This window comes from Equus quagga, chromosome 5, assembly GCF_021613505.1.
Source record: "Equus quagga isolate Etosha38 chromosome 5, UCLA_HA_Equagga_1.0, whole genome shotgun sequence".
Taxonomy (NCBI): Eukaryota; Metazoa; Chordata; class Mammalia; order Perissodactyla; family Equidae; genus Equus; species Equus quagga.
This window is the reverse complement of record NC_060271.1, coordinates 28,989,883-29,050,830: the sequence shown is the minus strand read 5'-3', so window position 1 is coordinate 29,050,830 and position 60,948 is coordinate 28,989,883. Positions and strand designations below refer to the sequence as shown.

The window sequence follows — 60,948 nt, the reverse complement described above, 5'->3', positions numbered from 1 at the left end:
AAGCCTCTGCCTGGGTCAGGCTCGGGACATTCGGTGTGAGTGTGGGGAGGGCAGGGGGAACACGGGGGTTCTCTCCGCTGCGGGGAGAAGGAACATCTGGGGAGCGAGGCCAAACGAACTGAGTCGCGGAGAGCATTGGCCCTGGCGCGGTCCGCGCGGGGGTACAAGGCTTGGCGGGGAGGAGCCAGGAGGGCCTCTGCTGGGTGGAGCGGAGCGCGGCGGGGGCGGGGGTCCATGCGGGGAATGCCGCGCCGCGGGGGCTGGGGCGGGGCTTCGGCGGCCCCGCCCCCGCGCAGGTAGCCAATGGGCGCGGCGGCGCCCGGTGACGGAGGGAGCCGAAGTGCGAGTGCCGCGGCGGCGGCGGCGGCGGACGGCCCAGCCGGAGCGCGAGGGTCTCGGAGCGGGGCGCGGGGGCGCGGGGTAGCAGAGCCGGGGAGCCCGGGACCCGGGAGGCGGCGCGGCCCGGGCCGTCGGAGGAGCGCAGGCGGCCCGGCGGCGGCGCGATGCCGCTCGCCCAGCTCAGAGAGCCCTGGCCGCTCATGGAGCTGGTGCCGCTGGACCCGGAGGTGAGTGAGCGGGGCGGGGGACGGGCGCCGGCGGCCGGCGAGCCCGGGTCCCCAGAAGGGCGGGGCGGCCCGCGGCGCCGCTGCAGCCTGGCAGGCGCCCGCGAGCGCGCGAGTGCCCTCCGATCTCTTGCTCCCTCTCCGGCTCCACCCCCCTATGCCCCGGGTGTGAGTGCGCGAGAGACAGTTTCGCCAAGCGCCAAGAACCCTCTTAGCCTGGAGAGGGGATCCCGTGGGGCACTGGGATCTGGCCCTCCTCACCCCACACACCTAGGACCCGTACCGGGAGCTGTCGGAGCTTCTCTCATTAGCGCAGACGGGCAGGGCTGGGGTGCCAGATGTCTGAGATTCTACAAGAGACAAGGGTCGTGGGACCCCCTCTTCTCCTTGACGTCTCCCAGCGCCCTACCTGGAGCTCTCCGCTTCTCCGCTGCTGACCCTAGAAGGATTGCCCCCCTTGACTCTTGGTAGTTGTGGGATGTGGGGTGACACCGCCCGTCTGAGGCTGAAACTCTTGGTTTCCTTTGTCCCGAGGCTAGGGCCAGAGGACGCCTGTGTCCCTGCCCCGGACTGTGGAGAAGAGAGTGGGAGAAAAGCCCTTAGACTTTGTGAAGATTATTCCTGGAGAGGGGGAAGACCTTGGTGCCTCCTGCCATAGGAAGGGCTGGGCCCTTGAGGAGTTTGGCCTCTGCCAGCCTAGCCTCTCCCAGGAGCAGCTCCTGCCCTCCTCCTCGGAGGATTCTGTGGTGCTAGGCCCTAAGCATGCAGATGGCCAGCTCTTCCTGTGCCCTTTGACCCCCAGGGTCAAGGTCAAGCCTGTGAACCAGCAGGTCCTGAAAACTTTTCCCTCAGCCCCATGCTGGGAAGGAGGCAGGCGATACTCTCTTTCCAGAGGGGATGCGCGGAGTATGCAGAGAGGGTATGGAGACCTCCGTGAGCCTGGGAGCCAAGGTGATTTTCTCCTGGCTTGGGTCTCTATCCCCTGCCTAGGTCCCCTCCTCTGCCCTCACTTACCTGGGGCAGTCACCAAGTGCCTTGCCTCTCAGGGTTACAGATCAGAGCGAGGACCGCGGGTCCCCAGCACTCAGGATGTGCTGCCCCTTTAAAGGGATGGTCATGGCCTACACTGGCTATTGGAGGGTGGGCGCGGCAGGATTAGGTAACCAACCTGAAGGCGCAATTCGAAGTAAATTGCTCTGGGATCCCTGCCATGGGGTTTTTACAGGCCCTGCACAGCTCTCAGAGGTTCTCTCGCTGACTCACCCTCCGAGGTGAGGAACACTGCCCTCTGCAGCCCCCAGCCCCCTCCCGGCCCCAGGACTGGGCCACCAGGACCTGGCGGGTGGTGGGGGGACTCAGAGGTGGATTCCTTTGCCCTGGCAGGCCCTGCAACCTAGGCGTCCGTAGAGGAGGATAGATGGGAGAGGCCGCGGAGGTGCTTAACCCAAGATCTACCTTGGGTTATACTAGTAGGGAAGGCAGACTCCCAGGAGCTCGGTTCCCAGTTCAGGGCACTACTTTCTGCCTCCCTTTGGGGAATCCTGAGGCAGGGGCCAGCTTAATCAGGGGGCCAGCTTTAAACAGGAAACTCAACTCAGTTTTGAGTTGAGTGAGAGGAGAAGACTGGCTTATTTCCTAGGATTGGGTTGTGGTGGGGGAGTGCTGTGATTTCTCCAGGAGCTTTACCTTGGAAATGCTGTGCGACCCAGTCAGTCCTTAGCCTCTCTGGGCCTCTGTTTCTCCAGTGGTCAGGGCTGGGTTCTATCCTCGTCTTCCTGGGCCTGAGAGGGTGCAGAGCCCTGGACACTGCTGCCCATTCTCCCCCTCCCCGACTCCATGGAGGTGCCAGGTGACTGGGTGTTATTGTTTGGGTAACAGGAGCCATAGGGCAGCCAGGGCACCGGTTGGGCTGTTCTCACTGGAGAACAGGGCCTCGCTGTTCTTAGCCCAGGTGACATGTAAGCGATACAGCAGCCTGACCTGCAGGTATAGGCGCTGCTATTGGCTCCTGACTGGGAAGGAGGCAGGCAAGGGGCTGGCAGGAGCATTTGGCAGAGGCCTGGGATCTGAATTGCCCTGCCCTCCCTATGACGCTGCCAAAAATGGGCTGCTGGGAGGCAGGGCCTGGCCCAGGGTGTGGCCCAGGTGGAGCAAAGCTGTTGGCAGTGTGGGTGAGGATTTTGCCTGGCTCTTCCCTGGCCCTGCTGAAAGCTGAAACCTTGTCCCCAGGTCCAGCCCTTCCATGTGCAGAGCTTTGCTATGTGCCACCCACCCTGCTTCACCTAGGTCACCTTGTTAAAATAAAATAATTCTCAAAACAACATCTCAAGGTAAGGATTATTACCCCCATTTTCAGAAGGGACAGCTGAACTCAGAGAGGAGAACTGGCCTATGGACTATTTCAGAGCCAGGATTGGAACCCAGATGTCTCGTTGCCTTCTTCCAAGTGACGGGAGGCTCAAGGATGGGGAAGGGCTCGGTCAAATTGGCTCAGGTAGAAGGTACTCCAAAGGAGGCTCCAGATATTGGCAAACTCTCCTTGTCCCACAGGGCCCCTGTCCAGCCTTTGCTGAGGGCTGCTGGTGCCAGCTGGCCCTGGCACCTGGCCCCCAGCCTCCAGCAGCGTACAGGACTGCCAGCGCTGGGCTGTGAACCCAGCTCCTGGGGCACTTCCTGCCTGCGGGGCACGTGCTGTCTTTGCCCATCTGCTGCCCGGCTTCTCCAGACACTGCCCTGGGCCCCTCTTCCAAAGACAGAGCTGCTTGGGTGAAGGAAGAACGCCTGTTAGAACTCATTGCTGACTTCTGGGGAGGGGGCGCAGTGGTCTGGGGGCCCTGGGCAGCTGTCCTCAGGAGCAGTGCTCTCTGAGGAAGAGAGAGGAGAGTGGATTTCTATCCTCTTAAGAGGTCAAAGGGCCCTTCTTGTACCAGACTTTTTAGACAAGGTCATTCATTCAATATACTGCAGGGTCAGCATCATTGTCCCTTTCTTTCCTTCATTTATTCAATAAATATTTATTGAGCAGTTATTGTGTGTTAAGTATGATTCTAAGCAACAGGGTGCAGCTGTGAACAAGACAGACCTGCACTTGTGGTACAGATGAGGAAACCGAGGCTCAGTAAGTGAGGTGACAGACCCAAGGTGAGAGTGAGTGGCCGGCAGAGCTAGGAGTAGTGGTTATGTCTTCCTGGCTGCACAGCAGCTGTGTTCTTTCTACTATCTGTGCAGCGGTAGGCCAGAGAGGCAAACAAACCCCTTCTTCCCAGGATCCTGAGGGGGAAGCTCATCCGTGGTCCTCTTTGCACTCCCAGTCCTTTCTCCGGAGCTGCCTGTTCCCCTCTAGAGACCTTGTGCATCAGCTCTTACAGACATAGAGCTACATGAGGATGGCACCCAGGCCAGAGACCCTGGGACTGGAGGCAGCTAAACAGGGCCTATGGGGTTCCCTGAGTCATCCTCACTTCTCACACTTCTGGGTACACCCACTGCCTCCTTGCCTGCTTTACTGGGGATTCAGGCTTGCAGCCATGTGACTTTGGGTTATGGCCCCATGTCTGTCACCAGCTAGCTGAGGGACCTCAGGTAAGTTCCTTAACTCTCTGAATATCATCTGAAAAATGGAAGTAATAGAACCTGCTCTGGCCTCCTTGCTCTCTTTGCTGAGCTGAGCTTTCATATGACAGACTGGACCCTGAGCTGGGTGCCAAGGAGATGGTGATAGACAAGCCATGGCTCCTTCTGAGTTAACCTGCAGTTTTCTCAGTGCTGTGGGGCCCAGAGGAGGGAGGAAAGGATTTGAGGCTGTGCAGACAGAGGAGATGATGTTTGAATTGAGTCTTGAAACAAGACCAAGGGTTTGCCAAAGTGACAAGGAAGGAAGGGTTTTCTTGGTGGAAGGAGCCACCATGCAAGTGCTTGGGGATATAAAACAAGCTGGTCTGTCCAGGGTCTCAGGTCATTTGGTTTAGCTCAAGAATATTGCCCAATAATAATAATGGCGGTTGTCTGTGGACCAATTACGTGCCAGATGGACATATTTATAGGCACTGTTTGCTTTTTGCAGCCACCAGATGAGGTACGTTACTTTTATCACCATTTCACAGATAAGGAAACTGAAGCCATGAGAAATGAAGTAACCTCAGGGTCATGCAGGTGGTAGAAGCCAGAATTTGAACCCACAAGGTCAGGTTTCAGAACCCACAGTCTTAATCACCTGTGTTGGGCAGTTGGAGATGATGGCCTTGAACACGGTGCCAAGTAACTGGAACTTTATTCTGCAGGCAGTGGGAAGCCATGGAAGGGTTTAGGGCCTGGTACACAGAAAGCTCTCAATAAGGAGTGAGTGAGTGAGTAAGTGACCGAGGGAGTCGATCGCTGAGGTTGATCACAGTTGAGTTTTAGGAAGGATGAGGTTTGAAATGAGGAAGGCGGGGCTGGATTGGGGGGGGGAGGGCGTGGCAAGGCTGGTGTGTAGGCTGTTGTGACCTTCTGTGGGAATTATGTCAAGTATCTAGAATGTCGGTGAAGTAGAACTCAGTCTACAAATCCGCGCCTCCTCCCCTTACCCCAGGCCAGGTCAACCTGGCCCTTCTTCCCAGGCTGCTGAGAGATGACAGTGTGTATGTGTATGAGTGCATGGAGGGACCTGAAGAACACAGGTCCCTGGGGAGGATGAGGGTTATTAAAGGGACTGGGGGGTGGAGGTGGGGGGCAGGATGTCCTGGGCGAGGCAGGGGAGCTGCTCCAGGGGCAGGGAGATTATGTAATGGGCAGAGCACAGCTGTGCCTGCTTCTGCCAAGCAAAGCCACAGCTGCCCTGTGGACCCAGCCCCTGGCTCCAAAGTCCTGACCTGCCCTAGGCTGGGCCTTCCTAGCCGTTAGGAGCCTCTACTCTGGCTCACCACACTCTTGTTGTGCCAGGAGGGGTGGAGACAGCTCCTTTCAGTTTCCCAAGGCCCAGATAGGGTAGGTTACTCACCTCATATCACACAGGAAAGGAATAGGCTGGGTTTGGTATCCCCGGGTGAATAATGCCAACCTGGGGGCAAAGCCTGGGGGCTGGAAATGCAGGGCTGCCCAGAGATAGGCTCCATACCCACCTCTCTACAGTTAGTTCCTACAGAGGTGTGAGCAGCTCTTCAGCATACATTTTATGAGCACCTCCTGGGCGTCAGAGATCAGATTTTGAACCCCTGCTTACCAGTTGTGGGACCTTAGGTGCCATCACTAGGCCCCTCTGAGCCTCAGTTTCTTCTCTGCCAAATGGGGCCAGAGTCTACCTGCCAGGTCATGAGGATTTAAGGGTGCCACAGGTGTGAGGCACTGAGCCCAGTCCCTGGCATGTGGCAGGGGCTCGGAAGAGAGCAGCTGTTAGCACCAAGCCCTAATCTCTGCCCTCCCAGGACTCCCCGTTTATTAGGAAGGGCAGGCCTGTGTGTAAATAGTCCCTGCACTGTGACAAGTGCTGTAGTGAAGGAACGCAAGGGCACGGTGGGACAGCAGTGATTCTGCCTGGCGAGGGGAGGAGTCCTAGTGGGGGGGCAAGGCCAGGGCAGCCAGCATCTCTGGGCTGGATACTTTCCCAGATTTTGTCTCCTTCCACCCTTGCAGCAACTCTGAGAGGCGGGTTACAGATCAGCAAACTGAGGCCTCTTGCAGTTGATGAGTTGGCACAAAGTCACACAGTTTGGCAGAGCTGGGAGCCACACATACGCTTTCCTTCTCACTGGGAGGAGGTGATATTTGAGCTGAATCTTCAAAGATGAGGTGTTTGCTAGGCAGAGAGCATGAGGGAAGGAGTGTCGGGAAGTGCTCTGCCTGAAATGTGAGGGGCTGTCACAGGAGAGCTTGATACCTGCCCCCTCACCGGGAAAGTGGAGGTAGAGGGGACCCACTCAGAACTCCTGCCCTCCCCGCATGGCCTCTCTAGCTATTAGGAGCAGCCGGTGGGGGGGCGGTGTGGGGCGTGCCCTGCAGGGTCTGTCTTTGCTCTGTCCCACGCTGGTAAGTTCTGACAATGTCCCCCAATCTCCCTTCTCCTTTTCAGAATGGACAGGCCTCAGGGGAAGACACTGGACTTCAGCCATCCAAGGTAAGGACCAGGGCTAGCACCCTGAGCTAGAGACTGTGGGGAGGGGGACTATTTACATGGCTATAGAGGAGGGAGGCCTGCCCTTGTCCCACCTGGGTGTGAGGGCCCTGGCCTCTCTCCCCTTTGCCCAGCTCACCTAATCCCTGTTCTAACCTAATCCTCGAGGTAAACTCGTACAGAGAGCTCCCTTGCTCCAACCTTCCTATTTCTTAGGTGAGGGCACTGTGGCCCAGACAGGGTCAGGAGCAGAATCCAGTCTAGCACTCTGGTTACCCATCACCCAGGCCAGGACACTTCCTCAGTTTATTTACTCATAGAGGCTGGGCCGGCTGTTAGGAGAGGGCTGAAGGGGTGATGGCAGAGGCTAAGGTCAGCTGGGCCTGATGAGAGCCTGGAATCATCTGGGCATGTGGCACTAGAGGGAACCTGGTGGCCTCTCAAGTCTAACCAGGGCCCAGTGCCTGGCATGTGGCACATAGGCCATTTCTCAGGGCTTCCACCTCCCAGCCTGAGGCTGGTTCCCTCACCCCTGCTATTTCTGCTTCCCCTGGGCTCCTCTCTTTAGCCCCTCAGCCCCAGTTGCTGGTTTTGTGCTTGACAAAAGCACCTGGGGCTGGGTGACATTTGTGTGACTTTGGGTGGGTCCTTTGTCACTTCGGGGCCTGGGCTTTCTCATTTCTCTGTTGAGAAAGATCACACCCAATTCTCAAGGAACTGTGAGGTCACAGAGCTGCTGGCTGTGAAGGGGCTTTGGAACCTACCTAGGCAGGACAGAGGATGGGTTCTGGCAGTAGAGCAGACCTGGGTTCAAGTCCTGGGTCCACCCTCAGCATTTGACCAGAAGCTTTTCTCCCTTCCAAGTCTCAGTTTCACCATCTGTAAATTGGGGATAATAGTGCCTATGTAACACAGGAGTGAAGTGAAGGACAAATGAAGTAGTAACTCCCTGGCGCCCGGTGACTTCAGCTCCAGCAGTGTGAATGCCCCGATGTATTGCTCAGCTTCCTACCAGTGGCCACACCCTTCAGGCCTCTGCCTGGGCACCAGACCTGCCATAAGCTCGACCTTTGAGATAGACCAAGGGCTGGTCTTGATGTTTGCCTTGACTCAGCCTCCTAAGAGAGCTGAGCTGCCTAGGGTATGACCGGGTGAGAGAAGTAGTCTCCCACCCACTCCTCTCTTGGTTACCGTGGCAACCTTGGGCCACCAGAGGCCAGGCTAAGTGGTGTGAACTGGGCCCCTTGGTTTGTCTCAGCCCCATGTCTTGGAGAATCTCCTCCCATAAAGTAGCTGCCCTTAGTCGCCTAGTAACAAAATGAAGGCCTTGTAAGTCCCCAGTGAAGAGCCAGGATGTTCAGATCTTGGGGCTGAAGTTCTGGAGGTTGCAGAGGAGCTTGCAGCTTTTAGCGGGGCTGGTGCTGGGTGCAGCTTCTCACCTCAAGAGCTGGAGGCACTGGTTAGGGGAAGGCAGGAGCTTGCCCAGGCAGGTAACCTACATTCGACCCCAAGCCTGTGACTCCTGCTCTAGAGCAGAAGATCCTGGAGTAGGAAGGGAGATGCGGTTGGAGATGAATGGGGCAGGGGAGCCTCGAATCCCATGTTAAGGAAGAAAAAGAAAGAAAAAGAAAAGGAAAAAGGAAAAGAAAGAGCTTAACCCACATCTGACACCACACCAGGAACTTTATGTTTAGTTCTCACAAAACCCTCAGAAGTGGAGATTGTTACTATCCCCATTTTACAGATGAGAAATTGAGGCCCAAGGTCACATAGTTGGTGAGTAATGGAGTCAAGTCTTGCTTGACCACAAGGCCCACACTCTCTCCAGTTCAGGGAACACTGAATGCTGACAAGGAGGAGCATTGGGTCCCTGTGACCCCAAGTAACACCATCCCTAGGCATCCTCTTACCCATCTTCTCTGTTGCCCCAGAACCTCACAGTATCCCCAGGGCCCGCTTCTGGGCTCAGCACACCATGGGGCGCTCAGCCTGTGGTCAGGACCTCATCACTTTGTGCAGTGGAATGAGCTGGCAGTGGTCCGGTTTATCCTTTGCTTCATCAGACTTTTGGTGTACCCTGCTGTAACACTGGGGGACCCCAAAATGAAGTCCACACCCCCAGTCTCAGGGAGCATAGAGACAGGAAAGCTGTGTGGTGGGTGCGCTGTGATGGGGAGGAACATGGCTGTGGGCACAGAGAACCTCCATTCAGTGCCAGGCCCCATATTGAGAGAGACATATACTACCTTCCAGGTGCCCACATTTCTCTTGGTGGCACGATGAGATGTCTGTGGCAGAGAAGGAAAGGTTGGGATGGGCTGTGGGGCACCAGGCCACCTTCCCTGCAGAGCTGGCATTTCGCTGGACCTGGAAAGGCAGAATTTGGGCAGCTGCAGAGAGAAGTGGACCTTCCAGGTGGAGAAGAGGCAAGGAGGGGGATTTGGGAGTCAGGCTTTCTGAGTTCAGAATCGTGCCCCTCTTTCTTGTTTGCCTTATAACCTTGGGCAAGGGATTTGCCCCTCTGTGGCTCATATGCTTGTCCTGTGAAAGAGTGGACTCTACCATCCCTCAGGGCCACCCGGAGGAGGGAATGTGATGCGTATAAATTAAAGATTCCAGCAAGGTTTGAGGCACAATGTTGATGTTTAATACCTGTTTATTTTATTCGTTTCAGGCAGAAAGGGGGATCTGGGTTTTAGCAGCCATAGTGTGGACAGCAGTCTAGGGTGAGAGCTCCCCAGATCCCTTCAGCCTCCTGGGCGCACCAGGTGTCTTTAGGCACACTGGGGTTCCATTCACCTTCCCTCTCTTCCTGGGAGTGGACTGGGCACCCCAGGCCCCCTCCCCCAGCTATCTCCGGAGCTGGACCCCTTTGAAGCGCCTGCAGGTCTATTTTGAGAACTGAGCGTTTCCCCCCTCCCCTCCTCTCTTCCTGTTTATGAAACCCTGATCCCTCCCGGATCCCTCATGCTCCCCTGGCTGGCGCTCAGGCAGGATGTGACTGTGGACTTCGGGGAGCCTTGGGAGCCTCAGGTGTTGGGGGTAACTTCCCTTGGACTGGCCAGGGCTGGCTAGCCCACCCTTCCAGTACCTGGGACCCTGTGGCCAGGCTCTGTCCCTTCAGCCTGCCCTGAAGAAACCCTGAAGCAATACGACTGCCCATCTAACCCAGGGAGAAGTTCTGTTTACAACATTCCTTTGTCTCTGTGGCCCATTTTGCTTCTAGAAACAACCTTCTGAGGGTGAAACATCTAGTTTTAACCACTCTTTACAGAGGAGGAAACTGAGGCTCAGACAGGGAAAGCAATTTGCATGGGAACACTCAGCTAGTGAGTAGCCAGTTCTTGACTTCCCACCCTGTGCTCTTGGCCTCAGCCTCTTGTTCACACTGGTCTCTCTCTGCGTGAAATGTCTTTTTTCCTCCTTTCTGCTTGGCCAGCTCCTGTTCATCCTCAGGGTCCAGCTGGACTGCCCCTGACCTGGAAGGTCTTCCCAGACCTCACCTCAGGCAGATGGTTACTGCCTCTCCGCACCCACAGCACCTTGATTGCAGCTCTGTCCCAGGACAGTTGTGTTTTATTGTCGTGTATTTATTTTCAAGAGCTGCCTAAAGACAAGGCCCTAGTCTGCCTTAACGTGTGCGCCTCCTAGTGTCTGGCTGCTAGCCTGGGGACAGAACAGCAGGCCAGTAGCTGTGAGTATACCACTCCGAAGGGGAGGCAGGCTGGCTGGCCTTGCTGGGAAGGCGATAGTAAAATGTTTGAGTGTAGGCTTCGGAAGCAAATGGACTTTGATTTTGCTCTTAGTTCTCCCCCTTTCTAGCCATGTGGCCTTGGGCAAGTCACTTTCTCTCTGAGTCTAGTTTCCTCCTCTCTGAAATGGGATAGCAGTACCTCCCTTGGAGCTAAGACACAGGGCCTGGCAGAATCCATACCAGCAAAGGGTGAGGGAAAGAATGGCCTCGTGCAACGTGTTCAATTATTAGGAGGCACACTTCTCATTGTCACTCCATACCAATCCTAGCCTAGTGCCAAAGGCCAACTCCCCCATCAAGGATACCCGAAAACTGTGGACCCCTCCTCACCTGCTTAGAGGCATGCTGGGAGACTCGTCTGGGGACATCTGTCCCACCAGAGGGGGCAGCACCTGGGAGGCCCTGCAGATGCTGCCAGCTGCGGAAGGGGCTGTTGGTGTCCGTTAGGGCCAGAGATTGGCAGGTGGGCGTGGGCTGCAGCTGGTAGAGGGAGGCCCAGGGTGGGGACCCTATGGGCCAGGGATCAGGCTGGGGGCTCTGGGCTCCTCTCCCAGCTGCCTCATGGGAGGAAGTAAATAAGAGGAAGTATCTATGGGGGGAATGGGGCAGGGACCAAGGGATGTGGTCTGCTATCTGTCCTCCCCACCTCCCGCCACCAGAGGCCTCACAGGCCCTGCACATACTCTTCAGTGAAGGCAGCTCTGAGACTGTTTCCTTCCTGTTGCCCCTTCCTGTACCCTGCTAGCCACAGAGTCTTCCTTTGCTTCTGAAGGACTTGAGGGTTAGGGGGCCCAGCTGGTGCTGGCCTAGAGAGCTTTGGGGCTCCAAGGGCTGCCCCAGCCTCCAAATGCCTGCCTGAAGAAGCTGGGGTGCAATGAGAGGCCTCAGTCTAAGGAGGCATCTTTCACAACCCCCGGCAGGCCATCATCAGACTATTAGTGGAAGCCCTGTGAGGACTGGAAGGGGAAGTCCATGTGTATGTGGGGGCATGTGTTTCCACATCGAGGATGTCTGTGGAAATGGTTTCCGATCATCAGCCTGTGTGTATTTGTGTGTGTGTCAGTTCCTGTGGGTATACCGGTGTGAGTGATGTGGCAAGGCTATGTGGAAGGGGGCTAGGCCTGGTCAACCCCTGCCCCATGACTACCTGCTCCTTCTCTCAGACCTCTGTGAGGTCCTTGCTAGGGCTAGGGCTTTCTGCCCCCTTGCGCATCCCAGGGCCCTGGACTAGCAGGCTTCTTCAGGGCAGGGCTGGGTGTGGTGGTGCTTGCTCTGTGGGCTACCATTTTGGGTGGGCCCAGCTATGAAAAGGTCACTATATGGGAAGGAGTGTCTACGCCCTGGGCTGGGGCAACCAGAGCCTGTGGCCTTGCTGAGTAGCTGACATCCTGACATTCTCTCAAGGGGCTGTTTGCAGGTGCTGCCCGCTGTGTCGCCGCCTCATTGCCTTGTGACTTCTGTCTGTGTTCCAGTCTTCCTTCCTTAGGATCAGAGGAGATGAGGAGAGATGTATCCCTGGGCCCCGCTGGAGTCATGGGCTTGGAGTCTGTAGTGTCCCTTCCTCAGCAGGGGAGCCTGACCCATCTCTGTCCCTCCTCCCTGCAGAGGGGGAAGTGAGAAGGAGGGGGTCAGCGACCCTGCCTTCTGGGCCGGGAAGGCTGAAAAAGCAGAAGTAAGGGGAGTAACGGGGCCCTCTGGCCACCGGCTTGAGCCCCACCATGCAGACCCCGGCAGATTTCCCCAGGGTTGAGAGAGACTTACTTCCCTGTCCCAGAAAGGTGAGCAGAGGGTTGGCCTGCCTCCACTTGGGTCTGTCACCATGACTCTGGGAAAGGAAGGGGTTTAGGGGTGGCGCTGTCCCCTGGGATTTCCGGGTGACTGCGTCTGTCCTGATGGAGTGTTCTCAGTCAGAGGCAGACAGACAGGTGGAGGCTCAGACCTCAAGGCTGGATGGGCAGAGGTTGTTGTGTGGCCTTGGCCCACCTCAGCCCCTCTCTGAACTAGGTCTGCCTCTCCCATCCCGCGTTACACTCAGGGGCCTGATTAGCCTGCAGCTTTTTGCAGCTGCAGCTTGTGTGGCTATTCAGGGTCCTCTGAAGATGGGGCTGTGTCTCTGAGGGTCAAGTCCTAGAATAGGAAGTCCCCAGACTGACCCTGGTACTGAGGGAGGGGCAGACTTGGTTGGGCAGGACATGGCTCTGGCTCACTTACCTGCCCACCCTTTCCTGGCACTCGAGTCCTGCTGACCCCAGGCTAGGTGATGACCAGGGGAAGGACTTAGGTTCAAGCCGGCTCTGCCACTGGTTCATTTTGAGCCTGGGTGAATCACTGTCCTCTGGGCCTCAGTTTCCTGTTCCTGAAATGAGGATAACAGCTTTTGGGATATTTGGATCAGAGTCAAAACCATCAGATTATACTCAGGAAATGTCCCTCTCAGCCCACTATCCTAGTCCTGGGCCCCCTCAGGCCCTGGCATGGGAAGAAAATCCCAGAGAAATGGAAGGCCTCAGAGATGGGTCTGCCACAAAGACTGGGCTGCTCTCCCAAGGGCTGGGATTTGCAAATGATGCCTCCTCACCTCTTTGCTAACCCCCAGGCAGACCAGCCAGAACATGGAGCTCTGCCTTTGAGTCCAGGGCCTGACTTTCTAGGTGTCTGTGTATCTTTCCTGCCTGAGTGGCTGCCCTGGGTATCTGTCAGTCTGCTTGGGCCTTGCGGACTCTAGCTGTCTCTGCTGCCCAGCTGCCTCTGTTATTGGGTGCCTGTCTCTGTCTCCACTTGATGAGTGGCTGTCTTCACCTGTTGGGTACATGTCATGTGTTGAGTGCCTGTTGGGTCATGTCCCCTTCTGTCTCCACCTGTTGAGTATGTGTCCCCATCTGTCCACCTTTTGGATGCAAGCCTGCAACTGCTTCTACCTGTTGGGTCCCCATCTGTCTCTGCTGTTGGGTCCATGTCCTCATCTGTCTTTGCCTGTTGGATATGTGTCCCCATCTGCCTTTGCATGTTAGGTATGAGTCTCTGTCCACCTCTGCCTGTTGGGTGTGAGTCCCCTCCTGCCTCTGCTTGTTGGATACATGTCCCCATTTGTCTCCACCCATCAGATATGTGTTCTTCCTACTTCTGCCTGTTGGATGCTCGCCTTCATCTGTCTTTACCTGTTGGGTACCTGCCTCTGCCTGTTGGGTGTCCCTCTTTATCTGCCTCTACATGTTAGGTACCTGTCTCTGCCTCTTGGGTACCCATCTACTCCTCAGCAGCTGGGTTGGCCTGGGGCTTTCCCTTTTTAGGCCCACAGGGAGGATGGGGGGGAGGGCTAGAGGGCAGCCCTCAGGCAATGGGGAGGGGGGAAGAGAGAGGAAGGGAACGTGGTGAGGGTGTAGGCCTGGAACTGGGAAACCACAGGCCCTGAGTGATTGGCGGCTCTGGGCCTGGCCCAACCCCCGCCTTCACTGTGCACATCCGCCTTGGGCCTGGCCACCTCCTCGGCAGCCAGGACGCTGCCTGCTCCTGCCATGGTGCCTTGGCCCTGCCGGGCGGATGGAGCAGGATCCCAAGCCGCCCCGTCTGCGGCTCCGGGCCCTGCTCCCCTGGCTGCCCAGGAAGCAGCGGCCCAGGACCAGCCAGACCTCTCTGCCTGCCCCTGGCCCTGGCTCTGGCCCCAGGCGGGACTCGGTGAGTGTGCCCAGATGTCTAGTCCTGGCCTGGCTGTGGCCCTTGGAGCAGGTGCCTGGGCAGCCAGTTTGGCTTCAGCTGGCTTTGAGCTCGCCTAGCCCAGGCCTGGCCCTGCTGGGTGACTGGACTCTGCCCAGGCTTACTTCCTCGGCAAGTCAGGAGGGCCGTCAGGGCTCTGGGGCGATACTGGCAGATTGGAGGGAGGGCAGAGGGATCCTAGCACAACTTGGGCCTGGCAAGGGGTTTCTAGGAGACTTGTATGAAGGGAGTTTTGGAGTGTGGGGCATGGCGTCTCTGGCCTTAGCTTCCTACCTGCCCCAGACTGGCACGCACTGGGTTGGTGGGAGTCTCAGGTGACTCTTGGGTCCCTATGCATCTCAGCCCTGTCCTTCTGGCCAGAGGGATCCAATCATCTATCCTGACCAGGAACGAAAGCCCAACTCTGCCTCCCCACTATGAGAATAAACCCTACTTCCTATTGTGGCAAAACCAAAATCTTTGCAGCAGGGGGAGGGGAGCCCCACTGGGAGGACCTGGGGCAGGTGCGTGGGCCTCAGCCAGAGCCTGGGGTTGGCTCAGCCTGGCCATGCCTGGGTGTCCCTTTGGGCTTGAGCAGGCCGAAGCAGCAGAAGCAATAGGAGCAGTGCCTTACCTCACCTGGCACCTTGGTAGTTTGACCCTCCCCAGCCTTTGAGGCCCTTTTGGTGTTGACAAATCCAGAGGCTGGCCCTGTCAGGGTAGCTGTCTGGTTTGGCCTGGAGGGCCCTGTCTGCTGAGGTCCAGTGGGAGTGGACTTAGATGGGGCAACATGCCCCATACTGGACCGGATGGCACCCACTATGCCCACCGTCTCTATCCCTCCATCAGGATGAGGGTATCCTCAAGGAGATCTCCATCACGCACCATGTCAAGGCTGGCTCTGAGAAGGCTGACCCATCCCATTTTGAGCTGCTCAAGGTTCTGGGCCAGGGATCCTTTGGCAAAGTGAGTCCTGAGCCAACTGCTGGGAGGGCAGCACTGGTCCTATCAGAGGTGGGAGTGAGGGGTCACCTTGGGGCTCAAAGGATCGGAGGGCAAGGGTTGATGGGTCTGAGGGGAGGATGAGAGGTCACCGTGGTACCCAGGGAAGGCAAAAGGTCAACTTGAGGCTCAAGGAAGTTAGAAGTCAGCCTGGTATTTGGAGGATGGGAGCTAATGGGCTCAGCCCCCTCCCCGGCTTCTTCTCTGTTTTTCCCCTGCTGCCTTCTCAGGTCTTCCTGGTGCGGAAGATCACCCGGCCTGACAGTGGGCACCTGTATGCCATGAAGGTACTAAAGAAGGCAACGCTGAAAGGTGAGTGGAGGGCACCTTCGCATGCAGAGCCAAGGCTAGGCACAGGGATTGAGGGTAGAGCCTAGCTCTCAAGGGCCTGGGCCTGATGGAGGAGATTGCTCTGTCTCTAGGAGTGCTTGGTCTGAAGGTAGAAAAACAGGCCTGTACTTAGCCACACCTTAATCCCCCGCCCCACATGATGGCAAAGACAGGATCCTGCAAGCCAAGTGCCAGTGACCATACCTGAAAGTGAATGTCTGGAGGGAGGCAGGGGTGAGTGCAGTGTGTCTGTGGTGGAGCCTTCAAAAATCAGGCATCAGGTTGGTTGGGCAGAGGCCTTCTGTCAGCAGAATTGTTTCACAATTCTAGAAGAGTCTGAGGGAGACCTCTCAGGGTAGAGAATGACAGGAGGGAAGAGGCAGGGAGCCCAGGGAAGCATCTGGGTGGGTAGGAGAGGGTGGGTAGGAGAGGGTGAGTCAAGGCAGTGACACAGCGATGGATGGCAGAGATGTTCAGAAGGGAGCCCAAGCCCAGGTCTAGAATTCTAGGACTTACAAAGGGCATAAGGGTGGTTGGTAGTGGGCTTTGGGCTGGACAGTGACTCTTTGAGCAGCCTGGGAACTAGTGCGGCCACTTAGCAGGTAGAGTGGGCCCTGGTTGGGGTGAGGTGGGCGGAATCAGAAGAGTTGGCCTTGAGGACATTAGGAGTCATGTGGCCCATGAAGGGCTGTCTGTGGCAGTGATGTAACTTTGGTGCCCCAAGGCCAGCCTGGTAAGGGTGGGAGTCATTCCCCAGGAGGGATGGTGGGAGCCCTGGGGGAGGAGAAAGATGAAAAGACTTGGTGCCTGCTGTGAAGGGCTCCCAGGCTGGGACAGGAGAGGCTGAGCAGACCCTGTAGTACCGTGCAGTCAGTGCTGGGACCCGGGAGCCCTGAGGAGGGTGGGTGGCAGCCTCACAGAGGGTAGGCTCACATAAGAAGTAGCCATTGAACTGTGCCTTGAAGGATGAGTTAGGAGCTTTCCAGATTGAAAATGGTGGAAGAAGGGTACCCCAGGAAGGAGGAACTGTTTACCTGAGCGAAAGCATAGGGGCAGTTTGAAAATGTAAGGTGTATTTGGGAAACAGTGACTGGAATAGTTAACTCCAGCATGGTCCCTGCCATGTCTGGTGAGGGAAATAAAAAATTAAAAGACAGGGTCAAAGGTGCTCTGCAGGGGGAAACATAAGCACTGTAGGAGAGAGGACCTGACTCAGCTTGGCAGGTTAAGGAAGACTTCCTGGAGGAGGTGAGGCCTGAACTGAGTCAAAGAAGAACCTGCTGATGATCAGAATTACCTAGGGACTTTTATTCTTTAAAACAAAAAGAAAAAAAGTATGTGGGAGGTGCCTGGTCAGACCCAAGAGCAGGGAATCGGCCTTTCTGACTAGCTCCCCAGGTGGCTGTTCTCACCAGCCCCCAGACTGGAATTGGGGGTTTTTATGCCAGATGCAGAGGGGACCGGTGAAGGCATCCCAGGGAGAGTCACAGGGGCAAAGGCTGAGGGCACACAGAGGAACAGATTGCTCGGACTGGCTGGATTAAATGACCTTCGATGGGGCAGGTGAGAGATGGGACTAGAGGGACGAGCTGGGCACCAAGGGCCCAACCCTGGGCACTGCCGTGACATGTGAGGAACAAGTTGAAAAGAGAGCCCTTCTTAGCTAGGTCTTGGGGTGGCTCTGTTGGGTGGCTGTACTCTTGGCGACTGTCTTTCTCCTCTGGCCAGTGCGTGACCGCGTTCGGACCAAGATGGAGAGAGACATCCTGGCCGACGTAAACCACCCGTTTGTGGTGAAGCTGCACTATGGTGAGACCACAGACCCTTCCTGAGTTCCCACCCTACCTGCCAACCTTTGCCCTTGCCTAGGGGCTGCTGCCTTCCCTGTACGTCGCCCCACTTCCCACCTGGGAGGCTAAGGGAGCTGGGGGCCGAGGGGAGGGCCCAGGGCCCAATTGGCACCACCACTGCCTTTTCCTCTCTCCCCAGCCTTCCAGACCGAGGGCAAGCTCTATCTTATTCTGGACTTCCTGCGTGGTGGGGACCTCTTCACACGGCTCTCTAAAGAGGTAAGCTGATACCCCACTGCCAGAGGGCCCCGAGGTGGAGCTAGAGGGACAGTGAGGCCCCCCATCCCAGGGCCCTGTGCAGAACATGTCCAGTGAGACCTGGAACCACTTAGGCCTGCCTAGAAGTCCCTGACCTGGGAATCCATCCTGGGACAGAGCCCCGACCCTGGCAAAGCCTCTGAGAGTTTCTCCCAAGATGGGTTGAGGATGATCAGGCCCTGGATCTGATGCCACCCTAATTCTGGGGAGCTATGGGTGGCTGTCACCTCTCCACCTCTGTTCTTCTAGGGCTGCCCTGAGCAGGGCCATGAGGATAGGGAGAAGCCCAAATCCACCCAGAAAGATAGATTTAATGTTGTGTCGTACATGTTAACCAAAAGGATTTTGAATTGACATAAAAGAATTTGAGCCAGATATGAAAATGGGACCATCAATACAATTGAAACTTTAGAAGAGAACCAAACTTTTAAAAAATTTTTTTAAATGTTATTTTAATGTTTGAATAGGTAATACATTTACATGATTGAAAAGAAAAATATTCATTGAGAAGTCTTCCTCCCACCCCAGCCCCTTCCACCCCCCATAGGCAAACATTTTTATTGGTTTCTTGTTTAAGTTTCCCATGTTCCTTTGGAAATACAAACCATTCTGATATATGTTCTGAATTGTGACCCCCACTTTCTTATGTAAAAAGTACTACTCTGTATGTACTCCTCTCTGTTCCTTGCTTTTTTCACGACAGTATATCTTGGAGATGGATCCGTATCTATCAGAACATGGAGAAACTCCTTGTTCTGGTTTGTGGCTGCATAGCACTCCATTATGCAGGGGAGAGACAATTTATTCCAGCCTTCTGCTGCTTGACCCTTGGGCTGTTTCTAGCCATTTGCTATTTCCAAACAATGCCAAATGAGTGACTTGTGTATTAGTCATTTCATACCCCAAACCCTTTTATAAAGAGAAGGGTGTATGGCACTGGGGTCTCTAAGGGTCCTCCTCAAGGTGGACCCTCAAGACCAGGAAGCTGCTGACTGCCCAGTGCCCCAGTTCCTCAGGAAGAGCCAATCCCAGCGGAAGGCCCCTTCCACCTGTTGCAGGTTATGTTCACGGAGGAGGATGTGAAGTTTTATCTGGCTGAGCTGGCTTTGGGCCTGGACCACCTGCACAGCCTGGGCATCATTTACAGAGACCTCAAGCCTGAGAAGTGAGTGAAACTCCAGCCCCACCCTGGCCTCCCTAGGGAGTACAGAGACAGGCCCTGAGGCCTCTTCTAGGACAGGGCCACCCTGATGGGGGTGGGTGTGACTCTCCCCAAGAAAATCCCCTTCTCTTGGGTTGCCCCATGAGTGGGTGGGTGGAACAGAGTGGTAGTGGCAGCAGGCTCACCTTGGGGGCCTGTCTAATCACTAGTGCTGCCATTACCAAGGGCCAGGCACCTCCATGCAGGTGTGTTGCCTACCTTTTTTGCTAATCCAGTGTGACATCTGAGATGCCGCCATTAAAAGCCATTCCTTGATATGGCCCTCTCTAGAATTTCCTTAACATCTGAGTATCCTCAAATGGTAGCTTGGGAGCCAGGAGCAGGTGCTGAGGGGAAATGAGATCTGGCTTTAGAGTTAGGCAAACTCAAATCAAAATCTTGTCTCTGCCACCTATTAGCTCTGTGACTATGGGGAGTTACTCAACTTCCCTGAGCCTTAGTTTCTCCATTGTGAAAATGGGGCCATAATAGTACGTACCTCACACAGTTCCTTCAAAGATTAGCAAAGAAGGTAGATAACACAGCTGCATGGCACTGCCACCACCCGGCCCCACCCATCTATTCATCAGATGGATCTGGGTGGATTGCCTTCCCTGGGCTGGGCCTAACCCCCACAGCCCCTGTGGTGTCACCAGAACCCACCAAGGAGCCACAGCTGAGGGGCCCTGACTGCCATTTTCCATTATAGCATCCTTCTGGATGAGGAGGGCCACATCAAACTCACTGGTAAGTTGAGGGCACCTGCCCCCTTGGGTCCCCGGGGAACACAGGATGGGCTCCTGATGGGCCTGGGCAGAGTGCCCCGGGGGGATCTCTTCTTCCTGAGAGGCTGTGCCAGGCACTTGGATGTGGTCAAAAGCTCAGGCCCCAGACTTGGAATAGCCTGGGTTTGAACCCCAGCTCCACACTGGGTAACTTTGGGCAAATTACCTAACCCTGCTGGGCCCAGCTTCCTCCTGAGTGTCATGGGGGTGATGCCCTCAGGCCTCTGGGCAGGGGGGCTGGGTATGCAGGGGGTCCTGAAGATGTGTCCTCTTGCTCTCCTTGCCACAGACTTCGGCCTGAGCAAGGAGGCCATTGACCATGAGAAGAAGGCCTATTCTTTCTGTGGGACAGTGGAGTACATGGCTCCCGAGGTCGTCAACCGCCAGGGCCACACCCACAGTGCTGACTGGTGGTCCTATGGGGTGTTGATGGTGAGTGCCCAGGCAGGGGTAAAGCATCCTACCTAGGCCTTGGGCCTCAGTTTCCCTATCTGTACAATGAGGGGGTTGATGGTTTCTAAGGCTTTGCTTCTATCCTCTCACAGCCAAGCTGACCTCACCCTCCACCCAGCTGTAGCTTTCTTCCTTGGAAGGATTCCAGGCTTGACCCCACCTGGGGTGCTCCCAGCCCAGGCCTGCACCTCTCCCCGGCCTTGGATCCCTAGTACTGCTCCTGCTGGTCTGATTGACAGAGGGGAGAGGGTCACACACAGTTCTTGATCCAGGTGGACCTCCAACAGGCCAGCAAGATTCCTGGGAATGGAGCCGAATGGCCTGGGTGGGAGGAGGTGGGGGGCATGGGAGAACGGGATGAAAGCCTGACTAGATCCTTGTCCTCTGCAGTTTGAGATGCTGACGGGCTCCCTGCCCTTCCAAGGGAAGGACCGGAAGGAGACCATGACATTGATCCTAAAGTAAGCAGCACTCCCTCCCGGACACCTCAGGGTCTCCCCCAGCACCTAGCCCCAGTTTAGGGGCCAGAATAATACTCTGTACCTGCTGCAGATTCCCTCATTAATGAGACATTCCTCTGGGTTAAGCGTTATGCTTTCCAGGGCCCCCTTTTCATCCACCAGGGCCTGTGGGAGGGGAATCCCTGAAGTCTTTTGGAGGTGAATTAGTGGATGGCTTGTCTGGACTGAGCTGGAAACTAGACCTGGACAGAGCGGGGAGGGAGACAGGGCCTCTGAGGTGGGGCTCAGCCCTGATGAGACCCGGGGGCTGTTTCAGGGCGAAGCTAGGCATGCCCCAGTTTCTGAGCACAGAAGCCCAGAGCCTCCTGCGGGCCCTGTTCAAGCGGAATCCTGCCAACCGGCTTGGTAAGCAGCCCCAGCTCAGGGGAAGGGTGCGGGGTACAGCTGCAGCCTAGGCCACAGGGCCACATCTGGGGCTGAAAGGGGCCGTTGTCCTTTGTGTGGGCAGACAATGCCGCCGGCCACCCTGCTTTCTGGCTCCATGTGTGGTGTTTGGGGCAGGGGGGTGACCTGTGTGTAGGGGGAAGGCAGGAACTGAGTCATCTCTACTCCCCTGGGGACAAGGACAGAGGCCCCCACACAGCTCCTCCCCCAAGGCTGTTGGCACAAGAGAAAGAGCATGAATTCAGGAGTCAGAGGCTCAGGTCCCAGTCCTAGCCCCGTGTCCCGTTCCCACTGTCTGTCACACAATGGTCCTTCTATAAATATTTGTTGAACAAATGAATGCCATTTATGAACTGAGAGACCCAAGGCAGTTCTTCACTTCCCAGAGCCCCGGCTCCTCATCTCCATGGGAGATGATGATCTCAGCCCTGTTGATTAAATGAAGTCCCATGAATGTGCCTGGTGTGTAGTAGCTGCTCAATATGTCTTGGCTCCTTGGCTCCTGGGTTCACCTGGATCATGACTGGCTTTGTAAGGTCCAGTCCAGGTCCCTGGGGTTGAATGGAGTGAGAGCCTGTCTGGTTGAACAGGGCAATGGGATAAGAGCAACAGAGATGAGGCCTGGGTTGGGAGGGAGGTGGGGGCCCTCTGTAGATCTTGAACAAGCACAGCCTCTGTCCTCACTGTGTGGCCTTGGACAAGTTGCCTAACCTCTCTGGGCCTTCTTTCTCCCATTAGTATCCTGGAGCTTGCTCGTCTGGGGCTCTAGAGAGTGGAAAATGCTGAGTGGGCAATAGGCCTTGGGGTGATGGCTGGGTGGATTTGGGGCAGAATGAGCCCATTGTTTCCATGCTCCAAATGGACTGCTCTAGCTGCTGGTCCCAGACCACAGTCAGGCCACTTGGTGGACAGGGCGGGAGTCTGGGGGTTGGACCATCTGGAGCAGACCCCTCATCTGGGCTCTTTCAGGCTCCGGCCCTGACGGGGCAGAGGAAATCAAGCGTCATGTCTTCTACTCCACCATTGACTGGAATGTGAGTGTGGCTGTCCACCCCAGAGCCCCAGTCAGGGTTCAGCTGTGGTGGGAGGGGGCTTCTACCTGCTATGGCTTCAGCTGTGGCACAGAGGGTGACAGCATGGCCTTGGAGACAAGGGCTGGCCTCCCGAGGGCAAGCAATTATGCCCCCATCTGTGCAGCCTGTGCCCCAGGCCCATTACCTCCTCCTGCATGGGGCTTTTGGTGGGCTGTGGAGGTGCCGTGGTGACCAGAGTGCCCACCCTGCCTTGCAGAAGCTGTACCGTCGTGAGATCAAGCCACCCTTCAAGCCAGCCGTGGCACAACCTGATGACACCTTCTACTTTGACACTGAGTTCACGTCCCGCACACCCAAGGGTGTGTCCCTTGTCTGGTTTGTCTTGGGCTGGTACAGGAGGGAAGTGGGGAGTCGGGGGCACCTTGGGATGCAGGGGTGGTCAGGGACACTGGCAGGCCCAGGTGTGTGGGCAGACAGGCGGGTGGGTCTCTGACTCTTTGTCCCTGTCTCATTCTGCCTGACTCTCCCACTCCAGGGCTCTATGGGCCTCTTTGTCTGGGTGAGGGGGTGGGGGTAAGTGGGTGGTTAAGGCCACAATAGAAAAGTCAAGACCCCTGCCCCAGGCATCTTCCAGCCCACTGGGAAGACCAAACACATCAGGCTCACACTCATGTCAGGGCTAAAGCATCTGACCCAGCAAAACCGCGAGGTGGAGACGGTCTGGCAGAGCAGAGGTGACAGCGCCCACGGGTCGGGGGAAATGTGGAAATCAACTTTGGCTACACTGATGGCTGGGTCTCAGTGTACTCATCTGGAAGATGGGCTCAGCCACAGACCCACTCACTCCCTGGGGTTACTGTGAGAAGCACAGAGGGGGCTTCTGGGAGGAAGCTTGGTAAATCTTAACATTTTAGCCAGATATTGGGAGGAAATGTTAGTTTTAGAAGGCCTCCCGGAGGGGCAGGTTTTAGCAAAGCGAGTGTTTTTCTCACTGTGGCTTGCACATCTCTGATGACAGGAAGCTTAGCACTTGTCCGAGCAGTTTGTTCCATCTGCATTCATTTATCTGACAAATACGTACCAGGTCCCTACTGTGTGTCAGCCACGGGAGACTCATGGTGAACAAGACAGACCCAGGTCCTGCCTTCATAGAGATCAGGCTGTGGTTGCGGGGAGAGACGTGAAAACAGCTACTGGGCAGCATGACAAGTGCTTTAATGGGGGCGAGGGGCTGGAGGAGCAGCCTCAGGCAAGGCTTCTCAGGGAAGAGAGCGTGGAAGCTGAGCCTCAAAGGATGGACAAGGAGTGGATTATTTAGTTAGAGGGAAAAGCATGTGCAGTGGCTCAGAGTCTCCTTTAAGAATCTGAGAAGTCCAGCGTGGCTGAGCTGTGAAGTGGAGAGAGAGGAGGCTAAGATCACAAGGACCTCAATTGCCAGGGCTTTCTCCTGAGGGCAGAGGGGAGCAGTTGAGGCTTACAGACAGGGGGTTAGATTTGTGATTGGAGCCATCCCTCCGGCTGCTGTGCAGAAGATGAACCTGAAGGGGCAGACCTGAGGCGGCGAGGCCAGGAAGGAGGCCTCCAGGAAGGGATGAAGTGTCTTGGCCTGGGCTGGATGCCGGATGTGGGGGTCTTTTCTGTTCCTTGTGTGTCAGGGCTGGGCTGGTCTAAACACGTGAACAGATGAGGCCTGGGATGAGGGCCCTGACCAAGCTCCCACCACAGCCAGCTGCTGAGGCAGGCCTGGAAGCCCCATGGTCTCCCTTTGCTGGGCTGCCTCGGGGTCAAGGGCACCTCCTCAGACTCGCATCCCCCTCCCGCCCCTGCAGACTCCCCAGGCATCCCCCCCAGCGCTGGTGCCCATCAGCTGTTTCGTGGCTTCAGCTTCGTGGCCACTGGCCTGATGGAGGATGATGGCAAGCCTCGCAGCACACAGGCTCCACTGCACTCGGTGGTACAGGTGAGGGGCAGGAGACTGCTGCTCATTTGTCCTTCTCCATCTAGAAGCTACAAGGCAGAATGGCTGAGAACACAGGCTCTGAGTTGGGCAGGCCTGGGTTCAAACCCTGATTGCCACTGTGTAGCCCATTGGGCCTCCAAACTTTCTCGAGCCTCAGTTTCCCCATTTGTAAAACAGGGATGACAACACAGATCTAAATTTCCTGGCACAGAGCCAGGGACATTGCAGAGCCTGGATATACAAGGGGGTGCCCAGGGCGGTGGTGCTGGGGGATGGCTGTCAGGCCCCTGATGGGGATGGGTGGCAGGGGGCTTATGGCTCCTCACACTGTCCCCTACTTTTACACTTTCCGGCTCCATGGGAAATGTAGAATTGAGAGGCAAGAATGTAGACACTGGAGCTCGTTGCCTGGGTGCAGAGCTTCCAAGGTAAGGGACTTTGGAGGGGACACTTACCTTCCTCGTGCCTCAGTTTCCTCATCTGTAAATGGGGGTGATGATAGAACCTTTCTCTATAGGGTTGTTATGAGGACTACATGAGTTAATATGTGGAAAGTTAAGGTGACTGTGTAATCTGGTATCCAACTGGGACATCTCTTCCGGGACAAATGTTAAACCAGACTGGATGCAAGGACAGCATGTGTAAACTGGGGCTGTCCATGGGGTATGTGGTCACCTGATGAAAAGTGCTCAGAGCAGTGCCTGCCACACCCTAAGCACCATAGAAGCCATTTACTATTGTTAATGTCTCAGAGCTTTGAGACACCTCATGAAGTGGGCTGTGACACCCCAGAAAGGAGAGGCACCTCGCCCAAGGCCACAGTCAGTGGCAGAGCTGGGACCCAGCTCAGGGCTCCTGCGTCCCTCTTGGGCCTGCCCAGCCTTTTCAGAGCCGCAAACGTCTTAATGTGTTTGTTGTGGCTGTGTTGCCTGTCCCCTCCCCCACCCCCTGACCGCAGGCTGGGATCCGGCAAGTGTGCCCATGGTATAGAGCAGAAAGCTGAGGCCCAGAGAGGGGCAGATTCTTGCCCGAGGTCACAGAGCCAACATTCTATCCCAGGCCTCCTGAATCTTCCCTGTTGCCATCGTCACTGAGCCAAGGTCTTGGGTGCTGGGGGACGACCCATGCATTCTAGTGCAGAGGGTCAGCCCCACCCCTTGGTCTCCTGCAGCAACTCCATGGGAAGAACCTGGTTTTTAGCGATGGCTACGTGGTAAAGGAGACAATTGGTGTGGGCTCCTACTCCGTGTGCAAGCGCTGTGTCCACAAGGCCACCAACATGGAGTATGCTGTCAAGGTGGGCGTTCTGGCTATGTCTCGTCATAGGCTGCTGGGCTGGGGAGAGACCAGGGTAGCCTTGGCTCTTTTGTGGGGGAGGGTTGGTGCCTGAGGCTCTGTGGATGGGTGAAAGGTGTGTGGCTGAGACCCCCAGGCCTTGCAGTGTGGGCTCTGTGGCAGAGAGGGGCTCTGGAGACTGTCCCGCTGCCACATGCACCCCCTTTCTTCAGGTCATTGACAAGAGCAAGCGGGATCCCTCGGAAGAGATTGAGATTCTTCTGCGGTATGGGCAGCACCCCAACATCATCACTCTGAAAGATGTGAGTGGGGGTCCTTGAGACGGGGGTGGAGACGGGAGCATCAACTCTAGGATTTGTCTCAAGGCTGACATTCCTTTGACGGGATCCTCCTCTGCTCATGGGAGGAGGAGGACCCTTAGTGCTTCCAGGTTGACTTCACCCCAGGAGCCCTCCACTTCAGACTCGGGCATTCTCTGAGAGCTTTCCAGCCCATGGGGGGACTAGTGCCAGCATCCTCTATCCAAGGAGGACAGGGACCAGATAGGCAAAGGCCCTGCCAAGGCCACTGAAGCACAGAGCAGAACATATGCCCAAGGCTTATGTCATTCTTCCTGGCCTGGTGAGCTGGTGACCAAGAGGCCAGGCCTGGCATTGAGGGGAGGGGCCTGATGGTGAGGTCTCTGGCAGGTGTATGATGATGGCAAACACGTATACCTGGTGACAGAGCTGATGCGGGGTGGGGAGCTGCTGGACAAGATCCTACGGCAGAAATTCTTCTCAGAGCGGGAGGCCAGCTTTGTTCTGCACACCATCAGCAAGACCGTGGAGTATCTGCACTCCCAGGGGGTAAGTCTGGAGTAGGGGACATTGAGTGGGGGTGGGGGGCTGCCAAAGGTCATACCGTCAGCAGAGTACATGAACCATGGCCTAGGCAGTGGCAGTCGTCAACCAGCCAGATAGAGGGGAGACTAGGGATGGGTGGATGGATATAAGGAAGGAAGGGGGGGAGGGAGACATGAGGCCAAATTGTGAAAAGGAACATTTAATTCACTATCTACTGTGTGCCAGGCACCATGCTAAATTCTTTCTTTACATTATCTCAATTGATTTTCACAACAACCCAATGAGGTAGGTACTGTTATTGGCCCCACTTTACAGGTAAGAAGACTGAGGCTCAGAGATGTGAGGTCACTTGCCGAAGGTCACACAGCCAGGGAAGAATGGTGCCAGAATGTCTGACTGAGGGATTCAAGTGGGGAGCTGCAGACGGGGAGTGAGTTTTTGAGCTAGGAAGCAGCAGGGTCACTGTGGGGAGCTGCAGGGCTTCAGGGAAGTGAATCTGGCTGTGGGTTCGGCTGCTAGGACAGAAGAAGTGGATGCAGAGGAAATGATGCTCAAACACAGCAGGTGCTACAGAAGAGGTATACATCCAAATGGTAGGACTTGGCCTTTATCATTACACAAGGTAGAGGTGGAAAGTTCCTTATAGTATATCGAAGCCAAAAGCAGAGTTAGCATGAGTTTCTCTGGAGGAGATGATGCTGCAGGGTACTTCCAGTCAGATGGTGTGAGGGTTAAGAATGTAGGCTCTGGAATCCGACTGTCTGTGTCCAAGTCCTCTGCGTGAGGTTGGGAAAGCCTCTCATCTCTCTGAGCCATTTCCTCATCTGCAAACTCGCAATAACAAGAGCTGCCCCCTCACAGGGTGGATGTGGGGTGAAGTGAGGTGCTGTGCTGGCCCGTGGGAAATGCCACGTAAACATTAAGGGGAAATAGGATCAGATCATTACTGTGCCTTTTTTTAAATTAACTTTTTATTATGGAAATTTTCAAACATTTACACAACTACAAGAATAGTGTTGTGAACCCCTAGATACCTATCACCCAGATTCAAGAATAGTCAAGGTTTTTTCCTTCCTTCCTTCCTTCCTTCCTTTCTTTTTTGTTGTTGCTAAAGTATTTTTCCCAACTTTTTCTTGAGGAAAAAAGCTCAAACCCATAGAAGACTTAAAAGAATAGTACGATGAAAGTCATTTCCCTTCTAGATTCACCACGTGTTAATAGTCTGCCAGATTTGCTTTCTCTCTTTCTTTTTCTGTCTCTCTTTGTCTCTCTCTCTCTAGAAATATCTATTTTTTACAGGTGCATTTGAAAGGACGTTGCAGACATTATGACACTTAAGCCATAAATGCCTATAATTAAAGTATTTTAAAGCATATCTCAGACCTTACATCATCTTAGTTGTATATCTGTAACTCTAAAAAAGGCAAACATTTTCTTTCATAACAACTAGGAAAATTAACAGTTACTTGTTTTCGTGTAGTACGCAGTCAATAGACACATTTCCCCTGTTGTCCTTTCAGAAATATCGTTTTGCAATTGGTTTATTGGAATCACAATCTCTGCAAGGTCCCTGCCTTTCACTCCCTTGTTATATCCCTTAAGTGTCTTTTCTAAAACTGAGATAAAATTTGCATACAGTAGATCTTAAGTGTACAATTCAATGAGTTTTGTTAAATGTGTACATCCATGTAACCTCCATAGTAAAACCTCCCTTTTTTATGCCACTGACTTGTGGAAGAGATCAGTTCTGTGGAATGTCCTGCATTCTGAATGTATCTGTCTGCTTCCTCATGGCATCAGTTTGTTACAGGCAATCTTTTTTTTTTTTTTTTTAAGATTTTATTTTTCCTTTTTCTTCCCAAAGCCCTCTGGGATGTAGTTGTGTATTTTTAATTGTGGGTCCTTCTAGTTGTGGCATGTGGGATGCCACCTCAGCGTGGCTTGATGAGCGGTGCCATGTCTGCGCTCAGGATTCGAACTGGCGAAACCCTGGGCCGCCGAAGCAGAGCGCGCGAACTTAACCACTCGGCCACGGGGCTGGCCCCAGTTACAGGCAATCTTTATTGCGTGTATTTCTTGTATACTGCCAGGTGTTCTAAAGTCTTATTATGTTCAGCTTCAACTTCTTTTTAGGAGTGAGGAGTTAAAAACACCTCATAGGAGGTGCAGGGTACCTCATATGGCGTCATGTCTGCAAGCACAGTGTCATGTTGCCCTTGTTAGTCATTAGTCATATCAGGTGGTAACAGTCTAGGGCTGGGGGAACGGTGGCAGGTGGTGGTGTGTGGGCCTGGTGGTGTCTTGTAAAGATCCTCACCAACTTTTCATGTAATGCTTTCATCCTCTCAGGAGCTTTGCCTGAATTAACTATTTCATTAGGGTTTGCAAAAATGGCAATGTCTGATTCTGTCTAATTTATTAGGAGGAATTCTTTTGTAAAAAAGAACTTTACCTCATAACCAGAGCTTCAACTTGGTTACCACATGTACCGTAAAGGGTATGTTTGAAGTGGTTTTGGTTTCTGAAATGGCCAGAGCAAACAGACTAATATTTAAATATGGCAGGTCAGACAGTAAATGTGTTTCCTTTTCCCTTTTTGTTCTCAAGTGAATACTAGTTAAAGTTACCCCCAAGAAGGTTTAGAAGACAGAGACGAAGCAGTGCGTTTCCAGTGGGTTACCTAAAGCTCAGAACGAGGAAGAACTTTCTGGAGTGGGAGCTGCCTCCCAAAGTAGTGAGCCTCCTCCACAGGGTATGTGTAGACTCCAAGAACAGACGGCCACTTGGTGGAGGTGTTAGGGGAAAAAATTGTCTTTCCCAAAGCTGGGAGTCTGTGGGTCTCCAAAGTTTCTGGCCCTTTCCAAATACCCAGGGCAGATGATGAGGAAACGGGAAGCTCTTCTTGGTAAGGTATTTGGAGGGAGATTCTCTGGGCTGATTACGCACTGGCAGTGTCTTTGGTCTAGAAGCTGGAGATGTCATAAGAGCTGAGGGATGGGAAGGGGGTGACCAGGAGCAGGGTCCACTGAGACCTCCTATTTGTTTTTGTTTTTTTTTTGAGGAAGATTAGCCCTGAGCTAACATCTGTCACCAGTCCTCCTCTTTTTGCTGAGGAAGCCTGGCCCTGAGCTAACATCCATGCCCATCTTCCTCTACTTTATATGTGGGACACCTACCACAGCATGGCTTGTCAAGCGGTGCCATGTCCACACCCGGGATCCAAACCGGTGAACTGGGGGCCGCCAAAGCAGAATGTGCGAACTTAACTGCTCTGCCATCAGGCCAGCCCCTCCTATTTGTTTTAATGTTATCTTTATTGAAGTATCGCATAAACAGAAATCATAATGTACAGGTCAGTAAATTTTCAAAAAGTGAAGACACCCATGTAACTGGCACCCACATCAAGAAATGAAGAATTTCCAGTTCTCCTAAAATCCCTTTGTGCTCCTCCCTGGCACTGTCCCCTCCCCAAGGATAACCATTCTAGGCTTATTTCTAATACCTTAGATTAGTTTTACCCATCTTTGAATTTTATAGAAACATACTCTTTCCTTTCTTTCTTCCTTCCTTCCTCCCTCCCTTCCTTCCTTCCTTCTTTTCTTTTCTTTTCTTTCTTTCTTTTTTTTGGTGAAGAAGATTGCCCCTGTGCTAACATCTATTGCTAGTCTTCCTCTTTTTGCTTGAGGAAGATTGTTGCTGAGCTAACATCTGTGCCAATCTTCCTCTATTTTATGTGGGATGCTGCCACAGCGTGGCTTGACGAGCAATGCTAGGTCCGTAACCGGGATCCGAACCTGCACAACCTGGGCTGCCAAAGTGGAGCGCATGAGCTTAACCACTATGCCACGGGGCCGCCCCCTCAACATACCCTTTTATATCTGGCTTCTGCCACTCAACATCCTCTCTGAGATTCATTTAGATGTTGTGTGGCTGTAGTTCATTCATTCCCATTGCTGTGTAGTTTCTACTGGATGAACAGACCATGATTTAAGTGTCCATTCTACTGTTAATGGACGTGGGGTTGTTACTAGTTTTTGACTGTGACAAATAACGCTGCTGTGACATTCTAGTACTTGGCTTTTGGTGAGCAGATGTACGTTTTAATGTTGAGTGTATCCTTAGCAGTGGAATTGCTGGGTCGTAGTGTACGCATCTGTTCATCTTTAGTGGGTGTTGCCAAACAGTTTTCCAAAGTTTTACCAATTTACGCTCCCACCAGAAGCGTGTGAGAGTTCTGGTACTTGCCAACACTTGGTATTTTCCATCTTTTTAATCATAGCTATTCTGGGAGATGTGGAATGGTATCTCGTAGTGGTTTTAATTTGCATTTCCCTGATGCCTAATGAAGTGGAGCACCTTTTCATGTGTTTATTGCCATTTGGATAGCCTCTTTTATGAAATACCTGTCGAGTCTTTTGTCCGTTTTTAAAAATTGAGTTGTCTGCCTTTTTCATCTTATTTTGCAAGAGTTCTTTGTTTAATATGTGGAGCCCTTTTAAGTTTCTGGCTTCCCTTGTGTTTCTGTAAGACACCCAGCATGCCGGGGACAGCTGTTTAAGAACTCAATAGAGAATCACACTTTGGCTTCTCTGTTAACCAGATGTATTTCATAGAAGAACTTCATCTTGTTTATTTTTGGCTGGTCACAGGCACCCAAATGCACGTCCTCTGATGATGCTGGTGATAACAAAGATGCTGCTGCTGCTAATGGCAGCTATCATCACGTAGCACTTTCCACAGGCCAAACAGCGTTCTCATCTCTTTACATAGCAGCTCATTTAATTGTTCCAACAAACCTATGAAGAAAGTATTATCATTCTGCCCATTTCATAAGTGAGGGAACTGAGGGTCTGGGAGCTTAAGTAAAAGTTTCATAGTTAATCTGTCTCCAGTCTGTGCTCCTAACTTGTGTGTGATCAGATGCTGCTTGCGACAGCATCTGTCCTCTAATTTTCCTGTCCTTCTTGTCCTCTCATTTTAAAGTGCTTCTTAACAAGCACTCACTGTCTTAACATCCAGCATGAGGGTGGGTTTCAGCCCCAGGGAGTGCTGGAGTTACTATGACAGCAGCTGCCGTTTCCCAACACCTATGCTAAATATTCTTGGTACAAAACTCATGTGCTCCTTCCTGCAACCCTGGAGGCTGAGCACTATTACCAGCCCCATTTTACAGGTGAGAAAACCAAAGGCTAGAGGCTAAGTGATGTACCCAAGATCACACAGCTACTGCTTGCAAAGCCAGGATTTACGCTCTGGCCCACCTGACTCCTGACTGAAATCACAACAGTACCAGAGGCCATAGCCTGTTGACTCAGTGGCTGCATTTGGCCTGTACACATATTTTGTTTGGCCTGCAAGATGTGGAGTGTTTTTGTTTTGGGTTTGGTTTGGTTTGGTAATTTGACTGCTTTCAAAACCTGGGCCTGAGCGGCTGTGTGGTGACTGTCAGCTGGAGGAAGTAGCAGCTGCCCCTGTAGACTGGTTGGCGTGGCTCCCACTCAGCCTGGCTTTGCTCATTGCTTGCCCAGCCTGCTGAGCCTTTCAGTTCAGTGAGATGTGAGAATATGTGTCCCAGCCACATGTACACCTGGGGAGCAGGTATCAGGATCAGCTTTGGGGCTGTCTGCCATGGTGAGCCGCAGTTACATGTAGGAGTGTCATTTCTCTATGTTGTGATAGGGCAGGCTAAAGATGGAAAACTCCCATATCCCTGTTTCCCAAAAGTGTCATCTGTGCCACCCTAAACTGGAAAGACCGTGGAATTAAGGTCAGATCTGGGTTTCAAGTCTCACCTCTTCTTTTTACACGAGCAAGTCAACTCTCTTCTGATAGCCTCAGTTTCCTTCTCTGTATAATGGAGCCAACAATCCCTGCCCTGCCCTCTTACCAAGGTGTAACGGGCAGCCGCATTGAGACCATGGCCTAGGAAGTGCTTTGTAAACCAGGAGGATCATTTGTACTAGGTAGTTGGTGTCCTCAGCCAGGCTAGCATCCCTGACCTCTGGGAATCTTGGCCAGGTCCCCTGCAGGGAAGAGAGAAGAGTATACATTCCCGAGGGTCTAGGCTTGTCCTCGGGGCCATATGACTGTATTAGGAAGGAGAGAGCCCATGGAGCTGGGCAGACACTCCCCAGGAAGAGGCTTTCCCAGGACTTGGATATAATTCGCAGCACGTTGCTGGGACCGTCCTGCCACTGTTGCCCTTTCCTCCTTGTCTGCCTGGCACTCTTCCCTCTGTGGAGGTGGGCTGTCCTGGGCCATGTCTACCCTCCAATCTGCCTGCCTTGTGGGCACCTGCTGGAGGGCTCAGGGCTCAGTTGGGACTATGAAAGGACCATCTCACAAAGCCAACTAATCTGTGAGACTCAACTCATCTAACCTGCAAGGTTTCCGCGTGTTTCAGAGATGTGATTCATTCATTTGTTGCACAAAGTTCTCTGTGCTAGGCCCTGTGCTGGGTGCTGGAGGTGAGCAGGCATTCCACAGACAGATAGAGTTATTTATGGCCAAAGGAGCCCCCACTGGCCTGAGCTCAGGGCGCTTGAGGATATGTGGTGGACCATGAGGCTGGGATGGATAGCTGAGCCTCCCACACCAGGCTGGGGACTTTGGGCTTTATCTTGCAAGTAGTAGGGAGCCATTGAAGGTTTTTGGCAATGCCCGGGAAAGTACCATTAGCTCATAGAAGGAGGAGCAGGAAGGTGAGAACAAGTTTAGTCTGCAATGTGTTGGGTTTGAAGGGCTGTGGAACATTCAGTGGTCGCCATCTGGTAAGCAGCTATGTGAGCGTGGACTTAGGAAAGTTCTGGGCTAAGGTCAGAGATCTGAGAGTAGTTGATAATTGGGTGATAGAGGAGTAGCTATGAATAGAACCATACAGAGGGAGAGGGGGAAGATGAAAAGTGAAGTGGTTCATCCCCCTTAGGTTACAGATGTGAACAAATGGAGGCCAGAGGAAAGTCATTTGCTTAAGGCCTCAGTGGTGAGTGTCATTCATCCATTTATTCAACAGATATTTATGGAATACCTCCTGTGTGCTAAGAACCCTGCTAAATGCTGGGATACAGCAGAGAGCAAGATATTCATGGAGCTTACATTCAGTGGCTAGATTCAGAAAACAGTCAAGTAAATATTATGTCAAATGGTGGAAAATGCTATGGATAAAAATAAAGCAGGGTAAGGACACTAGGGAGTACTGGTCAGTGATTGCTATTTTGTATGGAATTGTCCAGGGAAGGCCTCACTAATTAGGTGACATTTGAACTGAGACCTGAAAGAAACAATAGCACGAGCCAGGCAGGTGCCTGAGGGAAGAGTGTTCCAGAAAGAAGGAACAGCAGGTGCAAGACCCTGAGGCAGGAGTGTGCTTGGCATGTTGAAGGAAGAGCAAAGAGTTGGTGTGGTTGAAGCCAACTGAACAAGAAGGAGAGTGCAAGAAGGAGAAGACCAGAGTGTGAGAGATGTGGGTGAGTGGCAGGGGAGAGAGCAGGTGGGCCACGGAGGCCACTGTAAGGACTTTTCCTCTTAATAGGGGAAGCCTGGAAGGTTTTGAGCCAGCATGGTGTGATCTGACTTACATTTAACAGGATTGCTCTGACTGCCCTGTGTAGCATAGACTGTAGGAGGCTAGGGTAGAAGAGGGAGACTGGTTAGGAAGGGGTTACTGTGATCCAGGGGAGGGATGCTAGTGGCTGGGATCAGAGTGCTGCCAATAGAGGGGCTGAGAAGTGGTTGAGCTCTGGATATATTTTAATGGTAGAGCCAGCGCAGTTTGCTTATGGATTGATTGAGGAATATGAGAAAAAAAGAAGAATTGAGAATGATCCAAGCAATGGAAAGGATGGAGTTGCCATTAGGTAAGATTATGCGATGAGCAGACTTGAGGGGAGAAATGAGGAGTTCAGTGTGGATGGATGAAGTTAGAGCTGCCTCATAGACATTGACGTAGAGATTTCAAGTCGGCAGTACCAGCAGCACTAAGGGCCCCATTTCAACCCCTTTCCCTCCTTTCAGGTTCTCGGTCCTTTTGTCCCTCTCTCTAGACGTGTCTTCCTAACTCTCCCATCCCTGGCAGTTGACCTGGGCCACTAGCAGCCTGCCCACCATGAGAGCTGACCCTAGCCCTCTGCCCCCAGGTTGTGCATAGGGACCTCAAGCCCAGCAACATCCTGTATGTGGATGAATCTGGGAACCCTGAGTGCCTGCGCATCTGCGACTTCGGCTTTGCCAAGCAGCTGCGGGCTGAGAACGGGCTCCTCATGACACCTTGCTACACTGCCAACTTCGTCGCACCTGAGGTGAGTGGCCCAGGCTCCTCAGCTGCGAGAGAGAGGGGTGCTGGCACAGGAGGCCTTGTGCCCCTTCTAGAGTTCGCACGCTGTCCAGGACTCCAGTCTGTGTGGTCTTGGGAGCCACCAAGGAGGATCCAGCCCATGGCTGGGACCTTTGTCCTACCCTTTGGGGAATAGCAGGCAAACATATGGGGCCACTTGCCACTGCCCCTCAGACTGACCTCCCTCCCCTGCCTTCCTTCCTGCCAGGTGCTGAAGCGCCAGGGCTACGATGAAGGCTGTGACATCTGGAGCCTGGGCATTCTGCTGTACACCATGCTGGCAGGGTGAGTGCCCCACTGCCCTACACCCCTCCAAGCCCCCCACCCCTTCCTCCAGCCTAGTGTATAGGCTAAGGTGGTGCTTGTCTGATGGGAGAGACTCAGCCTTGCCTCAGAAAGGTCTGAAGATAGGGACATGGCACTGCCTTTGGGAACTCTACCTTGAGGAGAAAGATCCTGCCCTTGGGAGCACCCTGTCTGAAGGGGGAGACACAGCCCCCCACCTCACCCCTAGCTCCAGGATGGAGGCCAGAGGCGATACCCAGACTGGGTGGACTTTTCTCCAGATACACTCCATTTGCCAACGGACCCAGTGACACACCAGAGGAAATCCTGACCCGGATCGGCAGTGGGAAGTTCACCCTCAGCGGGGGAAATTGGAACACAGTTTCAGAGACAGCCAAAGTGAGTCTGTAAGGCTTGGATGTGGCTCATTTAGGGGTGGGGAGGCAAGGTCCCATTCCAGGGCTTTTCATTAATTCATGAACAGGTGACCAACAGCCTTGTTTCTCCAAGTGGAATGTTGCTGTATTTCTCCAAGTGAAAGATTTACAGGCACACTGGCCACCCCCACCCTGACCTTGTTTGGACAACTTGATGATCATTCACTGGCCCTTCCTGTGTTCTGGGCTCTGTGGGGGACAGAGGGCTGCATAATCACAGCCCTTGCCTTGTGGGAACTTAGTATGAGGGGAGATACAGGCTTGCGCACAAGGAACAGAGATGCCAGGCAGCAGAGAGAGGTGGGTCCTCCTGGCCAGGGGTACAGGCAGTGGAGGCATGGAGCAGAGCTACTGACCACACCAAGCAGAGAGGCCTCAGAGGAGGGAACATTTGTTCCAGTTATGAGAACCTCTATGCCAGACACTGGGTCGAGCCCTTAATGAACACTACCACCTCATATCAGCCTTATGAGGCAGGTATTGCTGTATTCCTGTTTCTCAGAGAGGAAACTGAGGCTCAGAGACTTGAAGTAACCAGGATACTCAGTTGAGCAGAAGAGTCGAGTTTTGAAACTGAGTCTGCCTGACCCCAACCTTAGGTTTTTCCCACCTTCCTACATAGCTTCTGGAAAGTTAAAGAGAAAGGAAAGGGAGCTCCCGGAAGAAGTCCCAAAGAAGGGCATGTGCTCGAGGAGGCCCTGTAGTCATGTAGAGAATGGATCATAGGGGCTACTGCAAGGGAGATGGCAGGAGGTGGTTGCCTTTCCCATTCCCCATCAGCAGGACACAGCTGTCTGCTTCCCTGCTGGCCCCTCCCACCAACCCCCTTACTTGCTGTGCTCCCAGGACCTGGTGTCCAAGATGCTGCATGTGGACCCCCACCAGCGCCTCACAGCTAAGCAGGTCCTGCAGCACCCATGGATCACCCAGAAAGACAAGCTTCCCCAGAGCCAGCTGTCCCACCAAGACCTGCAGCTTGTGAAGGTACGCCACCCCAGGCTGCTGGACATCCAGGGGCCCAGGCCGAGGTTCCATGGGCAAGGACTTGGGGTGGCAGAGCCAGGAGATACCTTGTCTGTCTGTCCTTAGGGAGTCCCAGTATAACATGTGGGGTGTCAACAGTGTACTGATGAGCCCCAAGTCCTCTGGGCGACATAGCCCCTGACCTCTGAAGCCTCTAGTTTGATGGAGGAGGCAGGACTAATGACCTTGAAGGACCACCAAGGCTAGATTAACAGGGTGCTAGGTGGGCTATGGAACACTGGGAGCGGCTGGCCTTAGAGTACATGTACCCACTCCCACCTGTACCTCCTACCACTGTGAACTGACCTCTCACCTTCTCTCCCAGGGAGCCATGGCAGCTACGTACTCTGCACTCAACAGCTCCAAGCCCACCCCTCAGCTGAAGCCCATTGAGTCGTCTATCCTGGCCCAACGGCGGGTGAGGAAGCTGCCGTCCACCACCCTGTGAGGGGCCAGGACATCCAGGCCGCAGGGCGGTGCTAGCTCAATGCAGGCAGCATACTTCCCAGAGGGAGCAGGTCTGAGTCACAAGGCCAGAGGGAGCGGAGCCCCGAGGGGCCCAGGAAGCAGCCAGCCCAGATCACCCCTGTGAGGGTGTGAGAAGTGCCTTTTCCTTCCCCAGGACGGACTCTTCTCGGCTCTGGCTCTGCTGGTTGAAATCGATTCACTGTACAAACTCTTATCTTTTTTTAAGGACAAAATGGCATCAACCACCATGGACTTTTATAAGATCCACATGCCTTTCTGGGAGCAGAAATAGCCAGTACAGCCCCAGGAGGGGCACTGAGTCACACTAGGGCTCTCTATGGCTGAGACTCCTTAGAGCAGCTTTGGGTCCTACCCTGGGGACCCCCAGGATTGGCCATCTGTAGCCATCTGCACCCACCTCCAAGGCAGTCCAGCATCACCTTCCAGAGCCCTTGGCTGTTTAGCAGAACTTGTGCTATACCCAGTCAGCGTCTTTTCCGTTCTGTTCTGCTGGGAGGCCTGGAACCACTTCCTGCTAGAGGAAGGATCAAGGCCCCATGGCTCCCAGCTCCAGGCACCAGCATCCACGTCAGCCCTGCCAGCGGGTCCCCTGAAGTCAGGTTGGGCAGCTCCCAGAGGAGGATCCAGAAAGCACTTTTTGGCTGACTTCTGTTGGAGTCTGCCACAGGACAGAGTTGACAGGAGGCCTGTGGGGCGGGCCAACAGGGGCAGGGGTTTTTCTTCATTTCTTCCTCAGCTGGTAACTCAGGGTTCATCTGTCCATGGCCTTTCTAATAAACTTACAGTTGAGCTGAAGCACGCTCGCCTCCACTTTCCATCCCTGAATTTGCCCTCTCTCTGCTATTGGGTGTTGAAGATTTTGGCAGTGACAAGTAATGGACCAGGGCCAATTAGCCCAGCTGCTTGGAGCTCAGGTCGTTTGGGGAGCATGTGGGAGTCCTGCTGGCCCTGCCCACACATTCCTGTCAGGGGACTCCATTATGGTGTTGAGAATAGTAATGGTATTATTAGCCACTGGTGACCAAGTGCTGGGCAGTAGGCCTGGGCCTTACATGTGTATTTCATTTAATCTTAATGACTCTGGGAGGTAAATGCTATTATATTATTATCCCTGTTTTATAGATGGGGAAACTGAGGCTCAGAGAGGGAATGACATTTCCTCACACAATAAATTTTTTCTGAGTACTGTTCTGGCCCTGCTCCAGACACTGGTGAACCAAGTAGAAAACAAGGTCATTGTTTTCATGGGTCTTACCTCCTAGTGGGGAAATGGACAATTAACAAACCAAGGTCATCTACTGATAAGACAACATATGCAGAGTTAAACTGGGATGAGAGATGGGGTGATCAGGGAAGGCCTCTCTAGGGAGGTGACCCAGAAGCTGAGATCTGAATGATGAGAAGGGCCCAGCAAAGACCATGAGGCAGAGGACAGAGTCAGGACAAAGACCAAGACCAGAAGGCAAAGGGCAGAGTTGGCACAAAGGTCTCAAGGTGGAAATAGTCTGGGCATGCTCAAGGACCAGAGAGAAGACAATGTGGCTCTGATGTCAGGGCCAGGGGTTTGCACAAGATGGGCTTGGAAAGAAGGGCAAGGGCCAGTCATGCTGGGCTTTGTAGGCCAGGGTAAGGAGTTAGGGTTTAATTCTAAGTGAGATGCAAGCTCCTGAAAGAATTTAATTAAGCAGGAAAATGGCGTGATTTGATCTACATTTTTAAAAGATCGCTCTAACTAATGTGTAGAGAATTGATTGAGGGGTGGGGTAGGGTGGCAAGCAGGAAGCAGAGTGACCAGGTCAGTGGCTACAGCAGTAGCTCAGACAAAAGATGAGGTGGCCTGGACTAGGGTGGTGGGAGTGGAGATGGGGAGGGAGTGAACAGGGTCAGGACATGCTTTGGAGGTAAAGTAGACAGCACTTGCTGGCAGTTTGGATGTAGAGGCTAAGAGAAAAAGGAGATCCACAGATATCTTCTAGATTTTTGACTTGAGCAGTTGAATACTGATGGAAATAGTTGGGGAGGAACAGGTTTGGGAACTCTGTGGGAGATGCCTTTTAAATATCCAAATAGAGATGTCAACTAAGAGTTGTAATTAGAAGTTGGAGTTCTGGAGGGAGGTCTGGATTGGAAATATAAATTTGGGAATCCTTAGTTTGGAGAAAGTTTGTAGAGCCAAGAGGCCGGGCTTTTCAAAGTGCAGTCCATGGACCGGCAGCATCAGCATCATCTGGGAGTTAGTTAGAAATGCAGACTCTCAGGTTCATCTCCAGACGTACTCAGTCAGAATCTACATTTTAACAAGATCTGCATGTAAGATTTGTGTGCACATTCATGTTTGAGAAGTGCTTTTGTAGGGACTGAGAGCTGAGAAGAAAAGGGGGACCCTGATTGAACCCTGGCATTTGAAGATGGCACAGAGAAGAGCAAATTGGCAAAGGAGACTACAAGATGACAGCCGGTGAGCAGGGACATGCCAGTCTGGCAAGATTTGAAGGCTTATGAACCAAGCAGAGCCTTTTGCTCCTGTTATTTCTCAACCCCCTCACTTTATAGATAAGAAAGCCAGGGTCTAACAGTTGAGTAAGTTCTGTTATGATGGAAGGAGACTCTGACACTAGCAGCTCAGCTTCAGAGCTCGTCTAGACATGCAGGTTCTGGGCTAGCAGCCTCCCCACAGGAGCAGGGAAGGCTGTGTTGGAGCCCCAAAGGCTGAGGAGCCTTCCTGAGCCTCACTGACACATATAGTACTGAGTCCCTGACCTGGGTGTGTTCCACTTCTTCAAGATTTGGTTCCCCTATCTGAGCCGTGAAACCAACATTTCTCACCCACCACCCAAGTTTGTCCACCCTGGACCCCATCATCCCAGCTAGAATCCTGAGCATCATCCCTGACTCCTTCCGCCACTTCTCACATCCAATCTGCATCCTGGCCCATCAATTCTGTCTCCTAAATATTTTGGGGATTCATCCCCCCCTCTCCATCCTCTCTGTCCTCATATTTTTGTTCTTTGCCACAGCCCACTAATTCCCTCCAGCCTTTTGTATCCCCAACATCTTCCACTTAGAATCACAAATCTGACCAAGCATCTGCCTGGATGTGGCTACTCATTATCCACAAGATAGAGCCCAGGCATCCTAGCCGGACACTCAGTGTCCTGTGTGGCCTGGTCGTGCTGAGCCCCAGCATCAGTTCTCACAGCTTGTCCCCAAACTGCTCGCAGACCTGAACTTGCCATGCTCCTGCCTCCACTGGATTCTGCTGCTGTGTCCTGGCTAACTTCCACTCATCCTTAGGAAGACTCAAATGAGACCTCCAGGAAGCCAACTGGGACACCCCAGACAAATTTTGGCAATCCTCCTTTGGGATCCCTAGATACCCTCTCGCTCCATCTCTTTGTATATCACATTGTTTTGGAAACAGCTGATGATGCATTTTCTCCCCACCACTCTGTGAACTTAAGGGTGTGGACTGCATTTCATTCATTTCTGTACCCTAAGCACTTAGCACCAGACGTGGCACACAATATTTTGGTTCTTACCTAGTGTCTGTTGAATGGGTAAGCAAGAGGGAATGCAGGAACAGTGGACTTGATGGTGCTGGGGGTAACACAGAAACTACACTGGCAGAGTTGCAGGAACCTGGAAAGGCGTCTGGGGAGGAGGAAGGGAAGCTTGCTCTGAGGCACAGAACAGTTAGTGTCTTGCTCCAGGTACCAGGGGGAAGATTCAAGAACCAGGAAGTGGGGATGGGTGGAGTGGGAATCTGTAGGTGCTTTCTCAGCAGCTAAACCCCAAAACCCAAATACTTCACCTCTCTCAGCCTCAGTTTCCCCACTTGCTAAATGGGACCATAATTCACGCCCATCTCACTACGTCACCTGAAGATCAAATGAGCAAGTGAATGTGAACATGTTTAGGAAGGTACAAAGTGCTGCTTGTACAGTTAAGTTTGTCCTAATTTTCACAAGGTCAGGACAGCCCCCAAGAACTCAATGGACTCCAGCAACACAGCTCCCAGCCAGCAGCATCTCAGCCAGGAACTTCTCTCTCTGCCGACTCCCTGGGCAAAGCCCACTAATAGGAATAAACTGGCTTGGGGAAACAAATTGTCAATCCATACATCCCCTAAGTTCCAGCAACCCTCCTCCCTTTAAGGCTCAAATAACAATCCCTGAGCTTCCACCCTGTAGGATGCCCCTTCCCATGAACTCCTGGCTCCAGTCTATTAAATAAATACTATGTAGAGGCGCCGGTCACCAAGTGTTTTCTATGCATTATTTCATTTGATCCTCATATGAAGGCGATATGATTTTAATCCCATTTTATACCTGAGAAAATTGAGGCTTGGAGGTGATTTGCCCAAGAGCATGGCTCAGTGGTAGAGCAGAACTCAAATTGAGGTCTGTGTGATTCTGAAACTCACTCTTAACCAGTATGTTGTTCCACTTCTCTGATTCTGAGAATGCCCAAGATCTTCTGAAATGTTCCACAGACCTCTCTGGTTATCGCTCTTCACCTCAGCCAGCCGTGTGGTGGTCATAAAGTTTTCTGTAGTATTGGGGTCTGGTCTCAATGAGATGAGGTACTTGTTAGAAGTTACGTTTCCTAGCTGGCAAACTGTAGAGAACAAGCTGGGAAATTTGGGGAATTTCCTAGGGACAGACTTAGAAGGTAGTGAGTTCCCCATTGCCTGGGCTTCATATGCAGATAACTAATGAGACTTGTCAAGATCTTAGAGGAGATTCCTGTTCCCAGTTGGGGACTGTTTAGATGATCTTACGTGTCCTCTCTGAGTCAGAGGCTCAGATTCTCAATTGTTGGCACAGACATCAAAGTCCCTCAGCATTTCTTGCATTTTACCCACTTATGTATGTGTTTTCCATGATTACTTCTGAGACAGGCACTCTCAAAGAAAAGGCTGGTTCCCTACATATGTTAAATATCCAAACTTTGGTACTTTGGTTAACACATGGATTTAATTCTCTCACCCAACCCTATAATAATAGACCACCAAAGAACCCACCAATCCACGATTTGGCCATTCATTTAATGGCTATAATAGTAGGCATGATTTTTTGAGTTCCTGCTTTACACTGGGCACAATATATACATCATCCTAACACTCAAAGCAATCTCATGAGGTAGATATTATTTTTTTTAAAGGTGTGCTTTTTGGGGGAGGCGGGTGGTGGTGAGGAAGATTGGCCCTGAGCTAACATCTGTTGCCAATCGTCCTCTTTTTTTTTCCTCCCCAAAGCCCCAGTACATAGTTGTATATCATAGTTGTAACTCATTCTAGTTCTTCTGTGTGGGATGCTGCCACAGCATGGCTTAATGAGCTGTGTGTAGGTCTGTACCCAGGATCCGGTGAACCCTGGGTTGCCGAAGCGGAGCGCATGAACTTAACCACTCGGCCATGGGGCCAGCCCCAAGGTAGGTATTATAATTTCCACTTTATGACAAGGAAACTGAGGCTAAGAGAGGAACTTGTCCACAGAACCTCAGCAAGGAGGTGGCTGAACCAGATTTTGAACCCAGGTCTATCTGGTCCCAAAGTTCACACTATAACACCCTGATGTGTGGGCTAAATTTCATCCCACAGTGACTCATAAAATCTCACAGTCAGAAGGGCTCTAAAGGTCTATACCCAATTTCTGCCCACTTCAGGAATCTCCCATGGATGGTTATCCTGTTTCTACTCAAGTACCACAGTGACAGAGCCTCCACCACATCACAAGGTAATCCCCTACACGTTTGGAAAGTTCCTCCACTTTGAACTGAGGTCTTCTGAGTAGCTTCCGTTTTTTGGGGGGTTCTCACTAAATCCACGAGACTCGAGGGAGAAATGACTCGACAGTAGCAGGAGGGAAATCTAAATGTGTACCGTCACCCCTAGTGAAGGTAGGTGCAGAGGCAGGCAAAGGTTGGTGCTCAGCTGTGCTGCCAAGAGAGAAAGACCCTGCGAGGTGAGCAGAATGCCTCGTGGGCTGTCCTCCTGCTCCCCTGGGCTGTGCAGTGGGCTCCCACCTATTCCCTCCTGCTCCACTCCTGCCCAGGTCTCCTGTGAAGGCAGCAGTGAGTGGGAAGTGGGAACGGCACTGGACATGGAGTCAGATTGACCTGGGATCACACCCCAGCCCCAATACTGACCTGCTGTGTGACCTTGGGCAAGTAATTTCACTGCTCCAAGACTTCCTCAACTGTCAAACAGTGCTACCGTGAACATTAAAGGAGAGGGGGCATGAAGCCTCTACAGAGCTTCTCAGTTACAAGCAAACAGCAACCAGGAGGTAGGAAGAAGTCTAGAGTTGTGGTTATGTGCAGACTCTGTGGTTAGGCTGTCCTGGTTTTATTTTGTTTCAAGTATAAGCAGTCCTAAGTTAGAATCCAACTTTGATCACTTGTCTGTGTGACCTTGGGCAAGTCACTTAACCTCTCTGCCTCGATTTCCCCATCTTTAAAACGGGGGTTAATAGCAGTGTCTACTCTTTGGTGGAGGGGAAACAAGGTAATGCATCAGAAGCACATAGCACAGGGCCTGACACATGGAAACTGCTTAACACATGATGACTACTACCCACTCCCTCTTCCCAAAGCACAGACTCCACCTCTCAGTTCCTTCTCTCTCTCTCTTTCTTCCATTTCCCCTGCCCCCCCTCCCCCCCCCCCCCCCCCCCCCCCCCCCCACCTTTCTCTCTGTCTCTGTCTCTCCCCCTGTTTTAAATGGAGGTAACTATATCTAGAGTCTGGAAAGAAGTCAACTCATCTGAGCATCTTCACCCCATGGGGACAAGAGGGAACCCTCTCATAAAGGCCTTCTCTCTTTTCCCCTCCTACCCCAGAGCGTCTCTCTGAGTTACAACTCATGTTTATGACTCAATCTGAAACTTCTTTTTATAAGTAATTTCCTCTGTTTCTCTTCCCTTCTTTCGCTCCACACCCACCCCCCAGGCTGTGGGCTGAATTGAGAAATCAAGGGGCAAATGACACATGTTTGAGTTGGGCATGGGGCTTGTACCTGGGCTGGGCCTGGAGTCACTCATCTGTTGCAGAATCTTCTTTTTTTTTTTTATTAAGATTATGATAGTTAACAACCTTGTGAAATTACAGTTGTACATTATGGTTAGTCATGTTGTAGGTACACCACTTCACCCTTTGTGCCCTCCCCCCACCCCCCCTTTCCCCTGGTGACCACCAATCAGTTCTCTTTGTCTATATGTTAACTACCACCTATGAGTGGACTCATACAGAGTTTGTCTTTCTCTATCTGGCTTATTTCACTCAACATAATACCCTCAAAGTCCATCCATGTTGTTGTGAATGGGACGACTTTGTCCTTTTTTATGGCTGAGTAGTATTCCATTGTATATATATACCATATCTTCTTTATCCAATCATCAGTTGCTGGGCACTTAGGTTGGTTCCATGTGTTGGCTATTGTGAATAATGCTGCGATGAACATAGGGGTGCATGGGACTTTTGGAATTGCTGATTTCAGGTTCTTAGGATAGATACCCAGTAGTGGGATGGCTGGGTCATAAGGTATTTCTATTTTTAACTTTTTGAGAAATCTCCATACTGTTTTCCATAGCGGCTGCACCAGTTTGCATTCCCACCAACAGTGTATGAGGGTTCCTTTTTCTCCACAGCCTCTCCAACATTTGTCACTCTTGGTTTGGGATATTTTTGCCATTCTAACAGGTGTAAGGTGATATCTTAGTGTGGCATTGCAGAATCTTCTTACCAGGACTGGATGTGGGCAGTCATTCCTGCTGTAACTACAGAGGTTTACAGTTATTGGACCTTTGGCATGGGCTTCAGAGAGCATGTGAAGGGGATTAAATTCTCACCTGGAGCAAGGAGTAGAGGGTTGGAATCAGAAGGCATGAGACTGAAGTCAAATCTCAACACTAGCCATCACTGTGTGATCTTGGGCAAGTCCTTTGGCCTCTCTGAGACTGATTTTCCTCACTGGCAAACCATCCTCAGAGGGTTATGAGAGTAAAGGCTGTGGCAGAGATTAGGTGCAGAACAAACCGTAGCTGAGTTGCAAGAATGCTTGATAGAACCTTAGGAACTGAGACCCTCCAGAACCAGGGGACCTTAACTCAGGGTCCATGGGCTTCCCAGGAACGTGGAAATGATATGTAAAGTGGTGTATGTATGTGTGTTTTTCTGAGAGGAGAGGGTACAGGATTTTCATCAGATTCACAGAGGGGTTCATGATCCCCTAAAATCTTAAGAACCATTGTCTTCAGGGGAGCAGATACCACACTTTTACTTTACAGATATGTAGAATAGCCTTCCTATCCCAGTGTGGCACAGTAATTCATTCAGTAGACACGTATGTTGCAGCTGCTGAAGATACAAGGATGAATGCTCCTTGCCTTTCTGGAGCACTGAAATTCAGAGAGGTTCAGTGATTTAGCCAAAGTTACACACTTCCAAAGGAAGCCTACTGCTGAGATCGGAACCCCACATCTCTGACTGCAAAGCTGGCCACTTCATGGCTCAGTAGAAGGGCCCTCCCAGGTCTGTAGGCTTGCCACGGTTCCCTCTGGTTGGCCAAGACCAGCAGGATCAGCATTCCATAAGAAAGGCCCTGAGGTCACAATGAAGGAGACTGATTTGAGCTGTGGGTAGACCTCCTGGGGGGGTACCAATAAACTGCCTGCAGGTGGAAGGTCCTTGACTGTGATTAGCCCTCTTCTGAGCTGACTCTGGGAGGAAGTTTCCCTTCCTAAACTCCAACATGGACTGACAAACCATGAGGGAATTCCACATATATATTTATACCAACTGAAGCAGGGTTTAATTTACATGCAATGAAATGCATAGATTTTAAGCGTAAAGTTGGATGAGCTTTGACAAATACGTACACCTAGGAAATCCATACCACTCTCAAGACATAGAACATTTTCATTACTCAGAGCATTCCCCCGTGTCCCTTCTCAGTCTCCCCCAAGGTTAGAGGCAGCCGCTACTCTGATTTTCGTCACCATAAATTAGTATTGCCTCTCCTAGAACTTGTACAAATGGAATCATACAGTGTGTACTCTTTTGTGTCTGACTTTCGACTTCACATAATGTCTGTAAAGATTCATCCATGTTGTTGAATGTATCAGTAGTTCATTCCCTTTTGTTCTCGAGCAGTATTCCATTGAATGAATATGCCACAATTTGTTTAATCCATTTATTCTGTTGATGAATTATTTTTTTCAGTTTTTGGCTAATGTGAATATTCATGTAGGATCTTTGTGTGGACATGTGTTTTTACTTCTCTTGGGTAAATATATAGAAATGACGTTGCTGCATCACAGGGTAGGTGTATATTTAACTATATAAAAAATTACTAAACTGCTTTCCAAAGTACATTTTACACTTTGACTAGCAATGAATGAAGTTTCAGTTGCTTCATTACATGGCCAATCTTTGGTATTATTAGTCTTTTTAACTTTAGTCATTCCAGTGGGTGTGAAGTGATTTCCCTCTGTGGTTTTAATTTGCATTTCTCTAATGAGTAGTGATGCTGAACATCTTTATGTGCTTATTGACTATTCCTATATACCTTTTGTCTGTTCAACCTTTTTGCCCCCTTTAAAAAATTGGATTATTTACCTTATAGATTGTAAAGAATTCTTTCTTTATTCTGGATACAAGGTCTTCGTCAGATACACATATTGTGAATACAACAGTACTTCTTATCCACAGAGGATACTTTCCAAGACCCCCAGTGGATGCCTGAAACTGAGGATAGTACCGAATCCTACACAAACTATGTTTTTTTCCTATATATACATAGCTATGATTAAGCTTAACTTATAGATTAGGCACAGTAAGAGATTAACAACAGTGACTTCTCTTTGGCATATCTGAATTGCCAACATGACTACTCTTGCTCTTTGGGGCCATTATTAAATAAAGTAAGGGTTGGGGCTGGCCCCGTGGCCGAGTGTTTAAGTTCGCACGCTCCGCTGCAGGCGGCCCAGTGTTTCGTTGGTTCGAATCCTGGGCGCGGACATGGCACTGCTCATCAAACCACGCTGAGGCAGCGTCCCACATGCCATAACTAGAAGGACCCACAACGAAGAATATACAACTATGTACTGGGGGGCTTTGGGGAGAAAAAGGAAAAAATAAAATCTTAAAAAAAATATATTAAAAAAAAATTAAAATAAATAAATAAATAAATAAATAAAGTAAGGGTTACTTAAACACAAATACTGCAGTACCTCTACAGTCAATCTGATAACCAAGACAGCTACTAAGTGACTAACGGGCTAACAGGCTAAGGGAGGGTAGTGTATACAACACGGAACTGGTCAAAGGGATGACTCACAACCGGGGCGGGACAGATCAGAAGGCACAAGATTTCATCACGCTGCTCAGAACAGCATGCAATTTAAAACTTATGAATTGTTATTTCTGGAATTTTCCATTTAATATTTTCAGACTAGAGTTGACAGCGGGTAACTGAAACCACGGAAAGTGAAACCACGGATAAGGGAAGACTATTGTATTTTCTTCCAATCTGTGACTTGCCATTTCATTTGAAGAGCAGAAGCTTTTTTTTTCTTTCTTTAAAGATTGGCACCTGAGCTAACATCTATTGCCAATCTTCTTTTTTCCTTTTTTTCTTCTCCCCAAAGTCCCCCGGTACATAGTTGTATATTCTAGTTGTGAATGCCTCTGGTTGTGCTATGTGGGATGCGCCTCACCGTGGCCTGATGAGCAGTGCCATGTCCGCGCCCAGGATCCGAACCAAAGTGGAGCACTCGAACTTAACTACTCGGCCACAAGGCGGCCCCAGAGCAGAAGTTTTTAATTTTGAGGAAATATAATTTATTTCTCAAATTTTAATTTTGTTTCATTTTTTTTCCTATCCAAAAAGTTTTTGCCTATCCATTGGTCACAAAGATTTTCTATTAAGGGAAATTCATAATTTTTTTTCTGAAGAAGATTCGCCCTGATCTAACATCTATTGCCAATCTTCCTCTTTTTTTTTTTTTTTGCTTGAAGAAGACCAGCCCCAAGCCAGTATCTGTGCCAGTCCTCCTCCACTTTGTATGTGAGTCGCTGCCACAGCGTGGCTGACAAGCATGTGTACCTGGGATCCGGGCCCATGAACCCAGGCTCCTGAAGTGGAGCACTCAAACTTAACCACTATGCCACTGGACCAGCCCTGGGAAATTCATAATTTTAATGAAAATTATACTAACAACACTGAGCCCCTGGCACCAAGCACTGTGCTAAATTATCAGAGTGACCTCCATGAAGCAAATAATCATCTCTACCTAAAAGATGAGGAAACCTAACCAGTGAGAAGTTAAATAACTTACTCAAGGTCACACAGCTAGTAAGAGACAGAGTTGGGGGTCCAGCCCGGTGGCGCAGTGGTTAAGTGTGCACGTTCCACTTCAGCAGCCTGGGGTTCGCTGGTCCGGATCTTGGTGCGGACATGGCACCACTTGGCAAGCTATGCTGTGGTGGGCATCCCACATATAAAATAGAGGAAGATGGGCATGAATGTTAGCTCAGGGCCAGTCTTCCTCAGCAAAAAGAGGAGGATTGGCAGCAGATGTTAGCTCAGGGCTAATCTTCTTCCAAAAAAAAAAGAGAGACAGACAGAGTTGGGATTAAATTCCAGTCGGTCTAACCTGGGACTCCCTGCTGCTAACCTTTACTGCCTCTATAATTTTAAACCCAGGTGATGGTTAGTCTGGGAATTTTAAAGATCTAGAAGGTTTTTATTGGGATTGCATTGGATGCATAGCTTAATTTTAGGAGAATTAACAATATTGACTCTTCCAATTCATGAACACAATATATCTTCATCTATTTAGGTTTTCTTTCATTTCTCTCAGCAACATTTTGTAGACTTCAGTATTCAGGTCTTGCATATGTTTTGTTGACTTTATTCTTAAGAATTTGATTTTTTTTTTTTTTGAGGAAGATTAGCCCTGAGCTAACTACTGCCAATCCTCCTCTTTTTGCTGAGGAAGACTGGCCCTGAGCTAACATCCATGCCCATCTTCATCTACTTTATACATGGGACGCCTACCACAGCATGGTTTTTGCTAAGCAGTGCCATGTCCGCACCCAGGATTCAAACCAGCAAACCCCGGGCCGCAGAGAAGTGGAACACGCGACCTTAACCACTGTGCCACCAGGCCGGCCCCAGAATTTGATATTTTTTAATAATATTGTCACTGGCATTGTTTCTTAAATTTCAATTTCCAATTGTGTGTTGTTAGCATATAAGAATACAATTGATTTTTGTATATTGACTGTGTACTCTGCTATTTTGCTTAACTTACTTATTAATTCTAATAGCTATTTCTGTAGATTCCTTAGAATTTTCTATATAGACAATCTTGTCCTCTGCAAATAAAGATAGTTTTACCTATTCCTTTCTGATCTCTGTGCCTTTTATTTTTCTTGCTTATTGCATTTGTTAGAATCTCTGGTAGAATATTAAATTTAAAAACATCCTGGTCTGGGCTGGTCCCGTGGCCAAGTGGTTAAGTTCACGTGCTCTGCTTTGGCCTCCCAGAGTTTCACCAGTTCGGATCCTGGGCATGGACACGGCACCACTCATCAAGCCATGCTGAGGCAGCATCCCACATGCCACAACTAGAAGGACCCACAACTAAAAATATACAACTATGTACCAGGGGGCTTTGGGAAGAAAAAGGAAAAATGAAATCTTTGAAAAAATAAAAATAAAAAAATAATAAAAAGTAAAAATATCCTTGTCTTGCATGGAAGCAACCTAAGTGCTCATCAACTGATGATTGGATAAAGAAGATATGGTATACATATACAATGGAATACTACTCAGCCATAAAAAAGGATAAAATCATCCCATTTGATATCGACCCTGATGTCAGTTTCCCCACATTAAACCCAGCATATATGGGGTTAAAACCAAAACACTCATTCCCTGCTTACTCTCTGGCTTCCTGGCTCCAGAATCCACTATCCTCTATGGAGACAGACACCGTCAAGGACAAGCACCTGGACTATCTCCTCCCGCAAAGAGATACGGGCTGGTGGGAAAGCTGCTGACCAGCAAGGTCACAGGCTTCCTCTCTCTGCAAGTGTCTCAAGGCCAAAGACAGGCTGGTGGGAAAGCTCCGACCAGCAAGGCCGTATGCTCCCCTCCCCTACCTAAAACCCCAAATAAAAACCCTTCCTTTTAGCTTTTCAGGGAGTTTGGGATTTCAGCGTTAGCTGCCCTCTCTCCTTGCTCAGCACTGTGCAAAAATAAAATTCCTACTTTCTTCCACCACACCCGGTGTCAGAAATTGGCTTGCTGCGCAACGAGTGAGCAAACTCAATTCAGGTTCGGTAACACATTCACAACAACATGGACGGACATTGAGGGTATTATGTCAAGTGAAATAAGCCAGATAGAGAAAGACAATCTCTGTATGACTCCACTCATATGTGGAAATTAAACATGTAGACAAAGAGAACAGATTAGTGGTTACCAGGGGAAAGGGGGAGGTAGGGGGCGGGCACAAAGGGTGAAGAGGTGCACCTACAACATGACTGACAAACAATAATGGACAACTGAAATTTCACAAGGTTGTAAACTATCATAATCTTAATAAAAAGTAAATATATATATATATATATAGTTCCTGAAAAGAAGCTAATAAATTAATCTCCTTGTGGTTCTGAAATATAACTTTATTGTTGACATGCAAAAAAAAAAATCTTTGTCTTGTTCTCAATTCTGGAAAAGCATTCAGTCTTTCACCATTACATCTGATGCTATCTATGGGTTTTCCCTAGATGTCCATTTTCATGCTAAAGTTGTTCCCTTCTCTTCCTAGTTTGCTGAGAGTGTTTATCATAAGTGGATGTTGGATTTTGTCAAACACTTTTTCTGTACCTATTGAGATGATCATATGTTTTTTGTTGTTGTTGTTTTAATATGTTAATGTGAATTACATAGATTGATTTCAGATGTGAAACCAACACTGCATTCCTGAAATATACAGTTATTCAGGCTATCTATATGTTCTTAAATAAACTTTGGTAGTGTTTGTCTTTTAAGGAATTTGTCCATTTCACTTAAGTTGTTGGCATCTAATTTACTGGCATAAAGTTGTTCATAATATTCCCTTATCATTCTTTTAATGTCTGTAGTATCTATAGTAACGTTCCCTCTCTCATTCCAGATATTACTGATTTGTGTCTTTTCTTTTTTTTCCTGATGAATCTGACTAGAGTTTTATCAATTCTATGATACTCTCAAAGATCTAGCTTTTAATTTAGTCAATGTTTAAGTTGTTTTTCTATTGTCTATTTCATTGATTTCTGCCCTTAAAAATCCCCAACGGGCCAGCCTGGTGGCATAGTGGTTAAGTTCGCGTGCTCTGCTTCCGCGGCCCAGGATTTGCAGGTTCAGATCCTGGGCACCGACCTACACACTGTTCCTCAAGTCACCACACTGTGGCAGCTTCCACACACAAAAATAGAGGAAGATTGGCACAGATGTTAGCTCAGTGACAATCTTCCTCAAGCAAACAGAAGATTGGCAACAGATGTTAGCTCTGGGCCTATCTTCCTCACCAAAAGAAAAGAAAAGAATCTGCAAGTTCTATGCTGGTTCCCCCGTTGGAAGCTGACTAAAACACCAACTCTGCCAGGCCTTGTTCTCATAATTTGCTAGTAGAAGTTCCTGACTTTTCTGGAGGGCAATGTGGCAATAACAAAATGTTTAAAATGTGTATAAAATGCACATACTCTTTGCTTCTGAAATACTACTTTGAGGAACTCACACAGCGGTATGACAGAAAATGTTTAACAACTGGCAGGGGCAGAGAGAGGGGCCCTTGATTTGTAGTCTTTACTGATTTTGTGATGTAAATGCTCCCACAATGGCCAATTTCAAGCTACCAACATGAATGTGGAGTTGGGAAGAGATGCCCACAATTGGCTCTCATGAGCCAGTACAAATAGGCTCCAGCATACCACTGAAATTATGTTAAAGAGAGAATTAGGAATGAATGTAAAAAATTATGTACAAGCGTACCCCACAGTATCATTTTGTAGGTGGGAAACTGGTCAAACTTATACACCAGTGAGGTGATCGGTGCATTATGGTATAGATATATGATGATAAATTATATAGACACAAATAAAATCTTGTTTGGGAAAATTATTAAGAAAATGGGGGGCTGGCCCCAGGGCTGAGTGGTTAAGTTCGCGCGCTCTACTTTGGCGGCCCAGGGTTTTACTGGTTCAGATCCTGGGCGTGGACCTAGCACTGCTCATCAAGCCATGCTGAGGCGGCGTCCCACATAGCAGAATTAGAAGGACCTACAGCTAGAATATACAACTATGTACTGGTGGGCTTTGGGGAGAAGAAAAAAAAAGGAAGATTGCAACAGATGTTAGCTCAGGGCCAATCTTTAAAAGACAAAAAAATAAAAATAAATAAAAAGCAAGCATATGTACAGTATAAGATCAATTTATTTTTTAATTGTTATTTGTATAGAAGAAAACCCAAAATGATAGACAACAAATATTAACAATGATTCTTCTTTGTGCTTTGGCACAAAGATTGGCAAAGATTGGCACCTGAGCTAACATTTGTTGCTAATCTTTTTTTTTCCCTTCTTCTCCCCAAAGGCCCCCAGTGCATAGTTGTATATTCTAGTTGTAGGTCCTTCTGGCTGTGCTGTGTGGGACACTGCCTCAGCATGGCTTGATAAGTAGTGCCATGTCTGTGCCCAGGATCCAAAACGACGAAACCCTGGGCCGCCAAAGCAGAGCTTGAAAAGTTAACCACTGGCCCACAGGGGTGGCCCCTCTTCTTTGTGCTTTTTAAACATTTGAAAAACTTTTTTAAATGAAGCTGTGAATTCAGAAAAAAAACCCCACAAACTCATATATTAAAAAAACATGTGCATGCGTGTGTGTTTTCAGAGCCTAGTCCTGCCCCAAGCGTGTGTCCTAAGAATTGAAGAGGTGGGGAGATTCAGAAGTAGCTGGCTGTACCTTTGACCATAGCCCTATAGAGGCACCTTCCTGCCTTCAGGATCTCAAAGGAGAGTTTTTTTTTTTGAGGAAGATTAACCCTGAGCTAACTACTACCAGTCTTCCTCTTTTTGCTGAGGAAGCCTGGCCCTGAGCTAACATCATGCCCATCTTCCTCTACTTTATATGTGGGACACCTACCACAGCATGGCGTGCCAAGGGGTGCCACGTCCACACCCAGGGTCTGAACTGGTGAACCCCGGGCCGCAGAGAAGCAGAATGTGCGAACTTAACCGCTGCGCCACCAGGCTGGCCCCCAAAAGAGAGTTTTAACTAATCCCCAGGGCCTTTGCAGGAACACTATGGCAAAAAGAAAATGATTTAATGATCTTCAACCCCAGAAGCTAGAAAGCCTAAGTAGGGATAGGCGAGTGTTTTGATTTCCTAAAAAGCAACATGTATTAGAAAGATGTTGGTATCTGCTCATTTGTCAGTCGACAAACATTTCCTGGGCATGTACCCAGCATCTAATGTTTTGGAGGAAAAAATTACGACTTTGGTTTGGTGTTTGTTAAAAGGCAATCTCTGTTCCTTCCTCCCATTTACCACACACTCAGCACTTTAGCTAGGTGCTTTAAATGCTTTAGCTCATTTAATTATCAAAAACCCTAGCAAAGGAGATATTATTATTTCCATTTATATGTAAAAAACATGGAGCGTCAGAGAACTTAAATGGGATATCAACGAACTTAAATCCCTTAATCAATAGTTCACATTCATTGAGTACTTATCTGGTGCCAACCTCTGCACTAAATGCTTTATAGGTATTATTGCCTTTACTTTTGTTATCACACAAAATGGGGTTCTCCTACCCAATGCACATAAAAAAGCCAATTAATTATGGCATCAGCTTTTGGGAAAAGAAATCAGCTTTATTCTGCGAGATCGATCTGCAAGGAGACAGGGGGTGTGTTCCCTCAGATCTGTCTCCCTGATCCAGGGCTTGTGGCACAATTTATGGGATAAGGGCAGGGCAATCTGAAGTTTGGAGATAGGTGATTGGAGGTAAGGAGAAGTGAGGTAATTAATAATCTGCGCAAGTGTAGTCAAGCTTCATGCCTCTTCATAGGACACATGTTCACAAAATGGCGGTGTTACCATGATCTGAGGGTAGAGTTTTTAGCTCCCTGACATCAAAAGGTCACTTATCGAGCATTTATGCAGGCCCAGTTGTTGGACTGGTGGTCTCAACCAGCCTGAACTGGACAAGGGGTCTCAGTTCCTGAAAAACCACTCTTAATTACTCTGTTGATAAGATAGGGTCAGTTGAACTGATCCTGGAGGGCCCACAGTTACACCTTCTTACCTATGGAATGAAGGTTTTGATTATACTCATTTTACCTATGAGTTTGAGATTAAATTATTTATGAGGTTAAATTACCTACCTGTTAGAAAGTGATAAAGCTGGTTCTAGCACTGGACTTGGCATTAGAAGATCTGTGTGCAAATTTTGTTTTTACAATGTGATTTTGGGCAAGCCACTGAAGAGCTCTGAGCTTTAATTTTGTTTGTTTGTTTAGCTTTAAGTTTTCTAATGAGGATTGTTTTAAAAGCATAAAAGGGCTTTGTATACCTTTAAAGCACTTTGCACATGTACTATTATTCAATCAAAAACCATGACTGATCATCAATTACACGCAAAGCATATACTGGGAGGCACTGGGAGGATGCAGAAATGAATAATGTGTTGCTCTTTAGCCATTTATAGAAAGGAGATTAGATATAAAGACCACAGGTACAAAGGAAACCCATTCTCACAACTAGATTGGACTCGAATCAGACAGATCCAGGTTTGAAACCTTGGTTCCACCACCCACATTAGCTGGATGACTTTGGGAAAATTAACCAACCTTTCTGAACCTCAGTTTTTTTTCTCTGTCATCTTCCATGTAATATACCTACTTTGCAGAGGTGTTTCAGAGCACTGAGTTAACTAAGTAAAGGCCCAGCACCATGTTTGGCACAAAGCAGATGTTCAATCAATGGTAATTACTTTATTTATTAAGTGCTGTGGGCAATGTCCCTTCTGCCTGTGTCCTCTCTGAATTTGTTTCTTCTTCTTTCCCGGCACGCAGCTAGAATACATTTATCATGTTCCCTTGCTGTTGGGTGTGGCCATGTGACAGAGTTCTAGCCAATGGGATGTGAACAGACAGAATCTGTCCAAGAAATCCTTCCAAGCAAATCTCCCGTGCCCTTTCTCCTTCCTACAGTTTGACAAGCATCACCACTTTGGGAATCATGTAGTGAAGATGGCAGAGCCATGAGATGGAAGGAGCCCGGGTTAATGAATCACTGCTTAGAAGAAGGTCACATGTCAATCAGGGACACTTCTTTTGGACTTTACTTTAGCAAGAAATAAACTTGTTTTGTGGGTTCGTTTGTTATAGCAGCAAGTACTACCCTAAGAGATCAGTGAAGAGTCTAGTCTCATTTTTGGCAATCCACAGCCTCCACACCTCCCAGGACCTGTCTTTGTGGACCTGAGAAGCCCACATAGAGGGCCCAGCCAGGGTAATACCCCTCACTCTAGACCTCGTCATACCCTGCACCCCCCACTAAGTTGACACAAGTTATCAAATGCAAAAGCCAACAACTGAACTCTGCATTCACTGTCTTGGATAGTTACCCTGACCTAGGACTCTGGAGACATATGGGATCAACCTAAAAAATAAAGGCCCCAATGTTAACATTTTGGGGTTGACACGCTTCCAGAGGAAAAAACTCTGAATGGGATGGTGGGGTAGCTCCCAAACCATATTCCCATGAAGTCCACCTGCCCTCCTGTAACTAAACTTTCTTGTTTACAAACCTCACTGTGACTGCCTTTCCATGTTTCCATCAAGTCCCACCTCCTCCAGAAAGCCTTTCTTGACCATCTGAGTCCATCACTTGCTCTCGTCTCCTTTTATTTTTGTTGCTTGCAACATTCACTTGACTATTGCTTTTCCATCTTTTTCCTTACTCTTTCTTTACTCTTTTCTTAACTCTATGAGCTACTTTTCTTAAGTTTTTCAGACAGAGAAAAATGAAGGAGTGAGGTGGAGAAAAAGTGTCTCATGGAGAAATCATCAGAACACCAAAGCAGAGTTATTGTTGCAGTTCTGTTATTTATTAGTTGTGTGACCTTGAGTAAGTCACTTCTCTCTCTGGACTTCACGTTTCCCATCTGTAAAATGAGGGATTAAGATCCAATCAATGGTTCTAACTGTTGGTTTTAAAACCACTAAATCTCCGTTTGTGTTATTTTCCTTCATCAACCCTGTGTCTATAATCAAACCACATTTGCTGCTGGGAACAGCAGGAAGAGACTGAGATTTGAAGTCAGTTAGATGTTGATTGGATCTCAACTCCACAGTTCATCAGCTGTGTGACCTTAGGTAAATCATTTTCCTTTTCTGAGCCTGAGTGATGCTGCTTCTCCCTCTGCTTCTCATTCCTCTTCCCCTACCTCATCCTACTCCTTTTGCCTCCTTCTTATCCTCCTTTTTATTTTTAAAATAAAATGTACTGTTATAATTTTATACAATTAAATTCACTCATTTAACATATACGGTTGGGTGAGTTTTCACAAATATACACACCCATGCAAAAACACCCCAATCAAGATATAGAACATTTGCATTAGCCCCCCAAATTCTCTCATGCTCCTTTGTTGGCAATCTCTCCAACTCCCAGAAAATCACTGATATGCTTTCTGTTATTATGGTTTTGCCTGTTCTAAATTTTCATGTAAGGGAATAATAGAATATCTACTTTTTTGTCTAGCTTCTTTCATTAGTATAATGTTTTTGAGATTCATCTATATTACAGCATATATCAGTAGTTCATTCCTTTTTATTGCTGAGTACTAGTCCATTGTATTATTATACCACAATTCATTTATCCATTTACCTGCTGATAGACATTTGGGTTATTGCCAAATTGGGGCTATGATGAATAGAGCTGCTATCAACATTCATATACAAGATTTTTTGTAGACACAATTTTATTTATATTGAGTAAATATGTAGGAGTAGAATTGCTGGGTCATAAATTAAGTGTATGGTTTATTTTATAACAAACTATTAAACTGTCTTCCAAAATGGTTGTAGGTACCATTTTACAATCCCACCAGGAGTATATGAGCGTTCTATTGCTCAACCTCCTCACCAACACTTGGTGTTATCACTCTGTTTAATTATAGCTGTTCTGGTGGATGTGTACAGATATCTCATTGTGGTTTTAATTTGCATTTCCATGATGCCTAATGATGTGGAACATCTCTTCATGTGCTTATTCATCGTTCATATATCTTCTTTGGAAAAGAGTCTGCACAAATCTTTTGCCTATTTCTCCTTGGGTTTTCTTGTTATTAAGTTGATGAATTCTTTACATATTCTGGATACAGGTCCCTTGTCAGAAATATGTTACAAATATGTTCCCCCAGTCTGTGGCTTGCCTTTTCATTTTTTTAATGGTGTCTTTAGAAGGGCAGAATATTTTAATATCGATTAAGTCCAATTTATCAAATTTTTCTTTTACGGTCAATTTTCTTTTTTAGTGCTAAGAAAGCTTTTTCTAGCCCAAGGTCTCAAAGATTTTCTTCTGTTTTCTTGCAAAAGTTTTAGCTTTTATGATTAGGTTATGATCGAATTGAAATTAATTTTTTTGTATGGTATGAGACAAGGTATTTGGTTTTTCCTTATGAATATCTAGTTGTTTCTGCACCATTTTCGAAAAGACTATCCTTTATTAGCACTTTTGTTGAAAATCAATTGACCATATATGTGCAGCTCTGTTCTAAACTCTATTCTATTGATCTATATATCTGTATAATATCACACTGTTTTGATTACCATAGCTTTCTAGTATTTATAGTAAGTCTTGATATTGGGTATTTTAACTCCTCATTTCATATATTTTTCTATTTCCTCTTTCTTGATTTTGTGCAGTTTCACTATAACAGGATTCTTCCTTTTTTAATATCAACCCAAGAGCAGAATTACTGGGACATAAATCTGACTATCTACTGCAAATTGCTCTCCAGAATGGCTGCATTCATCTACATTCCCACTAGAGTCCATATGTCCCCCTGTTTTGACTAACACTTAGCATCACCCAGATTTCTAATTTTGCCAATCTAATGTCATAACCTAATTTTTTAAAAATAGCTTTACTGAGATAAAACTGACATACAGTAAACTGCACAGGATGCAATTTGATGAGTTTTGACATTTGTATAGATCTGTGAAATCATCTTCACAAATAGATGATGAAGGTATTCTTTACCCCCAAAAGCTTCCTCGTGCCCTTTGAGTCTCAGCTTTTTCATATGCAAAATGCAGCTCAGTTGTGAGAAAGTATGGTGTGAGCTTAGCTTGGGGTCCAGCACATAGAAGGTGCTGGGGAAACAGAGCTAGTATTACTGCAATATATCAGGATAAGGGTACAAGCCCTGGAGCCAGACTGCCTGGGTTCAACCCCATCTCTGTTATTTGTTTCCTTAGATAAGTTATTCAATGTTTCTATGAATCAACTTCTCCACCTGTAAAATGAGAATGATAATGTGGTACCTACCTCAAAGTATTGTTATGAGGATTAAAAGAGTTAATACTCACGAAAAATTTTTTTGTCTCTGGCATAGATCATTGAACAATTTTGGCTGGACTTTTTGAAATTTTGGAAGTATTCATTAGCACCTTCTCCACTACGTAGGGGTTTAGGACTCCAGCTTGGTAACTTCTGAACGAAATGTGGTCTCTCGGTGGTCTCTTAAGAACTCTTGCAAATTTGGTCCTATAAAGTCTATGATTTAATTAAGTGGTAATGGTAATTCTAGGAGTCACCACAAGAGGGAATAGGTATTTACTCTTGTGGACTGTGACAGCAGTTCAGTAATATTTTTTATCCACCCACTTGGAAATAACAATATTGATATCTAAGCAACCAGCTCTTTCTTAGTCTGTCACATCAGAGCTTACGTGAATGACCCATTGTTAGTGTTTTGTCCATCCTGAGTCTCTGGGGTTGAGCACTATAACGTACATATGAACAAAAGGACTTACAAACGGCCTTTTGCAGAATAACCTGTTTTAAAAAGTAGCAGTTACAGTAGTAGTAGTAGTTGTAGTAGTAGCAGTAATAATCATAATCATAATCATAATCGTAGCCAACATTTATTGCGTGTAGACTTTGTGTTGGGCACTAATCTAAGTGTTTTTCATTAACTCATCCTACAAGGTAGGTATTCTTATTATTTCCGCACTTTAAAGATAAAAATTGAGGCCTAGAGAGGTTAGGAAACTTGCTAAAGTTCACCTAGTCATTAGAGTGATTTATGGTTAATCTAAGAGAATCTTGCAGTAGGAGAAAAAAGAAGAGAGCCTGGTTTGATAAATGTCTTTTTGTCTCTTACCTGCTTTTGCCACTCAATCTGACATTACTAAAAGCTGCACATACTGGCAAATGAGTCAACCAGATATATAGATAAACACCAAAAATAAAAGAGTTCTCACCAAATGATTTTACCTTAGTCAGCCTATCATGCAGTCTTCACAAAGAGAAAACATTGAATTTAGGGTTAGAAGAGGCATCAAGCAGAAAGGACACACTTTGGGAGTAAAAACGATGAGCTTCAAACTTCTGACTCTTTCAATTGCTGTGTGACTTTGGATAAAAACCCAGTCTCTCTGAGCCTGTTTATTTGGGTGTAAAAATTTTAAATGTATATACTTTATTCATAGAGAGTTTGTGAGGTGTAAATAAACTAACTTTTGTAAAAGCACCTAACAGCTTCTAATATATAGTAGGAACAAAGGACATGCTTAGTTGGATGCCTGGGGAACCTCAGAAGCAGACCCTGAGACAAGGATTCCTGGGTAAGAGATTTATTAAGGAAGTGCTCCAAGAAACCAGTAAGGGCATAGGGGAAGCAGGGGAGGGGAGGGGAAGAAGCCAAGCAAAAATGAGACTTCAGGCAGTCCCAGAGAGGGTAGCTTAATCCCTCAGGAAACACAGGAGTGTAAATTCTACTGGATACAAGTAAACTGGGCTTTCAAACTCCCACATCCAATTAGTCATTTGCTAGAGACCAGGGAAGAGGGAAGGATCAAAGCCATTCTGGTAGCCTGAGGACCACCCGCCTCAGAAGAGCCTTAGGTACCGGTTATTGGAAGCAAAAGCAAACAAAGCAAAAGGGAGGGGAGGGAGGAACTGGTAAGAGATTTGAGAGGATCTGGGACGAGCAAGAATGGTATCTGCTGCAGGGTTTGGAGTTTTTCCCTCCTTTTAGGAAAGCTGGGCTCAAGTCCTCGCTTTGCCACATACTAGGATCAAATGGAATAATATAATGAAAGCCTTCTGGAAGTCAAAACGTTAGAGGAATTCTTTTTTTCATTCGACAAGCATTTACTGAACTTCTACTGTAAACTAAGCACAGTGTGAGATGCTAGGATATACACCTTAATATGAGATTTGTAAATTGTTAAGGAGTTTTTAATTTAGTGAGGGAGTCAGATAGGAAATAGAAAATTACCTGACTATGTGATAAGTGGTTATCAAAGTATGGTGGGGAAAGGGAGCAGCTGGTACAAGGAAGGGTGTGGCCAGCTCTATTGAGGGGCAGGGTGTCAGGGAAGATTTTAAGAGGAGCTGATGACTAAAATGAGTCCCAAAAGATGAGGAAGGGTTTGTCTGACGGTCAGCCAGAAAGCACATTCCTGGCAGAGGGAACAGGACAAGCAAAATCAAAAAAGTGTGAAATAGCCTGATGTATCAGGAGACTTGAAAGGTCAACCCAGAGGTCTTGGATGCCAGGACTCGGATTCTGAACTTAATCCCATAAGGCAGTGGGAGCCATTGAAGGATTCTGAACTGAGGAATGGCTTGACTCACCTTGTATTTTAGAATGATCACTCTGGCTGGCAGTAGTGTAAGCAATGCTGTGGAAGAAGACAGGCCAGACAAGGAGATCAGATGGGAGACAATTAGAGTGGCCAAATCAAGAGCTCAAGGGAGGCACCCATGGAACTTGAATTACCGAGTGGAGAGAGGTGTCTTTTACCAGATTATAAATTATTATTTGCCAAGAGTGAAGGGAAATCAAAGTTTTAATATTTTCCCTACTGATCCCAGACAATAAACCAGGGATATGGATAAGACTGGGGAGAACCTGTAGACAAAATAAATTATTAATAATAAATCGTATGGAATATCATACTCTTCAAAGTACTTTCACATCCATTATTGGGTTGATCCTTGAACAACCCTGGGAGGGGTGGGAAGCAAATGACAGATGAAAGGCTTGAGCCCCAGAGAGCTGAAGTGAGTTG

General features: G+C 49.5%; 1 protein-coding gene across 4 annotated transcripts; it reads left to right on the top strand.

The window, feature by feature from the left end:
• The first annotated feature begins 375 nt into the window (after nucleotides 1–375).
• On the top strand, nucleotides 376–37,378 carry RPS6KA1 (ribosomal protein S6 kinase A1). Of its 4 annotated transcripts, XM_046661969.1 has the most exons (22): nucleotides 376–566; nucleotides 6,610–6,654; nucleotides 14,948–15,064; nucleotides 15,331–15,412; nucleotides 17,159–17,239; nucleotides 17,420–17,499; nucleotides 18,597–18,703; nucleotides 19,449–19,486; nucleotides 19,814–19,956; nucleotides 20,368–20,438; nucleotides 20,755–20,843; nucleotides 21,852–21,916; nucleotides 22,173–22,275; nucleotides 23,746–23,876; nucleotides 25,048–25,173; nucleotides 25,385–25,474; nucleotides 25,862–26,020; nucleotides 34,153–34,314; nucleotides 34,558–34,634; nucleotides 34,916–35,033; nucleotides 35,918–36,055; nucleotides 36,420–37,378. In XM_046661969.1, the coding sequence occupies exons 1-22, from the start codon at nucleotides 504–506 to the stop codon at nucleotides 36,540–36,542; spliced, it is 2,208 nt and encodes a 735-aa protein (XP_046517925.1). In that variant the 5' UTR covers nucleotides 376–503; the 3' UTR covers nucleotides 36,543–37,378. The 4 variants fall into 4 exon arrangements, 3 of the variants coding, with proteins under 3 accessions (XP_046517925.1, XP_046517926.1, XP_046517923.1); XM_046661970.1 differs by lacking the exons at nucleotides 376–566; nucleotides 6,610–6,654 and adding an exon at nucleotides 12,070–12,183; XM_046661967.1 differs by lacking the exons at nucleotides 376–566; nucleotides 6,610–6,654 and adding an exon at nucleotides 13,905–14,080.
• The last annotated feature ends 23,570 nt before the right edge of the window (nucleotides 37,379–60,948 follow it).

Coding starts and splice junctions, on each gene's coding strand:
- RPS6KA1 (XM_046661967.1), top strand. CDS start 13,946: ATGGAGCAGGATCCCAAGCCGCCCCGTCTGCGGCTCCGGGCCCTGCTC. Junction 14,081..14,947: donor CTGGCCCCAGGCGGGACTCG/GTGAGTGTGCCC, acceptor TCCCTCCATCAG/GATGAGGGTATCCTCAAGGA. Junction 25,475..25,861: donor ACATCATCACTCTGAAAGAT/GTGAGTGGGGGT, acceptor GGTCTCTGGCAG/GTGTATGATGATGGCAAACA.